Source organism: Benincasa hispida, chromosome 12 (genome assembly GCF_027475165.1).
Source record: "Benincasa hispida cultivar pf3 chromosome 12, pf3_genome.v1.1, whole genome shotgun sequence".
Lineage (NCBI taxonomy): Eukaryota > Viridiplantae > Streptophyta > Magnoliopsida > Cucurbitales > Cucurbitaceae > Benincasa > Benincasa hispida.
The window spans coordinates 22,066,750-22,138,838 of NC_143489.1; the positions used below are offsets into that span (position 1 = coordinate 22,066,750).

The following is a 72,089-nucleotide window of genomic DNA, read 5'->3' on the forward strand; positions in this document are numbered from 1 at the left end:
GAACGAGAAAAGTTCGTTCACGTTGACTGAGTTTATTAAAGAAAGTCTTCAACTGGCACGTTCTCTCGGTCTTTTGTATTTATCTTTAAAAGCATGCCAGTAGTTAGTGTTTACAATGCATATCTGTTTGTTAGAATGTTTGTGTAGAAATTCTGTCATAATAAAATTAGAAAGTTCCATTTCCACTCATAGGTACTCTTGTATAAGAGTTCCTTTATAAGTGAAAACCTAAACGGTCTGTAGTATATGGATAAGGCTAGGTACCTTATCCTTGTGACACTACGAGTATAGTCCACTTTGTAAGTGTTACAAATGTTGTAAAGTTCTACAAATGACATGATCCTGATAATTCATATACTAGACATACGAGCGGGGATATTCTATATAAAGGAGTTTGTATAAGACCGGACCAGGAAATGTTTAGTCTCATTATATAACACCATTCATAATAAAGACTTTCACTTCACCAGAATGACCATAGGTAACATGATCTTAGTCTTGAGTGAGTTGTGAACTCCTGCTTATGAGGGTGGTTCTTTGATTTGTATGGATGAGAGTGGCCAAATCGTCGACTCAACAAACCTACCATTTTGGAGATTCGTCTGAATGGAGAACTAGGAACATAGCTACACAAGAAGGAATTCACTCCTTCCCTGAAGCAGGGATTGAAGGAGTAATATAACATTCAACGGAAGAAATAAGAATCAATAAGCACTTAAACTACACTTAATTTGAGTTTTAAACATGCTACTCATGAGGTTTTCATAAGAGGGTTTCAACAAGACAATACTTTTGTAGTTCTCTTCACGATTTCAGTAGAATCTTCACAAGTTTGAGCTGCATTCTTCAGATGGACCACCAACAAGATCTTCTCCACTATGCTTAAGAAGGAATGTGTAGTGGAAATACTCTAATCAAGCTGAATTAAGGATGAACTTGAGAGAGGGTAATAAGATTTTTAGTTTTGCAGCAACTTGGATGAAAATCTCAGAATTCTTCCTAAATTCCATGCTTAAAGCTTCATTTTATAGACTGATTTATGTATTAGAACATGGCTGCATGTAGGGCAGCTCCTACTTAGGATTAATTGAAGATCTAATGGTGAATTTGGGTGATAAACCACCCAAAAGATGTTAGTGGATTTTTCCAATTTTTGGGAAAAATCCACTAACTCTTATCAATTTCAATGAAATCGATTTTTCTTTTAAATAAAATTATTTTATTTAAAAATTTAGTTTTATAAAATTAATTCAAAAATAATTAATTTAAATAAAACTAATTTAATTAATTTAATATCTTAATATTAAATTAACAAGATACCAATTCTATCAATATGATTCAAATTCATATAATCAATATTTACATCATAATTTAAATATTAATTGATTCTCCAATCTCGTTTTAATTTCAACTAAATTAAACGTTTTAATTACATCATATACAATCAATTGAAAACCCTAAACCGAATTTGAACATTTCAAATTCATAACCCTAAATTCAAAATTCATCCAATCGTTAATTTATTATTCCAATTTATGAGTTAGTAGAGAGACCTACTGGACTTACAGATTATGAGCTCCAACGATTTATAATCAATTGGTTTTTAAACTAAATTAATTGCTTTTTGTTAACTATCAATACATACCACTATAGCTCGATAGTTGCACTCTCCTCACTGTAGATGTATTTTTGTCCATTTAGCCATAAATAGTAAGTCGATCCTTCACAGGCCATTTGGATTTACAATTGGGTCAAAATTATTGTTTTACCCCTATAAATACATCTTGTTCCTTAAGCTCCCATTGACCCTCTACTGAACAACTGATTCATAATGTCACTTATGAATCATATCCCTCTCTATCATGAGAGGGCGGGGCTCTAATTGTTCAAGACCAGAAATCAGCACTTAAGAGAACAACCTATCTACTAACCCCCTCGAGCAACTACATTGGGATAGGACTTGGTTCCCCACTCTCAAAAGCCGAATTTGGAGCGGGCAAGTTCAATGGGACGACACTTCCGCACTAGGTGATCTTCGTCTTATATCGTCGGCCTCCCAGAATGGACGAAGCAGATTCTATCTCTCTCGTTTCATCGGGAGACTTTGGATAACGTTGGCATTTATGGTGCTGTCCGAGTCGCGCAAGAGTCTTCAAAATCGAACTAATTCATGGAATGTTTCCTGCTTCATTTAACACATGATTTTTTAGATTTTTTAAAGACTTTTGCTCAAGATGGGTAGGAGTGAATTCCATCTCGCAAAGCTATGTCCCCAGCTATCTATTCGGTCTTATCCCCAAAATGAAAGGCTTGTTGAGTAGTGCAGTTGGACTGTTCGCACCTATGCAGATCAAGGGACAATCCCGAATAAACAGAAGTTCATAGCTAGTGCAGGATTAAGATCGAATTATCTTAGGTTGCTTTAACATGAAATAGTCAGTTTTAACAGTAAATTATCGTTATAAAGAAAAGTGACTATTTTGAGGTTCAAACTTTATGCAAACTTATTTCATAGGATGCCCCCACTCACATGTCTCTATATGAATGATCTGTGGATCACATCATTTGTATTACCTATACAAAATGGGTCGCATCCAACAATGTTAGTATGATGAGATACCTAATTTCATCCATATACTTATAGATCATTTAGGCTATATACTATTAACTTAATCTTGTTTATGTCACCACATAGAGTTAAAGTATTCATACTATAGCCATGGATATATTTATTGGATTTTCATAATAGAATGCAATATCAACAACTTTATCGAATAAGATACTCAATAATATTTTATTTGATAAATAGAATTTTAACACGAAATTTACGAACTGCAAGTTCTAGGAAATTCCCAACAATCTTCCACTTGGACCAATACTCTAGTGAGAGTAAATATACAAATACATACAATGCTGAGAAACATAGAGTGAAAATACAATAAACTATGGCATCTATAATACCAAAGATATTCTCCCACTTGACCTAGATTATGTTGCTCGTAGTCCTAGTCCAGCCAGGTGGCCCTTGAAAACTTTAGCCTAGAGAACCTTCGTAAATGGATCGGCAAGGTTGTCTTTAGAGGCTATCTTCATGATGATCACGTCTCCTCGGTGTATTATCTCTACGATGAGATGATACTTTCTTTCAATATGTTTTCCACATTTGTGACTCCTTGGTTCTTTGAAGTTGGCAACAACACCACTATTGTCACAATATAATGTGATAGGTAGGTGCATATCTAAAATCACTTCCAAGTCAGCCAAGAATTTGCGTAGCCATATTGCTTCTTTAGCGGCTTCACATGCAGCTACATATTCTACTTCCATCTTGGAGTCAGCAATACAACTCTGTTTAATGCTTCTCCAAATTATAGCTCCTCCATTGAGAATGAAAATTTATCCTGAAGTAGATTTCCTTGAATCTATGTCAGTTTGGAAATCAGAATTAGTGTATCTAGTAAGGATCAAATCCTTAGGTCCATACACGAGCACATAGTCCCTCGTTCTCCTTAGATACTTGAGGATATTTTTTATAGTAGTCCAATGACTGTGTCCTGGATTGGATTGGAACCTCTTGACGATTTCAACAGCAAAGCATATGTCAGGACGTGTACATAACATTGCGTACATCAAACTCCCAACTGCAGATGCATATGGAATTCTTTTCATTTCCTCAACATCTCGAGGGTTCTTAGGACAAAATAAACCATAGTTCTTTTTCTATGTTATGGTATTTAATATAAATCATATTTATATTAATTCCTCCAATTAATGTATCTAATACATCAAATCAATTATATCACATATAATTGAATTAATTTAATTATATCACATATAATTAAATTTCCTATTGTTAATTTGAACACTTTAAACTGACCCAAAATCTGATTCTCAACTTGAACCCGTTGAGCTACAAAGGGGACCTTATGGACCTGTAGCTTGAAGCTTCAACGGTACTTGAATAACTGACTAAACTCTTTAATCACGATATCCACCATCCGTTAACTGTTGGTCATTCCACTAAATACTGACAGACAGACTAACCCATAAATGGATCGTTTAAGCTTACAGACTTTCTGTTCCTGTCCTTGTTCAATGAACCTTTCTGGTTGCTGAATAATCCTCCTACTAGATCGAGGCATACTAAACTCTTGAGAAGGACGTGAAAGGCAACAACAGTTGTTGATGGACCAGGTTAATCAACAATTCTTGTTGATTTTTCTGTAGTATCTTTGGTCATTTCTTGTAATATTAGTTTACTGCGAGGTTGATGATTTTTAACATGATCTTCTTCCAAGAATGTAGCGTTTGTCAATACAAACACTTTATCTTCTTGGGGATCATAGAATAGTCCTCCTTTGTTTCTTTTGGGTATCCCACAAAGAGGCATAACTTCGAACGTGTTTCCAATTTCTTTGGATTTTGTACCAATACGTGTGCTAACCCCAGATACGGAAATAATATAAACTACTTTTGCATCCTTTCCATAACTCATGCAGTGTTTCTGAAACACTTTTTAAAGGAACGACGTTCAGAATATACCAGTCTGTACTGCATACCCCCAAAAGGATTAAGGTAATTGAGCGCAATTCATCATTGATTGGACCATGTCTAACAAGGTTCAATTTCTCCTTTCTGCAACATTATTTTGTTGTGGTGTTCCAAGAGCTATGAGTTGGGATTGAATTCCATGATCTACTAGATAGTTCTGGAATTGTAAATCCATATACTCACCACCTCGATTAGATTGAAGTGTTTTAATTCTTTTACTTAAAAAGTTTTCTGTCTCGATCTTAAATTCTTTGAACTTTTCAAGAGTTTTAGACTTGTGACTTATTAAGTAAATGTAGCCATATCTAGAGTAATCATCAATAAAAATGACAAAATACTGATATCCACTCGTGCTTTTACATTCATCAGACCACATAGGTCTGAATGTATAACTTCGAGAGGTTCTTTGGCACGAAGACCTTTTTCAAAAAAAGATCTTTTTGTCATTTTTCCTTTAAGACATGATTCACATGGAGGTAAAGAACTATCTTCTAACGGATTTAGATGGCCATTTTTAACCAATTTCTCAATTCTGTTGAGATTAATGTGACCAAGTCTGAGGTGCCAAAGATGGGCGTTAGGAGAAATTTTTCGTCTTTTATTTTGAGTCTCAGCCATTTTAAATATCTCTATATTTAGAATGGCCTTTGCTTCCATTGGTTTTAATATGTACAAGTTATTTTCGAGTCTTGCAGAACAAATATGAATACCTCTTGAAAAAACAAACACTTCATTAGATCCAAAAGATATTCTGTACATATTTTGTAGCAGACAGGAAATGGAGATTAAGTTTCTTTTCATCTAAGGTACATAATATACATTTTTAAGTAAGATGAACAATTCTTTGAAAAATAGCCTGACATCTCCCACTGCATGAGCTAAAATGACTTCTTCTGTTCCCACCTTGAAAGTCATTTCTTGTTCAGAAAGTTGTTTCTAAGAACTAGTTTCCTGTAGAAAAAAATGCAAACATGATTAGCGACGCCCGAATCTAATATCCAGGTTAGATGAGTACTCTCCATTAGACATGTTTCAACTACTAGTAAATTTGATTTACCTTGGTTCGCCTTTTCTGCTTTCTTTTCTGCTAAATACTTTGGGCAGTTAAGCTTCTAGTGCCCATCCTCTCCACAATGGAAACATTTCCCTTTAGGAGCTTTGTTTTTATTTTTCTTTGCAGTGGTTTTCTTATTCCCTTTACCCTTCTTCTTCATTTGTACACTTTTGTCTTTTGAAGAAGAGGGAACTGACTTCTTTTTATCAGCGGGTTCTGTTCCAGATGAAGAACCTTTGAGAAACTTTTTAGCTCATGAAATAACATTTACTTCACTTTCTTTAAGTTTCATCATAGATTAATACATCTGCAGTTCGTTCAACAGTGTAGTCAAATTGTAAGAAATTTTGTTTATAACAGCATTAGTTCGGAACTTTTGAAGAGATTCTAATATCATACTGACTTCATTGGTTTCATCTATCGTCGCCCCATGAGCTTCAACAATATTAAAATGAACCATCATATCAAGAACATGTTTTCTAACGTTAGTACCATCTTTCATGTGAGTACTATAAACATATTTAATGGCTTCAAACAGAGGATGGCGATTGCCCGATCACCTCTTGGAGCAACGCCATTATCTCACCTCACGGGTTGTTGAAATGCCTTGAATCTGTTTGTTGGTGCTTCGAACAACCTAGTACGGGGTCTAGGGCCGGTGCGCCCTGGTGGGGGTTTGGGGGCAACACTATTATCTCACCTCACGGATTTTTGTATTCAGCATATTTATTTATTTACAGTTATTTACGATTTTGTCTCTATGGTTTAGAGCAGTGCGATATATAAACTCTCTAACCTAGAGGTGCCAGTTTTTTTATGTAATTCTGAAAACATTCTCTCGAAATAATATTGTTCTCCCTCTGCCCGTGGATGTAGCTAACACACTGTTAGTGAACCACGTATATCTGTGTGTCGATCTTCCCTACTCTACGTTCCTTTTTTGTATTCTTTAATTGTCAATTTCGCAAAAAAATGGTATCAGAGCCTTGTTAGGGTTTTTTTCGAAATTTCGCATCTGTTCAAAAATTGAAGATGTCTGGTGTGAATGTAAAGATCGACAAATTTATCGAGAGGAACAGATTTGATTTATGACAGATCAAGATGCGATCCCTACTAAAGCAGCAGGGGTTGTGGGCGCCGCTGATGGATAAGTCAAAGAAGGTTGTCGTGGATGAGGAAGAGTGGCAGACTCTTGAGGAGAACATTCATTCGACGATCATGCTATGTTTGGCTGATGATGTCATCATCGAGGTCGCAGATGAAGAAACTGCCGCTGGTCTTTGGTTGAAGTTGGAGAGTCTTTACATGACGAAATCTTTAACCAAGAAGTTGTTTATGAAGAAACATTTGTATCATCTACGTATGCAGAAAGGTACGTCTCTACAAGACCATCTTGATCAATTAAATAAAATTTTATTAGATCTGCGTAATGTAGAGGTTAAGGTTGATGATGAGGATGCTGCCCTAATTCTGTTGACATCTTTGCCACCGTCTTATGAGACTTTCGTTGACTCGTATATTTGAGGGAAAGAAACTCTCACCTTAGAAGATACAAAGTCCACGTTGCTTATGAGAGAGGACCGTAAGAATGCAGGAAGTTCGGTTATAGAAAGTCAAACATCTGGGTTAGTTGCTACAGGAAGCAAGGGACATAGGAATTCTGGTAAGCAGAAGTCGAACCAGAATAAAAGGTCTTCGAAGTCAAAAGGTTCTAGATCAGATGATATTTGTAACTACTGTAAAGAAAATGGGCATGAAAAACCGAATGTCCTAAGATAAAAAGGAATCAGGAAAAGAAGAAAAAGATGACAAAAGGGAAGCATCCGCCTTTGTTGCACAAGTTGAGATTGATTCTGACGAAGTCGAGATCGATTCTGAAGGAGATCTAGCTTTAGTTGTGAATGAATAGTTATATTCTGATGATGTGTGGATTCTTAATTCTGGGGCATCTTATCATATGTGCCCAAATAGAGAGTGGTTCTCAACCTATCAGCAAATAGATGGAGGGAATGTTAGCATGGCTAACGGTACTGTATGTAAGATAGTTGGAATCTACTTAGTCAAGATACGAACACATAATGGTGTCTTCTACACTTTAAAAGAGGTTAGGCATGTTCCACTAATGAAGAATAGTTTGATATCCTTTAGTGTACTCGATAGCAAGGGTTACAGTTTTGAAGGTAAAAGTGGAGCAATGTATGTCTATAAGGGTTCTGAGGTAGTTCTGAAAGGCATAAAGCGTGGAACACTGTATTTTCTATTAGGTTCCACAAGAACAAGTTATGTTGCTGTTGCATCGTTGGTCGTTCACAAGGATGATATGACTAAGTTATGGCATATGAGACTTGGTCATATGAGTGAAAAAGGGATGCAAATTCTGTAAAAAAGAGATATTCTTTGTGGGCCTAAGGTGCAGGATTTTGAATTTTGTGAACATTGTGTATTTGCGAAGCTTCATCGCAGCAAGTTTCCTAGAGGTGTTCATCGTACAAAAGGGACACTTGATTATATTCATTCAGACTGTTGGGGACCTTTCAAAGTTGAATCTATTGAAGGCAGTAGGTATTTTTTTGTCTATAATTGATGATTACTCAAGAATGACTTGGGTTTTTATGATGAAACATAAAAGTGAAGCCTTAAAAAATTTCAAGCAGTGGAAGATATTGATTGAAAATCAAACTGGGAAGAAGATCAAAAGGCTGATTCAACATGGATACTACATCTTGGAATCAAGCTAATTTTGGAGCAGCCTTGTGATACCAACTGGCAAAAAGCATTAAGGGTGAAAAGACTAATGCACCAATTGTGGTACAATAGAGTTGTAATTCACTAGTTATTCCAGATGCTCGCCAACTGATAATGGTCTGAAATTCTGTGGATCTGAATTTAATGAGTTCTTTAAAGCTAAGGGGATTGTTCGCCATCACACAGTTAGGAATACTCCACAGCAAAATGGTGTTGTAGAACATATGAATCAGACATTGTTGGAGAGAGCAAGATGCATGCTCTCTAATGCAGGGTTAGCTAAAAAGTTTTGGGCAGAAGTAGCGAATACATTATGCTATCTTATCAATCGTGGACCTCACACAACTATTGATTATAAAACACCTTACGATGTGTGGTCTAGTAAGCCTGCAGATTATTCTTTATTAAAAGTTTTTGGTTGTAGTGTCTACTATCATGTTAATGAGGGTAAATTAGAACCAAGAGCTAAAAAGGATATATTATTGGGTTTTGGGGATGAAGTTAGGGATATAGAGTCTGGTCAACTTCTGAGAATAGAGTCATACTTAGTAGGACTGTGATATTTGATGAAAATTCCATGCTTAACTCAACTGTAAAGCCTTTTGTGACGTCTACTGATGTGGGATAAAGTAGTAGAGTTAATAAACAGGTGAAGATGCAATTCACTTCAGATGTGAATGAATTACAACATCAAGGTGGAGAAGATCAACACGTTACTACAGAAACTGATGTGCAACTAGAAATTAATGTGCCTAGAATGTCAAATGTTGATTTGCCTGAGAATTTTAGATCACGAGTAGATCAACCGAGTATAGCTCGTGATAGAACTAGAAGAGTTGGTGTTGGACCTCCTTTGAGGTATGGTTTTGAAGATATGGTTACTTTTGCATTGCAGGTTGCTGAAGAGGTGGATCCTCATGAGCCATCCACCTATAGAAAAGTTGTGTCATGTGATGAGTCTGCTAAATGGCTTGCTGATATGGGGGATGAGATGGAATCTCTTGATAAAAATAAGACTTGGGAATTAATTAAACGACCAAAAGAGAGAAAAATTGTCACTTGTAAATGGGTCTTCAAGGAAAATGAGGGAATATCACCTTCAGAGGGCATTAAATATAAAGCTCGAGTTGTTGCTAAAGGGTTCACACAAAGGGAAGGAGTTGATTATAATGAGATCTTCTCACCAGTAGTCAGACATACTTCTATCAGGGTGTTACTAGCTATAGTAGCATATCAGAATTTGGAACGTGAACAACTAGATGTAAGGACAACTTTCTTACATGGAGAGTTGGAGGAAGAGATTTATATGACCCAACCAGATGGGTTCCAGTGTCCAGGTAAAAAAGATTATGTTTGCAAGTTGAAGAAATCTTTGTATGGGTTAATGCAGTCTCCAAGGCAGTGGTACAAACGATTTAACAGCTATATGATTGGACTTGGCTATAACAGGAGTCCATATGATTGTTGTGTATATCACAACAAAGCTGATGATGGTTCGATGATTTATTTACTTTTATATGTAGATGATATGCTCATAGCTTCAAAGTCCAAGTCTGATATTCTGAAATTGAAGAATCTTCTTAGTGCTGAGTTTGATATGAAGGATTTGGGTGCTACTCAGAAAATTCTGGGTATGGAGATTTATAAGGACAGAGGGAAGAATAAGCTCTTCTTGTCACAGAAAGGATATATTCAAAAAATATTGTCCAGGTTTGGTATGTCATCAGCTAAGCCTATAGATACTCCTAGTGTTGTAAATGCTCGTTTGCCATCTGAGTTTTCACCACAGTCTGAAGTTAAGAAGGAGTACATGTCTTGAGTTCCTTATGCTAGTGCAGTGGGAAGTTTGATGTATGCTATGGCCTGTACTAGGCCTGATCTTGCCCATGTTGTTCGTGTTGTCAGCATGTTCATGAGACAACCTGGGAAGGGGCATTGACAAGCCGTTAAGAGGATTTTTCGTTACCTTAAAGGTACATTTGATGTTGGTCTTGTTTATGGGAATTGCACAGAGTGTTTGGTGACTGGTTATTCTGATTCTGACTATGATGGAAATGTTGACAGTAGGAGGTCTATGACTGGCTATGTGTTCACTCTGGGTGGTTCTGTTGTTAGTTGGAAGGCAACCTTACAGCCTACAGTTACTTTGTCTACTACTGAAGCAGAGTACATGGCCTTGACAGAAGCTGTTAAAGAGGGAATATGGCTGAGGGGGTTAGCTGGTGATCTTGGTTTGCATCATGACCATGCTATTGTATATTGTGATAGTTTGAGTACAATATGCCTAGCCAAGGATCAAGTTCATCATGAGAGAACTAAGCATATAGATGTAAGGTATCACTTCTTAAGAGGTGAGTAGAGAGTTAAAGTGATGAAAATTGGTACTGCTGATAACCTTGCTGATATGTTCACCAAACCGGTTCCACAAGGCAAGTTCCAACATTGTTTGGACTTGCTGAATGTTTTAAATTGTTAGTGGTCCCCTTTGTGGGACATTTTGAGGCATGAGGGAGAAGTCTGGGTACGTATGGCGATATTGATTTATGTTGCATTTAGTACATCTGTTATCTGATTTCAAGTCAAGGTGGAGATTTGCGATATATAAACTCTCTAACCTAGAGGCACTGTTTTTTGATGTAATTCTGAAAACATTCTCTCGAAATAATATTGTTCTCCCTCTGCCTGTGGACGTAGCTAACACACTGTTAGTGAACCACGTATATCTGTGTGTCAATCTTCCCTACTCTACGTTCCTTTTTTGTGTTCTTTAATTGTCGATTTCGCAACATGGGTTGTGGGCATTACCTCATGTTTCTTATTAAGTACATCAGATATACTTGTTAAGATATAAGCTCTGACTTTTTCGTAAGCCCTAACCCACCGATCATAGATGTCTCAAACATTTCGGTTCGCTGTTGTACTGGGAATCGGAAGACATTTCTCCCTTAACACAAACCTCAGGTCATCCACAACTAATATCGTATTTATGTTTGATTTCTAGTTTGAATATCCTTCTCTATTAAACTTATCGGAAGCGACCAATTGTATAATTGAATTTGACATTTGCTGAAAAAAATTTAAAAAATTCTATTAAACTTATGCATCTAAATCCAATTTTTAGCAAAGAAATAAAGTACCCATTTTTCTTTTTTATTTTTATTTTGAAACGATACTTCAGTGATTCAAAATAGTTTTCCAATAAGAGTAGGTAGATAAATTGCTCCTTTAAGGGCTGATTTCGAGTCTTGAACAATGTGGCGCCATACCATCTCCTGGCCCAGAGGGGTTTAGTCACAGTAGGATTATGATTTATTGTTCATTAGAAGGATCAGTGGTACTTCAGGAGTTAGATGTAACTATAGGGGCAAAATGGTAATTTGGCTCAGTTGATTTACGAGTAATTTGTGAAGGGTCAATATACTGTTGATTGGTTATATCCAATAGACATAGAAATATATCTGTAGTGCGAAGAGTGCAACTGTCGGTCTTTAGTGAGTATCCGACAGTTAATAGATGGTGGATAATGTAATTAAGGAGTTTAATTAATTATTTACGTACCGTTGGAGCTTCAAGCTACAGGTCCATAAGGTCCCCTTGGTAGCTCAAAAAGATTTAGTTGAAAATTAGTTTTTGGGTTAATTTGATTCAATTGTATGTGATATGATTATTAATAATGTATTTGATACATTATTTAATTGGAGGAAATAAATATTTGAATGAGATTCAAATATTTATTAAAATTTAATATAAATATGATTTATATTAAATTCCATAAAATAGAAAAAAAACTCCTGTAATTTATATTGTATATGATACAATATTAAAACTATAGATTTTATGTTATATTTGATATAACATATAGTTTAATATAAATAAGATATGATAAGTTAGTTATCATATTTATTTATATTAATTCTATTGTTTTGGATATTAATTCCTTATTTCTCTCCAACCATCTTAGTGAGTGATTAAGTGGTTTTATGGCAAATGGAATAAAAGAATTTATTTTTCTTTTCTTCCTTATAGACTTACTTTGAGCACTACACGATTGAAGCTTTTATTATACGATAGAAAAATCACAGAATCGTTCTGTATGTCTTCTTCAATCTCCTTCCTCCTACAAACTCAAACTCATTCCCTTAACCAAAATAGTCAGCGCCCACAACTCCTAGACTCTGACCCTGAGTACACCGAAGGCTCTCAGTGGTTATGCCTATTGTTGGTTCGAGAATTCTTGAAGAGGGTCTTCAAAGTTTGCTGAGTTCGAGGTTCGTGGCAGATCCAGGGATTTACAAGAAGAAGGGTTCTTCAAAGGTAGTATCTGTTGAACTCTATTTCTTTATAAAAGCATGTTGTGATTTATTTAAGAATGCATATCTTGTATGTTTACTGTAAATTTGTTTTTCAATCAAAATGGAATTTGGACGATTCCCTTCCGCTCAAGGATCTCTTTAAAACGAGTTTGTTCAATTGGTATTAGAGCTAGGTTGTAGTTCTGATTCCAAATTTCATTTCTGCATTGAAATCGTTTACAGTAATGGTGGGTTTTAGTTTCTACATTGCGTTTAAATTCTATTGTGATAATAGTGATGTTGTGGCTAATTCTCGAGAGCCTATGAGTCACAAGCGTGACTAGCATATAGAGCGAAAGTATCATCTCATCCAAGAATTGTGTATCGAAGGGATGTGATTGTCACACAGATAGCTTCAGATGTTGTTGATCCATTTACGAAGGCCCTTATGGCTATGGTGTTTGAGGGTCACCTGCAGAGTATAGGTCTATGGGATAGGCCACGTTCGGACTACGGCAAGTGGGTGATTTGTACTGGACGTGTGTTATGCTCTAGTTTATTATTTGTGTACTTTGTATTTTGATTATATTGTACACCCTACTAACTTTAGGTCAAGTGGAAGATTGTTGGGGTTGACACCCTAAATTTCGTAGGTTCCTATAGTTTAAATATTGTTGAAAAAACTCATTATGTATTTAATAAAATATATGATATTTTATTCATTGTCTATAAAATATATGATATTTTAATTGCATTAACTGCAAACTAATAAACTAATATCCAATATTATCTTTGTAACTTAAACATGTATGTAGAGACATACGGGTGGATCATGTTTAAGTGATAACCTAAATGGTCTGTGGTAGATGGATAAGATTGGATACCTTATCCTAGTGACACTACAAGTATGGCCCGCTTTGTAGGTGTTACAATTATTGTAAAGTGATATAAATGATCTGATCTTGATCATTCATGCATAGACATGTGAGTGGGGATATTCTATACAAAGGAGTTTGTATAAAACCGGACCATGAAATGTTTAGTCTCATTATATAACACCGTTCATAATAGAGACTTACATTTCACCAGGATGACCATAGGTAATATGACCTGAATCTTGAGTGACTTGTGAACTCTTGCATATGAGTGCATTCCTTTGATTTGTATAGGTGAGAGTGGCTAGATCGTCGACTCAACAAGCCTATCATTTAGAGGATTCGTTTGATTGGGGAGTAGGGAACATAGCTACGGAAGATGGAATTCACTCCTTCTTTGAGGTAGGGTAAGTAGATAAATTGCTCTCTTAAGGGCTGATTTCGGGTCTTGAACAGTGTGGCGCCACACCCTCTCCTGGCCAGAGAGGGATTTAGTCATAGTTGGACTATGATCTATGGTTTATTAGAGGGATCATTGGTACTTAAGGAGTTAGATGTAACTACAGGGACAAAACGGTAATTTAGCCTAGCTATACTTACGAGAAATTTGTGAAGGGTCATCGTACTGTTGATTGGTTATATCTAATGGACACAGAAATATATTTGTAATGTGAAGAGTGCAGTTGTCGGTCTTTAGTGGCGTGCTCGACAGTTGAGAGATGGTGAATAATGTAATTAAAGAGTTTAATTAATTATTCACGTACCGTTGGAGCTTCAAGCTACATGTCTATGAGGTCCCCTTGGTAGCTCAATAGGATTAATTGATAATCAGTTTTAGATTAATTTGAATTGTTCAAATTAATAGATATAATTGTCATAATGTTTTTAATACATTATAGCTTAATGAGAGTAAATAAATATTTGAATGAGATTCAAATATAATTTCAATGAATTGGATCCATAGTTGTTAAATTTAATATAAATAAGATTTATATTAAATGTCATATAAAAGAGAAAAGAAAATATAGCATATATAAACTAAGATGTGTTAATCTTTTTAGAAAAACAGAGAAAAACAACAAAAGAATTATGTGTTTTTGAGTTTTTGAGAGAGTTCTCAATCTTTCCTCCTCTACATTAAGTTTTCTTTCAATTCCAAAATAGCTAGAGCCCACCACTCATCGGGTTCTCACCCTAAGAATATCGAGGAAACATTCGTGGTAGTGTTCGTTCTTGATCGAGGTTATTCTTGAAGAATGTCTTCAAGGAGTTCGTGAATTATACGAGGGAAATCATGAAGAAAAGGTCTTCAGAGGTGAGGTTTCCCAAACCCTTTAATTAGCATGTTGTAATTTATAATTAAATGTATATCTTGTTTTTTGTTTACTGTGAAATTTCTATTCAATGAGAAAATGGAATTTGGTCGATCCGCTTTCGCTCAAGGATCCCTTCCATTAGAATTCCTTTAGTTTGATCATAGTTGGACTATGATTTATTGTTCATTAGAGGGATCGGTGGTACTTAAGGAGTTAGATGTAACTATAGGGGCAAAACAATAATTTTGGTCTAGCTGTACTTACGAGCAATTTGTGAAAGGTCATCGTACTGTTGATTGGTTATATCCAATGGACACAGAAATATATCTGTAGTGCAAAGAGTACAACTGATGGTCTTTAGTGGAGTGCCCGTCAGTTAACTAATGGTGAATAATTTAAATTAAAGAGTTTAATTAATTATTCACGTACCATTTGAACTTCAAGCTACAAGTCCATGAGGTCCCCTCGATAGCTCAACAGGTTTTAATGAGAATCGATTTTATTGTTCAAATTAATTAAAGGAATTAATTATATATAATATAATTACTATAATGTATTTAATACATTATAATATTAAGTATTTATGAGAGGAAGTAAATATTTGAATATGATTCAAATATTAATTATATGAATTGGATTCATATGGTTAAAATTAATATAAATGTGACTTATATTAAAAGTCATTGGTGAGAGAAATGTATGTTATATATTATATGATAAAGTAGTTATCGTATGAATATATATTAAATAATTTATTAAATAAATAAATATAGTTTATTATTATTTTTTAATTAATATTATTTGGGAGGGAGTTGTAACTCCATCCCCCTCTTTCTCTCCAGATAGTGTATGTGGGTTAGTTACACTTTCTTCTTTAATGTGTAGTGAAGAAAGGAAACATAGAAAAAACACACAAGGGGTTCTAAGATCTCAGGCTCTTCATCTCTTCTCCTCTATCAATCCCTTCCCTCATCAAAATAGTCAGAGCCCATTCCTACTGGATTCTCATCCAGAGCATACCAAGCTTGCTTTTGTGGTAGTGCCCTTTTGGTGTTTGTGATTTTCACAGTGAAGAGGAAACGTGAAGATTTTGTTCTTCAAGGGTAAGTCTTCTATTCCCTTTTTCTCTTCCTAGTTTCTCAAGCACATTGTATGTTTTGTTTAATTAAATGCATGATCTGTTCTATTTCTTTGTAAAATTATGTTATGTAAATCTTTTAGAATTGGGACGATCTGCTTCTGCTACGCACCTTTCACAAGGATCCTTCACCATGAAGATCTATGTCTGGCAGATAATGCAACTACACACACAATACTTATAAGTTAAAAAAATACTTTTTCGAATTGAAAGTGCTGTAAGAAAAAGTAAATACAATATTGGGTTCTGAAAACTTGACTGAAGGTTTTGGAAAAGAAAATATTATTTTACCTAAAGGAACAAAATTTATAATTGATAATGCATTGTTCTCTTGTCAATAAAAAAGAAATCTACTAAGTTTTAAAGATATGTGTTGCATTGGTTATCATATTGAGACTGATAGTAAAAATAATATGGAATATTTATATATTAACTCTATTGTTTCAAATGAAAAACGTATATTGAAAAAGTTGTCTGCTTTATCTTCAGGATTGTATTATACTCATATATGAGTAATTGAAATATATGCAATAATGAACCTGAAGTTCATAAATCTAGATATATGAATTTCTATTTGGCATGATAGATTGGGTCATCCAAGGTCTAGAATGATTAGAAGAATTATTGAGAATTCAAATGGACATCCATTGAAGAGCCAGAAGATTCTTCAATTTGATGAATTGTCATGTGATGTTTGCTCTATGGGAAAATTAATAATTAAACCATCACCAACTAAAGTGGGAACTTAATCACCTGCATTTTTAGATAGAATTTATGATGATATATGTGAACCTATTATTCCACCAAGTGGATCATTTAGATATTTTATGGTATTAATAAATACATTCAGTAGATGGTCACACGTATACTTATTATCAAGTCGAAATATTTCATTTGCAAGATTACTTGCCCAAAAAATTAAGTTAAGATCACGATTTCCTGATTATACAATTAAGACCATTCGTTTTGATAATGTTGATAAATTTATATCCCAAGCTTTTGATAATTATTGTATGTCAATTGGAATAAACGTTAAACATCCTGTAGCTCATGTTCATGCACAAAATGGTTTAGCAAAATAACTTATAAAACGTTGTAATTAATTGCAAGACCATTACTTATGAGAGCTAAGCTTCCTATATCTATATGGGGACATGCTATTTTGCATGCAACGTCATTTTTACACATTAGGCCAGTACTTATGATAAGTACTCGCCATTACAATTAGCTTATAGCCATGGGCCAAATATTTCTCATCTGAGAATTTTTAGATGTGCAGTATATGTTCCAATTGCTCCACAACAACGTACTAAGATGGGTCCTCAAAGGAGGTTAGGAATATATGTTGGATATGATTTTCCATCAATTATCAAATATCTTGAACCCCTGACAAATGATGTATTTATTGCACGATTTGCTAATTGTCATTTTAATGAGACAAGTTTTCTAACATTAGGGGAGGAAGTCAGAAGTTAGAAAAAGAAATTACATGGAATGCATCTTTATTGTATCATTTAGATCTCCATACAAATCAATGTGAACTTGAAGTTAAAAAATAATTCATTTGCAAAATATAGCAAATCAGTTACCAAATACACTTATAGATGCAACTTGAACCCCTGACGAGTGATTTATTTACTGTACGATTTGCTAATTGTCATTTTAATGAGACAAATTTTTCAACATTAGGGAAGGAAGTTAGAAGTTGGAAAAAAAATTACATGGAATGTATTGTTATTGTCTCATTTAGATCCCCATACAAGTCAATGTGAACTTGAAGTTCAAAAATAATTTATTTGCAAAATATAACAAATCAGTTACTAAATACACTTATAGATGCAAAAAAAGTAACTAAGTCACATATACCAGCTATAAATATCCTATCGAAAATTGATATCCTAATATAGCAAGTTATCACTGATGAATCTGGAACACGACAGAAGCATGGTAAACAAGTGGATTCCAAAGATAAAAATCCTCGAAAACAAAAAATAATTAATAGTAAAAAAGACTTGGTTGAGGATATAAATACCCATGAAGAAATCCTTGACATGACTAGTGAGGAAGGTGAAATACCTAAAGATGATAATGAGATTTCAATGAACTATGTCATGACGGGAAAAAGATAGAACTGAACTAATGTAGTTATTGACAAAATTTTGTGTATAATGTTGCCTTGATATTATATCTGAAAATGAGGATCTCAAACCAAAATCTTTTGAAGAATATCGACATAGAAAATATTGGTTTCAATGGAAAGAAGGAATGAAGGCAAAATTAAACTTACTTTCAAAACATTAAGTTTTTGGACCAGTAGTTCAAACACCAAATGGTATCAAACCTGTGGGATACAAATGGGTATTTGTGAGAAAAAGAAATAAAAATAATGTGGTCACAAGATATAAAGCAAGACTAGTTGCACAAGATTTCTCACAAAGACCTAGTATCGATCATTAGGAGACATATTTTTCAGTAGTGGATGCAATTACACTAAGATATTTAATTAACCTAACTGTATATAAAAGTCTGGAAATGCATCTTATGCATGTAGTCACAGCATATTTATATGGATCGTTTAATAATGATATTTATATGAGAATCCCATAAAGATTTAAGGTGCCTGCAACATATATCTCCCGGAAATTATATTCAATAAAGTTACAAAGATCGCTATATGGATTAAAACAAGCAGGACAGATGTGGTATAATTGCCTGAGTGAATAGTTGTTGAAAGAAGGATATCAAAACAATCTAATATGTATAGGATTGAAAGCCCTAATGCAGCGGAAGAAAAAAAAACCATTACTCGTTATTAATTTAGGTATTCTGAAATACCAGTACACTGGGAAATTTCAGAAAATTACAAAAACCAACAAAGAAATTCAACCTACTATATTATTTCTATTCTAGGTTAAGTATGCATTGGAAAATCAAATTCTTCAGAGGAAAGGGAAACGTTACTTACTTTTGTAGAAATATTGATCGGAAATCACCAAAACTCCTTGGAATTGTAATCAACACCACTAAAAGATTTCCCTCCTATTCTCTGAGAATTGAGATATGAAGTTTATGAGAACTAAAAATTAATTGTGGAAAGGATGGAAAAGTTTTTGTTTCTAGAGAAAAATTTCATAGAACCTTTATGTGATTCAAAAACACAATTACCTGCAAAACTTATGTTTTGCGGGTCTCTTAACCAACAAGAGAGAGAGCTTAGGAACGTGAAAGAACCCACGATTTAGACAACTCCCCTACGTGGGAGTTATCTGATTTGATTAATTAATTAAATAAATAAATAATTAAATTAAATTAAATTAATAATTAATTATATCTAATTGAATTAAATATTTCATTTAAATCATATTTAAATGAAACATCTCTCACATAACCTATGATTTAATTCAATTAAGTAAATTAAATTAAATTAAATAATTATTTAATTCTTCAATTAAATAATTACCAAATTAAATATCAAAAATTTTATTTAACTTACAAATGAATCATATTCATATGTATTTCTCTCCTAACCTATAGTGTTAATGTGCATCAGATACACATTAATTTTAATCTATAGTTTTAATATAAATTTTAATTCATACTAAATTAATATTTGAACTCTTTCAAATATTTAATTCTCCTATAAATTAATTTTGAATCATATCCAAAATTAAAATTATATTAAAAAGATTAATTAAAACATAAACTTTATATTATAATGTATGATTATACATTATATTATTTCCCTAAGTGAACTTGAACATTTCACACTCTATTCAAGACATAGTTATCTCAATTCCTTTTACGTGCTAGGAAGGGGACCTCATGGATCTACAGATCAAAATCTCCAACGATATAAGATTAATTGGCTAAACTCATTAATAAAAAAAATATTCGTTAATTGTGGTACACTCCACTAAAGATCCACAGCTACACTCTTCTCACTGCAGATATATTTCTATGTCCACGGATATAGACCAATAACAGCAAGTTAGTCCTTCACGAGTGTTCAAAACACCAGCTGAGTCAAATTACCATTGTACCACTAGGTTACCTCTGTATCCTTAAGTACCAATGCTCCTCTAATGAACAACTTATTTATAATCCAACCACTAAACAGAAACCCTCTCAGGCTAGTGAAAGGGTAAGGCTCTTTGTTCAAGTCCTGGAGACACTACTTAAGTGAAGACTCATCCATTTATCCTAAAGTCGAGAAGAAGTGAAATCCATCTTGCATTATTACGTTTCAAGCTCTCCACTCGATCTTGTCCCTAAAATGGAAGGCTTAATGAGTCAGTTGGCTACTCTCATCCATACAAATCAAAAGACATGAACAAGATTCCATAATAGACTTAGAGTTAAGTCTACATTGCCTAGATCATCCTATTGAAATAGAAACCTAACTAGTTAACTGTATTACATCCAGTGGTTACAATTTCATGGTCCAGTCTTATGTAAACTCATTGCATAGGATACCCCCACTCACATGTCACCTACATGAGCAAGTTTGTAGAAAATACAAACTAGGTCGTATCTATAGTGTCACTAGGATAAGGTACCCAACCTTATCCCTATACTGTAGACCCTTTAGGTTGTATCTTGAACATTGATCACTGTATGTCTCCACAGCTTATGATGTTAGTTTATTAGATTTAGGGTTATTAAGAAAAAACACATACAACACAATTAGTAACACTTATTGAAATAACATTAATAACTCTTTATTGATGATAGTCAACTATTTACATTTACTATCTATGAATTTTAGGGCATAAAACCCAACAATATATCCACGTGTTTCTATAAGAAATCACAGTCAAGATTTACTATTATAATTATATATGTTGATGAATTAAATATAATTAGAACTCCTGAAGAGCTTTCAAAGGCAATAGAATATTTTAAGAAAGAACTTGAGATGAAAGATCTCGGAAAAACAAAAAATTACCTTGGTTTGCAAATTGAGCATTTTTCAAATAGAAAATTTGTTCATCAGTCAACTTATACAGGAAAGTTTTGAAAATATTTTATATGGACAAAGCACATCCATTGAACATCAATGAAAGTTTGTTTAATAGACATGAACAAAGATATATTTCGATCTTAAGATGATAATGAAAAACTTCTTGGTCTTAAAGTACCATATCTTAGTGCAATTGGTGCACTTATGTATCTTGCTAATAATATAAGACTAGATATTGCATTATCAGTAAATTTATTAGCATGATATAGTTCTTCTCCAACAAAAAGACATTGGAACAAAATTAAGCATAAACTTTGTTATTTCTGAGGAATGATCGACATGAGTTTGTTTTATTCAAATAAATCAAATTTTGATCTAGTTGGTTATGCTGATTCTGATATTTATCTAATCCACACAAAGCTAGATCCCAAACATGTTATTTATTCACATATGGAGGAACTGATGTATCATGGCGGTCAGTGAAACAGACCATAATGACTACTTCCTCAAATCATGATGAAATTCTTGCAATTCACGAAGCTAGTCGAGAATGTGTATTACTAAGATTAGTGACTTAGCACATTCGTGGAGCATGTGATTTGTCTTATAGTAAAAGTATTCTAATGATATTATACAAAGACAACACAACATGCATATCTCAAATCAAAGAGGGATATATTAAAGGAGATAGAACAAATCATATTTCACCAAAGCTTTTCTATACTCATGATCTTGGAGAAAAATGTGACATCACTGTACAACAAATTTGTTCAAAGGATAACCTGACAGAGTTATTTACAAACTCATTACCAACCGCAACCTTGAGAGACTGGTGCATAATATTGGAATGTATTGATTTAGAAATCTCAATTGATATTTCCATGAGGGGAAAAATATATTGTATTCTTTGTAAGAGTATTATATTATATGAAATATGTACTCTTTTTCCTTTACTAGGATTTGTTTCCCAATGGATTTTTTTTCTTGTAAGATATTAGCGAAACATTTTCATAAATATATGATGGGTATCTAAGGGGAAGTATTATAAATATCACAAAATATGTGTAAAATAGATACCCATTTTTAGTGTCAAAAGTCAAATGTCACTCCCTTTAAATCCCATGTATGTTGCCACGTGTCTTGTAAATACTCACTCTTGGTGTCCAAATAAACCACATCCTACTTGCCATTTTGCCTATAAATAGAGGTATTTGGTGGAGCTTAAAAAACACACATACATTAGTGAAATCTCAAAGAAAGTTGGAGAAAGTGAAAGATTTTGAAGAATTTTCTAATTTCATATTTTTCTTGTATTTTATTTATTTACATATTATATTATATTTATTTTAATATCACATTTTATTGGTATATGTGTTCCTCTTATGCTCCTCAAATTCACAACAATTAGGTTTTTTTTTTCATGAGACGTTTCTCGTCTTTATAAGACACTATGTTCGTAAAAGTTTGGTAGGAGGACGTGATAACTTGTAGAAATACAAGTTATTTATGTCACCTTGTCTAGATATTGCGGCCAAAAGTTAGTGCATATGCACTGATTGTATAAAAATTAGCTTAGAATTACAATAATTATAAATGATCGCAATTACACCCACTAACACCATAAAGATGGAAGACAAGCCGACTTTTACTCTGTTTTGCAGGAAACCAAGTCACCGCTTGCGCTCAAGGCTCACGAGAAGTTGATCAACGCATCTCTGTCACATTGCGCTCGTCAGTCAACAATGAAGAGACGTTATCGCAATGATAGCACAATGCGATATTCGATCCAGAGCTGACTTTCAACCGCATGCGGTAATAAAAACAACACCGCATGCGAACTCACGATCGAAAGATGCAGCTGAGCAATGAAAAAGCAGAGGATTGAGACACGTGTACACATAACAGAAGGAATAATATCCCTCCATCTTCGGAATTGCCATAACAATCAGTGGGGACCACAAAGCCGTAGTCAAAGACCTGCACTTATACCCCATAGATTTCAAAGAAAAATTATGCTACTTGATATAGGGCAAATTGCTGCTAAAGTGTTGAGAGAAAAGGCTAAGCTGAATGCTTAAATGAAGAAATCCGGGAAGAAGACGAGATAAGGCCGAGAGGTGAGTTTCAGATCTACTGCTAAATACCCGATTTAAAGCTATGTGTGAAGACCCCTGCTATTGGTTGAGCAAGCCTGAGAGGGAAGCTCTTCCTATCATCAGATCCATCCAATCTAGCAAGCAGATCTCCATCGAATTGGTGCCAAGACGTTGGCGCCTGTTTGTATCTGTTCGATTTTTTTCATCGTTGTATTTCACTTTCTCTTTATTTCTGCATTCACACACCATGTATCAAACGCTTAATAGATATATTAAATGTTTCGATAGCTTTTATATTTCATTCTTTGTCTATTTACGTTCACCCATTAATCACTTTCTCCATGATGTTTTCTTAATTCCCTGATAGTTAATATGAATTAAACAAGCACTTAATCTATATTAAAGATATGAAATGCGTTTAGCTAAGGCATGCTAGACGACATCCTCACCTGTGAGAGTATAAGTGAAGATGCTATTCTGATCTATCGAGAGAATATTAGAAGTATGCGTTAACTAAAGTGAGTAGTACTTCCAGACATGGAAGCAACCTTGCATTCATTACGTTAGTCCCTGTCTCACCACAGACATGTAGGAGCGCGGCTAATCACTGAAAGGTGTACACCAAAGGAAGAACGGAACCGTATTTATAGCTTTAGTGCAATTGAGGACTTGTGTTATTTATATTATTTATCCTTCTTTTTCTGTTATGTTAATAAGACTTGCCACCGCATCCCATGTTCTTTGCATAACCTTCACAGCCAGCCTTGACCCCAACATCGTGTATCAAGAAGCCTGTATCTTGTATCATCTAGCTTAGGTTTACTGTATTTTATTTTCATTATCGCATCTTTACTGCTTTCATTTACTTTACCGTAATTTTATATACTTGTACACAAACATCATTTTTAAATATTGAAAAACCTGGTCGTATATATCACAAGCATACCACAATAACCTAAAACAGTCCCTGTGTTCGACCTCGGATCACACTGAGAAACTTGTGGAGGAATTACACTTGGTTCCATCGTAAGGAAACTTGTGACAACTCATGGCATACTACAAAAGCATCCATAATTCACACATATCAAACAGTAGTATGGCATCATTTCATGCATAGCATAGAACATCATCAATCATAACTATCAGCGTTTTCAATCAACAAGGTTATGGCGCCGTTGACGGGGATTTGGTTAACAATTTATTGTTTGAGTATGTTTTTGGTATTTTGCAGGATAGATGTCTTTGTACTGGCTGTTTAATGTGGAGAGCAGTCTGATGGCTTGCGAGTGTTGGAATGATCTAGTGATTCTAAACGGACCCAGAGATCAAATGTACTATTCGCGCAAGAGTTCATCAGGGCCAAAGTAATTGGTGAAGAAGTATGGCTAATGAAGATATGGCACCCACAGGAAACCAAATGGGAAATTTACCAGCGCAAGATCCAGTTTTTCTTGCCATTGACCATAATATCCCCATGAGGGAATATATGGCGGAATATGTGGCGCCTGATTTTTATAATTTCTCACCAGGAATTTCAAGACCCATGGTTGAGGGGAATGCAAGCTTTGAAATAAAACCTATTCTACTGCAAATGATTCAAAATGTGGGACAATTTGGAGGATTACAGGGAGAATACCCACACGCTCATTTGATGAATTTTGTAGACATGTGCAGCGCATTCGCCATGTCTGGTGTAACTCAAGAAGGATTTAAACTATATCTATTCCCGTACACATTGCGGGATGAAGCAAAGAGGTGCGCTCAAGCATTAGAGCTAGAAGAAATTAATGGATAGGAGCAGTTGGTTGATAGGCTCATGAATAGATTCTTTCCTCTGTTTGTCAATGCAAAGAGGCGGAGGGATGTTTTGAATTTCAAACAAAAGGGTTACAAAACCTTGAGCATCGCCTGGGTGCGATTCTGGTAGTTAATGAAGAGTTGTCCATATATCGGGATTCTTGATAGTATTTTGATGGAAACCTTTTACAATGGCTTAGACCAATCTACATAAGCAGTTGCTGATGCCTCCGTAGAATGAGGATTAATGAATAAGTCATAGACAGAAGCAAAGAACATATTGGATCGCATCTCGCGACATTCTGACGAGTGGGTTGATAACAGGCTTGAGGTAAGAGTTCAGAAACAAGAAATAGTAGAAAGGGTCGATGTGTCAATGGACACAATGAGTGCACTGGTCAAGCAAATGACCACAATGACCTCACTCCTCTAGACGGTGGCTAATCAGCAGAGGACTCTCTCTCAAGGAATAGCACAAGTTAATGCGGTGACTCATGTAACGGCTATGGATTGCACTCAATGGGGAGAGGTACATCCAGTAGACGTCTGCCTATGGAATCAACAACCCGTATATGCTATTTACAATGAATCATTGGTTAACATCCACAACCCTGGTTGGTGGGGTCACCCTATTTTTGGTTTAGATGAGAATTTCAATCAGGAGAGCCATAGTTTCTATCAATTCAATTATCAAGGGGATCGATGCAGCCCTCTGGTCTTCACCAATCCAGACTATAGGCCAAGTAATTCTCAAGGTGTGCCACCCTGTGACCAACTAATCGCATATGATACCTTTTGCAGTACCTCATCTCTTGAGACGTCGTTGAAACATTATATTGAAAAGAGCGAGCCAATGAGACAATCGCAAGTTGACTCGCTTAAAGAATTAGAAGACCAGATAAATCAGCTTGCGAGGGAATTAAAGAAGAAAACGCTTGTACGCGGCACAGAAACTCAGAAGTATCGGAGCCAAGAGGTAAAGAACAATGTCATGCAGTGACACTGAGGAGTGGTAGAACGACAGCTCCTATTATGCCAAAAGTACCAGATGCGGCATCAACCCTGGCAAATTTAACTGTTGATGATGACCAGTTACCTAATAACGGAAGAAATACCAGTTCAGAAACAAGTTCATCCATAAAATATGAAGCTCCTCAAGACATGAATTCTCAATCAACGCAACAAGAAATACGGCAGGATCCTCCACCTTTCCCGTCCAGGCTGAAAAAGAAAGACAATAGCAAGTAATTTCAGAGGTTTCTGGACGTTTTTCGACAGCTACACATTAATATTCCCTTGATAGAAGCATTAGAGCAGATGTCGAGTTATGTAATATTTCTCAAGGATATTCTCGCCAACAAGAGAAAGATTGGGGAAAATGAAACCGTTGCGCTAACATATGAGTGCAGCGCTTTGTTTCAAAACAATTTTCCCACTAAAATGAAGGACCCTGGGACTTTTACATTGCCCTGCACTATAGAAGGGAAGATGGTCGAGAATGCGCTGTACGAGTTGGGGGCAAGCATAAATTTGATGCCCTTGTCAATTTTTAAGAAGCTAGACATCGGCGAAGCAAGGCCAACCACGATCACATTATAGCTAGCCGATAAATCGATAAAGCTCCCTGAGGGCAAGATCGAAGATGTTCTCGTGCATGTGGACAAGTTTATCTTCCCGACAGACTTTTTCATATTGGATTATGAGGCCGATAAGAGAAATTCCTATCATCTTGGGTTGCCCATTTCTCACCATAGGGTGAACGTTGATCGATTTGTAGAAAGGGGAATTAATCATCAGGGTTGACGATTAGGAAGTAAAATTCAACGTACTCAATGCGTTAAAGTACCCAGGTGATATAGAAAATTGCCAATATATCGAGGAACTGCGAGAAGGACATTGGCACGAACTTCTGAAGGAGATGGAGGAAGAAAATTATGAAATCGGCACGATAGTGGAGGAGGACTGCGCCGCAATTTATGTGGAAGCTAATTTTGAACCACTCAAGTTGTTTGAACGAACTTTACAATGCATTAAGCCATCTCTGGAAGAACCACCTGTGCTAGAGTTAAAGTCATTGCTTGTGCACCTTAAGTATGCTTACTTAGGAAGTAACGACACGTTACCGGTTATCATTTCTGCATCGCTAAGTAAGGAGAAAGAAGATGCTCGCATGCAGATCCTAAGAAATAATGCAAAGGCCTTAGGATGGATGTTGGCAGACATTCGAGGAATTAGTCCCTCGTATTGTATGCACAAGATTCGTCTAGAAGAAGGAAAGACTGGATCAGTAGAAAGGCAACGCCGCTTGAACCCTGCCATGAGGGAGGTCGTGAAGAAGGAAATAGTAAAGTGGCTAGACGCAGGTGTCATCTACCCGATATCTGATAGTAGTTGGGTGAGTCCAGTGCAGTGTGTTCCGAAGAAAGGGGGGATGACAGTCGTCACTAATGACAAGAATGAATTGATTCCCACAAGGATGACTATGGGGTGGAGAATTTGTATGGATTATCGCAAACTGAATTTGGCCACTAAAAAAGACCACTTTCCACTCCCGTTCATTGATCAGATGTTAAACAGACTTGCGGGGAATGAATTTTTCTGCTTTCTTGATGGCTATTCAGGGTATAACCAAATAGAAATTGCGCCGAAGGACTAAAACAAGACAACCTTCACGTGTTCATTTGGTACATTCGCTTTCCGACGCATGCCATTTGGACTCTGTAATGCACCAAACACTTTTCAACGATGCATGATGGCAATATTCTCAGATTACTTGGAGAAGTCAATCGAGGTATTCATGGATGATTTCTCAGTCTTCGACAGTAATTATGACTCTTGTTTGTCCAACCTTAAAAAAGTCTTGAAGAGATGCGTGGCAACAAATCTTGTTTTGAACTGGGAAAAATGCCACTTTATGGTGGAAGAAGGAATAGTTCTAGGTCACAAAATCTCCAAGGCAGGATTGGAAGTTGATCAAGCAACGATCAACGCAATCTCCAAATTGCCCCCACTGGTGAACGTAAAAACACTTAGGAGCTTTCTGGGACACGCTGGGTTTTATAAAAGATTTATTCACAACTTCTCCCATCTCGAAGCTGACCACGAGTATAATTGTGATGACGCCTACACCAAAGCGTTTAGCACCTTGAAAGATGCGCTCATCTCTGCATTTATTTTAACTGCGCCATATTGGACGCAACCATTTGTGTTGATGTGCGATGCTAGCGGATATGCTGTGGGCGCAGTTTTGAGTCAGCGCAAGGATAAGTTATTGCATCCTATTTATTATACAAGCAAAACACTGAACAATGCGCAGGAGAACTATACGACCAAAGAAAAAGAAATGCTCGTAGTGGTATTCGCACTGGAGAAGTTCTGACAGTACTTAATCGGAACAAACGTGGTAGTGTATACAGATCATTCTGCGATTAAGTATTTAATGACGAAAAAGGATGCAAAACCGAGGCTTATTCGGTGGGTGTTGCTCCTGCAAGAGTTTGACCTAGAGATTAAAGACTGGAAGGGCACCAAGAACCAAGTAGCAGGTCATTTATCAAGATTGAAAAATTGCGAGGTTCAAGGGACAGAAAAAGATATTGAGGAGAGATTCCCCGATGAGCTGCTGATGGTAGTAGACATTAATGTTCCATGGTATGCGAACATAGTAAACTTCATAGTTTGTGGTCAAATACCGGATGACTGTACATACTAGCAGAAGAATAAGCTAAGACATGATGCTAAATTTTATTTCTGGGACGATCCATTCCTATATCGACAAGAACCTGATCATATATTACGTCGATGTGTTCCTGAGCATGAAGCCAAGAACATTTTAGAGCTCTGTCATGAGTCCCCATATGGAGGACATTTTGGGGGGAAAAGAACCGTAGCAAAGGTCCTACAGTTCAGCTACTTCTGGCCAACACTGTTTAAGGAAGCCCATGCCCATGTTGTGCAAAGCGATAGGTGTCAGAGGACAGGGAATATGTCTAAAAGAAATGAAATGCCATTAACATCTATCTTAGAAGTCGAATTATTTGATGTTTGAGGAATTGACTTCATGGGCCCATTTCTACCATCTGAGTGTCATCAATATATTCTAATTGCGATTGATTACGTATCGAAATGGGTTAAGGCCATCGCATGTGCCAAGAATGATGCGGCCACAGTGGCGAAGTTTCTGAAGAATAATATTTTTGCTCGATATGAGGCGCCACGAGCCTTAATCAGCAATGAGGGCTCTCACTTTTTCAACCGCATAATTGCCAACTTGTTGACTAAATTCAACGTCAGCCATTGAGTTGCAACTGCTTATCACCCACAGACTAATGGCAGGCAGAGATTTCTAACAGAGAGATTAAAACTATCTTAGAGAAGGTAGTCAATACTTCCAGGAAGGATTGGTTACCCAAGCTTGATGAAACACTGTAGGCATATAGGACTACTTATAAAACACCAATTGGCATGTCCTCGTATGCCCTGGTATTTGAAAAAGCTTGTCATCTTCCGCTTGAGTTGGATCATAAGGCGATGTGGGCATGCAAGAAGATGAAGTTTGATTTAGCCAGAACGGGAAAAGTCCGGAAACTGCAATTAAATCAGTTGGTCGAATGTCGAAGGGATACTTATGAAAATGCCAAGATATATAAGAAGAAAACAAAGAAATGGCATGATGACCGCATAAATGACCGGACATTCAACGAATGTCAACAGGTATTACTATTCAATGCACGTTTGCGATTGTTCCTAGGAAAGTTGAAGTCTCGCTGGTCTGGGCCATTCTGAATCAAGACAACCTTTCCTCACGGCGTAGTGGAACTAACAACTTTAGACGGGAACAGCGCATTCAAAGTCAATGGTCAGCGGATTAAGCCCTACTATGGAGGCAACTTCGATCGACGCATGGACACTATTGACTTGGGCAAGCAGGATTAAACCACTTGTAGGGGAGTGATTGCGGTAATTCTAAGAACTTCTTTCAATCAGCTTCCATATTTATGTTTACTTGCTTTCTTACAACTTTCTTTTACCGTTTTCTAAATTCCGTTATTAGTGTCTAGTAGGATTAGTCTTTAATGCTCTTTTATTTCCTTCCAATTTAATTTTGCATGTATTTCTATCATGTATTTCCATACTTTAAATTTAGTAGCGCCGGTCGTATAATTTGTGTGAATGATTGGATGAATCACCGCAAAGTCTTTTTTACTTGAGTTTTTGATGAAGTAAGAAGAAAGAAAAGTAAACTGGTATGTAATGAGAAGATGGGTGTAGCAAGTGGTACCAAGAAACATTGTGCGTCCAATACACCCAAATGAATTGCGGTGAGGGGTGTGTTGTGCACGTATATATCCTTTTCTCGTCCTTAGTTAAATGCACTATGTCGAGGTACCCTCTAGAAATGTGTTTAGTTAAGGGGTGTGTTGCAGGAATGTATGCGTGTTACCCGTCCTTGGCAAAAATGTATCTGCGTTTATTGGAAGCAGGGTGCAAATCTTAATCGTGCATCCTTCTGAATCAAATTTGTAAGTTAATCAAATTCTTTGACTCTTGTACAGGCAACAGAAAATTTTGTATTACATTCAATTATACTTATTTGTACACTTTGTGAATATTCAATACAATTAGAGTACATGATTCACCCTACTTTTCGCCTGTACCTTTTTTTTTTTTTTTTTTATCTTCCTTTGTTAATTTTTGTGATGTTCTTAATCTTTTATTTTTACGATCTTCATTGCATTGCTATGATGTATTATATGTTTATACTTAAACATTTCCCATACTTAGTAAATTTTGACTACCACTTAGTTAATTCTTAGTTTAGCAGCACTTTACCTTTTATCTTTCAAAGTTCTGCTCAAACCTTCTTTTTGAAATTTTCTTCTAAGTGTTTGTCTAATCTATCCAAACAACGCAATGAGGACCTTGCTCACCTTTAAATTTGGGGGTGGGGAAGTTCTGAGCAGATAAGATCAAGAGTATGCAGTATTTAAGAAAATGCATCCATTATTCATTAAAAAAAATTGCAAAACTTCAATGTCAGCGCAAGGGAAAACCTCAAAACTGTCCCAACCTGATAAGAGTTTAGTTGTGAAAGGAGCCTGCTCATAGTTGGATGTTCGTATGACACCCGTAGGAGCAAGCCAGAACGAAGGTGGGTTTCCAAGAACAACGCAGTATGGAAAGAAAAATAAAAGAATGCAAGAGACAACTCCTCTGGATGTCATGAGTTAAAGTTGAAATTGGTACACAACTGTAGTTGGATGTCCGCATGACACCTGTGGGGATAAGCCAAAATGAAGAGTGTAACCATGACCAACAGTCTCTAAATAAATAAATGATGAAAGTTTTGCTCACCGCATATAGATACATCAAGTTGTTTTGACAAAGAAGAGATAAACATTCTATTTTGAAAACTAGAAAAGCATTTTTTGAGCAAAATTTTGTCATATAGAAGAATAAAGTAGGTCTTGCTAAGAATTAGCAAGGATAGAAGGAAATTGCGATGTCAAGTAATGTGCCTAAATATAACATTCGGAGCAACCAATCGTCGCAAAAATATAGGATAGGAATTGAGCATGATTGCCTTAGTAGAAGATATGCTTGAGGACAAGCATATATCTAAATTTGGAGGTGTGATAACTTGTAGAAATACAAGTTATTTATGTTACCTTGTCTAGAAATTGCGGCCAAAAGTTAGTGTATATGCGCTGATTGTATGAAAATTAGTTTAGAATTACAATAATTATAAATGATCGCAATTACACCCACTAACACCATAAAGATGGAAGACAAGCCGAATTTTACTCTGTTTTGCAGGAAACCAAGTCACCACTTACGCTCAAGGCTCACGAGAAGCTGATCAACGCATCTCTGTCACATTGCGCCCGTCAGTCAACAATGAAGAGACGATTATCGCAATGATGGCGCAATGTGACAGTCGATCCAGAGCTAACTTTCAACCGCATGCGGTAATAAAAACAATACCGCATGCGAACTCACGATCAAAAGATGCAGTTGAGCAACACAAAAGCGGAGGATTGAGACACATGTACAATGAATGGTTATGCAGAATTGACGATTTGATTGCATAACAAAAGGAATAATATTCCTCCATCTTCAGAATTACCATAACAATCAGTGGGGATTACAAGGCCGGAGTCAAAGACCTGCACCTATAAATACCCCATAGATTTCAGCAAAAACTTATGCTACTTGATACGGGGTGAATTACTGCTAAAGTGTTAAGAGAAAAGGTTGAGTTGAATGCTTAATTGAAGAAATCTGGGAAGAAGACGAGACAAGGCTGAGAGGTAAGTCTCATATCTTCTGCCAAATACCCGATTTAAAGCTCTGTGTGAAGACCCCTACTACCGGTTGAGCAAGCCTGAGAGGGAAGCTCTTCCTATCATCAGATCCATCCAATCTGGCAAGCAGATCTCCATCGAATCGGTGCCAAGACGTTGGCGCTTGTTTGTATCTGTTAGATTTCTTTCATCGTTGTATTTCACTTTCTCTTTATCTCTTCATTCACACACCATGTATCAAACGCTTAATAGATATATTAAATGTTTCGATAGCTTTCATGTTCCATTCTCTGTCTATTTACGTTCACCTATTAATCACTTTCTCCATGATGTTTTCTTAATTCCCTGATAGTTAATATGAATTAAACAAGCACTTAATCTGTGTTAAAGATATGAAATGCGTTTAGCTAAATCATGTTAGACGGCATCCTCATCTGCGAGAGCATAAGTGAAGATGTCATTCTGATCTATCGTGAGAAGATTAGAAGAATGCGTTAACTAAAGCGAGTAGTAGTTCCAAACATGGAAGTAACCTTGCATTCATTACGTTAGTCCCTGTCTCACCACAGACATGTAGGAGCGCGGCTGATCACTAAAAGGTGTACGTCAAGGGAAGAGCGAAACCGTATTTATAGCTTCAGCGCAATTGAGGGCTTGCGTTATTTATATTATTTATCTTTCTCTTTATGTTATGTTCATAAGACTTGCCACCGCATCCCATGTTCTTTGCATAACCTTCACAGCCAGCCTTGACCCCAGCATCGTGTATCAAGAAGCCTGTATCTTATATTATCTAGCTTAGGTTTACTGTATTTTATTTTCATTATCGCATCTTTACTGCTTTCATTTACTTTACTGCAATTTTATATACTTGTACACAAAACATCATTTTTAAAGATTGAAAAACCTGGTCGCATATATCACGAACATATCACAATAACCTAAAACAGTCCCTGTGTTCGACCTCGGATCACACCGAGAAACTTGCAGTGGAATTACACTTGGTTCCATCGTAAGAAAACTTGTGACAATGCATGGCATACTACAGAAGCATCCATAATTAACGCATATCTAGCAGTAATATCGCATCATTTCGCGCATAGCATAGAACATCATCAATCATAACTATCAGCGTTTTCAATCAACAGGACGGAACACATGTATGACCACCGCATTAGTCATTAATCCAACAGTTTTAAATATTTTTCCCCAATATTTTATTGTAAAAATACAAGAAACATACTTAAACAATACTATTTCTTATAAATAGTTTGAAAAATACAATATTTTTATAGTAAATTTATAAAACTATAATAGTGAAAAAAATTTCACGTTAACCTGAGCATAACTCAACTGAAATTGTTAAAGTTTGTACTATCACCTTCAAGTTGGTTTGATCCCTACATATTTGAAAGAAAAAAAAATCACAAAAGTAAATACCAACTTTGAATTGGCCAAGTATTTATTTAGATAAATTGGCCAAGTAATTTTATTATTATTATTATTAGGAAAATTCCTATAAATAGAAAAATTTCAAAAATATTTGCATTTTATAGCAAAAAGTTTGTGGTAAAGTGTAAATATTTTTAAATATGTTTTTATATTTAAAAGACCCATTATTATTATTATTTTAAATTGTTATTAGTAATTCATTAATAAAGAAAATTCGATAGCTTTGGTCAACAACCAACCAATTAAACTTTGCCACATCTTGATAGGCAGTTAAAATTTTTGAATTCCAAAATCCCTCTGTTAACGTTGTAACTGTTCATGAAACAAACTGCCACTGTCGTCTTTTATCTGTCATCTTTCGTCAAAATCCACCCATTCATCTCATCAAACTCCTTGCCTATAATTTTCTCTTGTTTTCTTTCCCCAGAAACTTATCAGTTTAATTTCTCCCTCCATTTCCTTCTTCAATGTTCTTCTGCAAAATGGCCCCTACTTCCCTTGCTTCCCGCTGCCGACAATCCGTCACCCCAACTGCACTCCGATCCTATGTTGCCGAGTTCATCTCCACCTTCTTCTACGTCTTCTCTGTCGTCGGAACATCCATGGCCTCCCGTAAGTATCACATCCCATTTACTCCTCTCAGTTTCTCTCGCTTTTGGGATAGCATGCAAGCCCTGCTTGCATGGGGCCATATAATAATTGCGTCAATGTGCTTGAGTATGTAAACTAGTAAATGAAAATAATTAAAGAAATTAAAATTTTAATTCTCATTTCTCATTAAGAATTTTTAATTACATAGAGAAAAAGTTAGAAGGTAAAATTTTGTCCTAATCAACTAAGGATTATGTACTAAATATTACTTTTGTATGCGATAGAGAAGTATATGTCGGGCATTGCTACGACAGACCTGTCGAGTCTTCTGGTGGCTGCCATCACCAATGCCTTTGCTTTGGCCTCGGCGGTTTACATTGCCGCCAACATCTCCGGTGGACACGTCAACCCGGCAGTGACATTCGGAATGGCCATCGGCGGCCATGTCAGTGTTCCCACTGCTCTCTTTTACTGGTTTGCTCAAATGCTTGCCTCTGTCTTGGCCTGCATTGTTCTTAGAGCCACTATGGTTGGACAGGTAATTAAATAACTTGATAACTAAGGGGTTAATTTAATTTTACGGATTATCTTTTGAGTTCATTGGTAATTTAACATAGTTATACGAAACTTTTCTCTAGCGCATTCCAAGCTATGCCATCGCCGAAGAGATGACTGGCTTTGGAGCATCGGTAGTAGAAGGTATATTGACATTTGCCCTAGTATACACCGTTTTTGCCGCCAGCGATCCGAGAAGAGGTCCGTGCAATGCGATTGGCGCTGTGATGATTGGGTTGATGGCCGGAGCCAATGTGCTGGCTGCCGGGCCATTTTCTGGTGGATCGGTGAACCCGGCCTGCGCGTTCGGGTCCGCAATAGTGGCGGGGAGTTTCAAAAACCAGGCAGTGTACTGGGTTGGGCCATTGATTGGGGCGGCTCTGGCTGGGATTGTTCATGATAATGTGGTTTTTCCGGCTGAAAATGTAGATTCATTCAGAGGGGTTCCTGAGGCTGTTGTGGTGTAATTTTTAAGCTTTGGTTTTGTGCAAAAATTCAATGTTTTCGGATTTGTTGTAGTTTGTTATACAATTTGTAGCTAACATGAATTTTTATTTTAATTTGTTGTTTATGTTCTTATTATTTTTTTTATTACTTTTTAAAATTTTAACCTCTCATTATATCTAAGATGCTTTTTTTAAATAATTAAGGTTCCGTTTGATAATCATTTGATTTTTTATTTTTTGTTTTTAAAAATTAAGTCTATTTTATCTACATTGTATCCTTTTTGTAATTTACATTTTTTAAGTACAATGGTTGAATTTTTAGCTAAATTCTAAAAACAAAAAACTACTTTTTTTTTTAATTCTCAAAATTTGATTCTACTTTTATTTTAGTTTTCAAATTTTGGTTTAATTTTTTAAATCATTAGTGAAAAGTTATAATAAAAGAAGAATTTTGGAGGTAGAATTAGTGTACAGTTTAATTTTCTAAAACAAAACAAAAAAAAACAAAATGGTTAATAAATAAGAACTAATTGAAAAAATATTTTTAAGTATTTAGAAAAGTCAATCCAAACATATCCTTATATATATTTTTTTAATAATCTTTTTTTGTTATAAAATTGAGGAACATAACGGAAATATTGATGTGAAAAATATAATATAATAATATTTTTATATAATAATAATAAATAAATAAAAACTAAAATTATAAAATAAAATAACTAAAAATATAAAATAACCAAAATCATGAAATTGGATAATATGAAAACTAGTGGAAGTGGAATTCTCACATTTTAAGATTCCAAATGCCACTATTTTATAGGTAATGTGACGCCCCAAAGTTTTATTTTAAAAAAAAAACAGAGAGAGAGAAAAAAAAGGGGGAGAGTTGGTGGTTAATTTAGGAAAAAGAAAAGGGAATTAGGGTTATAAAGAGGTTTTGGGGGGACCTTGGGTTGCGTACAAAAGAAAAAATTCTTTTTCTTTCTCTCTTCTTCTTCCTCCTCTTCCGGAATAGCGAAACCACCCCCCACCATGCATCTCCGCTGCTGCCCCTTTGCGCTTACTGCCCAGCGCGTCTCATCGATCGTTGTTTGCTTTTCTTCTCCGTTCGTCGGTCGCGTGCTGTCTAGCCGAAGCTGCCGTCGAGCGCGCACCAGAAGACACTCAGATCCGTTCATCGATCGCGCGCTGCCTAGTCGAAATCTTGGTTCACGTCGTTGCGAAGCTCGACCACCGATAACTCGCTGCGCCTCCCTGCTATTCATCCGCCATGTGTTAGACCTCCAGCCAGCCACGTCGCGCATCGAGTTCGTTAGTCCCCGGCCTAACCCAAGCACCGGTCACCAATTCTAACGTGGGCAATGCCGGTTGTTGCCGAACCGTGGTTGATTCCGCCTGATTCTTCTGTTCGGAGTAAGTTTCGGTTCCTTTTTGGCAGCCCACTGTCTTTTGAGATTCTTGGACCTAAGCTAACCTTCACCCATGGAATTTGTGATTAGTTTCAGGAACGTGTGGCGGTGAAGGAAGATTTCGAGCAGAGTAAGGTTTCGTTTTGGGGGCAGTTTGTTATCCTGTGGTATCGGTTTTCCTTAAGATTTTTATAAGCCTACTGAAAAATCTTTATGTCATATATGAGTAAACTGTGATGAAATCTGTTATGGGTAATTGTGCTGAAGTTAACTGTGATGAAATTTGTTATGGGTAATTGTGTTGAAGTTGACACATGAGAATACTGTGATAAAGTTGGACATAAGGGTAGATTGGGATACTGTGATAAGGTTTGATGCATGAGTAGACTGTGATAAAGATGATGCATGGGTAACGATGTTAAAGTTTGATGCTGACTCGTGGCCTTGATTGCATGCTTATGTCTGAGATTTTAATGACTGTTAGTTCTAGGATTCATGTTTGTATGCTTATGACCATATAAGTTTTTAGTGGTTGTTAATGTTACCATTGGGCTATGTACATCGCATGTGTGAGCCTTCAGGCCCACAACTTATGCTTATATATGGTGTCCTTTTTAGGATCACCACTTGTGTTTATGCCTGTGACCCTTGTGTCACTACTTATGAAAGCGTATCTTCGGTTTGACCCTTATGCCTATGCCTATGCCTATGATGTCCTTGTGCATTTTGGTCTAATGGAAAGACTAACAGATCATTGAGGGGGCCCAGTAGTGAGCTGCTTACTGAGTATATTTTTATACTCACCCTTTTCTTTCCCTATTTTTTAGGTAAGGGTAATGACAGACTGGCGCATGACAGGAAAGATCCGTGACCTGGCCATTAGGATGATTTACTGCTTCCGCACTTAGTATCATGTTTTGAAGTTTGGTTTAGGAGTTACGCGTTTTACACTCTCATGAAAAATTTATTAATTTTATTATTTGACTATTTAATTGTCTTCATTTTAAAGTTGGGTTTACGGGTACCCCGAACGATAAATTTTTATTTTACTTTATTTTATTTTTTTTGTTTTCTTATCTTTGCTCATTTGAGTATTATTAAATAAAATTTGGCCTTTTTTTATGGTTTAAAAGAAAATATACGGTTAAGCCTATGCATGTATGAAGTAGCGTCCTAGAATTTAGTAGGAAACTAGAGTCATTACAGTTGGTATCAGAGCCTAAGTTTTAGGTTCTATAGACTGACATACATCGTGAGTCTAATCTGTTCCTTAGGGCCACAAATGGATCTTTCGTCATCGCCAGGTATGTTGTTAAAAAAAAATAACCTTTAGGGAAATATATATATATATATATATATATATAAAATCCTACTTGTTATACAGTCGTTTGATGGTTTACCCTGCTAGCGTGTATTAAAGTGTTGCGTGTGGTCACCAAGTATGGCATCACGAACTAGAGGAAGGGGCAGTCGAGGTAGGAAAGTAGTTAGGGAGCGGGACCCCGACCTGCAAGAACCCGAGGTACAGAGGCAAGAGGAGTGGGACCTGCCACCTTGTGACCCCTCTAGGTCAACTTGGCAGAGGGTTAGACCAAGAAGCGGGCCTCAACTTCGACTGTGCCCCCGCCAGGACCATCGTCCTCAGAAATTCCAGTAGAATATATAGCTATGGCTGCAACTATTGGGAATGTCGTCACGCAGGTCATGGTGGGACAACTAAGGGGAATGGTGGCCGAGCAGATAGCCCAGCACGTACGATCACAGCAGGCGCCATCCTCATCAGTCCCGTTACCACCAGTTCAGAATCAAGTTAGGGCCACGAGTCGGACCATGGCAGGCCCTTCTTTAGAAGCTGGATACCTGCGAGATTTCAAGAAGTATGATTCCCCGACATTTAATGGGTCCTTGAAAGACCCCACAAATGCAAAGTTATGGTTGTCCATTGTTGAAGGGATCTTTCAGTACATGAGGTGTCCAGAGGAGCAGAAGCTGCAGTGTGCCGCTTTTGTTCTCAACGACAATGTCAAGCGCTAGTGGCACTCGGTTGAGAGAATGATAGAAGCCGATGGAGGCCAAACCACGTGGGATCAGTTCAAGGAACGGTTTTACGAGAAGTACTTCTCTGTTCATGTGAGGTACAACAAGCAGGCTGAGTTCATGAACTTGAAGTAGGGGACCATGACAATAGAAAAGTATGAAGAGGAGTTTGACAAATTGTCTTGCTTCACCCCTGATCTAGTGTCTACCGAAGCAAAGAGGGTTGAAAGGTCATGCAAGGACTCCGAGACGGGGTGCGAGGCATTGTGCAAGCCCTGGAGCCTCCCACCTATGTCGTAGCTTTCTGAGCGGCAGCACACGTGGGTTGTCTTTCAGGGATAGAGTTTCTGAAGTCCCTGACGGAGGAACTAGACCCCGACCAGAAGAGGAAAGTTCAGTAGAAAGCTCTGAGACCTCCGCAGAAGGTCAAGGTACAAGTAGGTCAGTAGGGCATGCCCAACGACAGGCTACTACTTCAGGAGGAGTTGGATAGAAAGGCCAGTGTGCAAGTCATGTGGGAAGCATCATTAGGGACGTTGTCTGATTGACACTGAGACTTGCTTCAGATGTAAGCAGATAGGGCATACGGCAGACCAATGCCCTAGTAGTGGTTCCGAAAGTGCGGGGGGTCAGCCCCCAAGTTCGCATCAAGGTAGTTCAAACCAACAGCAGCAGCAGGGTCGGGTCTATGCCACCAGTCATCAGGAAGCTAAGTACTCGGGAATAGTGGACAGGTACACTCCCAATGTTGGGGCACTATGCCTTAACGTTGTTTGACTCTGGCTCATCCCACTCTTTCATTTCTTCGTTGTTCGTAAAGCATGTCATGTTAGTTTTGGAACCTTTGGGTTATGTTTTGTTAGTGTCTACACCGTCAGGAGAAATTGTGATAACAAGTGAAAAGATAAAAGCAACGTCAGTTAGAAATAGCAAACCGCACCCTTGATGTGAATCTGGTAGTATTAGACATGCGTGATTTCGATGTAATTCTAAGCATGGATTGATTGGCTGCCAACCATGCTAATATAGACTATTCTCGTAAGGAGGTGAATTTTAACCCCCTAGAGAAGCCAGTTTTAAGTTCAAAGGGGCCAAGACAGTAGTTTTGCCCAATGTGATTTCAGCGGTTAAGGCCAAGAGATTGATTAACCAAGGTGTCTGGAGTATCTTGGCTAGCGTAGTTAACACAAAAGAAACCGAGGTTGCACTAACCTTTGAACCAGTTGTGAGAGATTATCCCGATGTATTTTCGAAGAACTTCCAGGATTGCCTCCACTAAGGGAGATTGATTTTATGATTGAACTGGAGCGAGACACTATTTCTATATCCAAAGCTCTGTACAGAATGGCTCAGGCCGAATTGAAGGAACTGAAGGTTCAATTACAGGAACTGCTTGATAAAGGGTTCATACAACCCAGTGTTTCTCCGTGGGGTGCACCAGTGTTGTTTGTGAAGAAAAAGGATGGGTTGTTACGTTTATGCATAGAATACAGGGAGTTGAATAAGGTGACCATCAAGAATAAATACCCGCTTCCTGTAATCGATGACCTATTTGACCAGCTACAGGGTGCTACCGTATTTTCCAAGATTGACCTACGGTCAAGTTACCATCAGCTGAGGATCAGGGACAGCGATATCCCAAAGATTGCATTTCGATCCAGATACGGGCATTACGAGTTCATTGTAATGTCTTTTGGTCTGACCAATGCTCCAGGGATATTCATGGATTTGATGAACTGGGTGTTCAGGGACTTCCTAAACACCTTTGTAATCGTTTTCATTGATGACATTTTGGTATACTCCAAGATAGAGGCGGAACATGAGGAACATCTTAGGAAGGTTCTAGGAACACTGAGGGAAAACAAATTGTATGCAAAGTTTTCTAAGTGCGAGTTCTGGCTACAGAAGGTGTCTTTCCTTAGGCACGTGGTGTCGAAGGATGGGGTTTCAATGGATCCAGCTAAGATTGAGGCTGTTACCAATTAGTCCCACCTTACAATGGTCAATAAGGTGCGTAGCTTCCTGGGATTTGTTGGATACTATATAGGTTTGTAGAGAATTTCTCCAGCATGGCCACGTCGTTGACCCAGTTAACCAGGAAGGGAGCTTCGTTTGTTTGGAGCAAAGCTTGTGAGGACAGTTTTCAGAACCTCAAGCAAAGGTTGGTTTCAGCCTCGGTTCTCACCGTACCAGATGGCTCCGGGAACTTCGTGATCTACAATGATGCTTCTAAGAAGGGTTTGGGTTGCGTGCTTATGCAACATGGTAAGATGGTCGCTTATGCCTCCCGCCAGTTGAAAAACCATGAGCGCAACTATCCTACCCACGACTTGGAATTGGCAGCGGTAGTGTTTGCCCTGAAGATCTGGAGGCCTACTTGTATAGGGAAAAGATCCAAGTTTTCACCGACCATAAGAGTCTGAAATACTTCTTCACCCAGAAAGAGTTAAACATGAGGCAGCGCAAGTGGCTCGAGTTAGTAAAAGATTACGACTACAAGATCCTCTACCACCCAAGTAAGGCGAATGTGGTAGTCGATGCCCTCAGTCGAAAAGTAGCTCATTCGGCCACTTTGATCACTAAGCAGGTTCAGTTGTGTATAGATCTAGAATGAGCAGAGATTACGGTGGCAGTGGGGGAAGTCACTTCGTAGCTAGCCCAGTTGACAATGCAACTAACCATGAGGCAGAAAATTATTGTTTCACAGCAGGGTGATCCCGACCTGGTTCAGAAGTGTTGTCAGGTAGGGTTGGGTCAGGCAAGTGAATTTTCTGTGTCAGTGGACAAGGGTCTTTTGTATCAGGGACGATTGTGCGTCCCAACAGATGATGGCCTGAAATGGGAAATGTTGGCAGAAGCTCGTAACTCTCCATTCTCGATGCACCCAAGTAGTACCAAAATGTACCAAGATGTGAAGCGGTATTACTGGTGGCCCAATATGAAAAGGGAAATAGTTGACTATGTCAGTAGATGTTTAGTCTGTCAGCAGGTGAAGGCCCCGAGGCAGAAGATAACAGGCTTGCTACAACCATTAGATGTGCCAGAATGGAAGTGGGAGAGCGTGGCTATGGATTTTATTACGAGTTTGCCCAGGACAGCGAAGGGTTTCTCGGTGATTTGGGTTATGATAGACAGACTCACCAAGGTGGCACATTTTATTCCAGGAAATCCCACGTACGCGGTGATAGTAAGTGGACTCAGTTATATATGAAGAAGATAGTAAGGTTACATGGTGTGCCAGTGTCAATTGTGTCCGACAAGGACCTTCGTTTCACCTCCAGTTTTTGGAAGAGCCTCCAGGCAGCTTTAGGGTCGCGGTTGAACTTCAGTACAGCTTTTTACCCCCAAACTGATGGGCAAACAGAACGTCTAAATCAGACGTTGGAAGACATGTCGTGCGCTTGTGCGTTGGATTTCTCAGGGGGTTGGGACTCCCACTTACATTTGACAGAGTTTGCTTATAATAATAGCTATCAAGCTATCATTGGCATGTTGCCGTTTGAAGCTCTTTATGGCAGAGGTTGCAGGTCTCCTGTTTGCTGGGGTGAGATTGGGGAGAGCAAACTTGTGGGAACTGAGTTAGTGGAGTTGACGAATGAAGCCATGCAGAAGGTCAGAGCTAGAATGCTAGCAGCACAAAGTAGATAGAAAAGTTATGCGGATGTTAGGAGTAAAGATCTGGAGTTCGAAGTAGGTGACAATGTATTCCTGAAAGTGGCGCCGATGAATGGTGTCCTAAGATTCGGGAAGAAGGGTAAGCTAAGTCCGCGTTTTGTAGGGCCATTCGAGATTTTGGAGCGGGTCGGCTCTGTGGCTTACCGTTTGGCCTTGCCACTATCTCTCTTCGTGGTCCATAATGTATTTCATGTCTCCATGCTAAGGAAGTATTTAATGGACCCGTCTCATGTAGTGGACTTTGAGCCCTTGCAGTTGAGTGAAAACTTGAGTTACGAGGACAAGCCTGCGCAAATTGTGGCCAGGGAGGTGAAAGTTTTGCGCAGCAAGAAGGTGCCACTAGTGAAGGTTCTGTGGCAGAACCATCAATTTGAGAAAGCAACTTGGGAGCGAGAGGACGAGATGAGAGCATTGCATCTAGAGATCTTCCAGGATTAGAACTTTCGAGGACGAAAGTTTATTAAGGGGGGAAGAGTATGACGCCACAAAGTTTTATTTTTAAAAAAAAAAGAGAGAAAGGAAAAAATTTGGGGGGGGGGGGAGTTGGTGGTTAATTTAGGAAAAAGAAAAGAGAATTAGGGTTATAAAGGGGTTTCGGGGGGACCTTGGGTTGCGTGCAAAAGAAAAAAAAGAAAAAATTATTTTTCTTTCTCGCTTCTTCTTCTTCCTCTTCCGGAATTACGAAACCACCCGCCCCACTGTGCATCTTTGCCGCCGCCGCTTCGCGCGTGTTGCCCAGCGCGTCTCACCGATCGTTGTTTGTTTTTCTTCTTCGTTCGTCAACCGCGTGCCGCCTAGCCGAAGCCGCCGTCGAGCGCGCACCAGAAGACACTCAGATCCATTCGTCGATCGCGTACTGCCTAGTCGAAACCTTAGTTTTGCCACTGCGAAGCTCGACCTTCGACGACCTACAGCTACGCCTCCCTGCTGTTTGTCCGCCTCGCGTCAGACCTCCAGCCAGTCGCGTCGCACGTCGAGTTCGCCAACCACCGGCTTAACCCAAGCGACGGTCACCAGTTCTAATACGGGCAGTGCCGGTTATTGCCGAACCGTGGTTGATTCTGCCTGATTCTTCTGTTCAGGGTAAGTTTTGGTTCCCTTTTGCAGCCCACTGTTTTTTTAGATTCTTGGGCCTAAGCTAACCTTCACCCATGGAATTTGTGTTTGGTTTCAGGAACGTGTGGCGGTGAAAGAAGTTTTCGAGCAGAGTAAGGTTTCGTTTTGGGGGCAGTTTGTTATCCTGAGGTAAGTGGTTTACTATCGGTTTTTCCTAAGATTTTGATAAGCTTGCTGAAAAATATTTATGTCATATATGAGTAAACTGTGATGAAATCTGTTATGGGTAATTGTGCTGAAGTAAACTGTGATGAAATCTGTTATGGGTAATTGTGCTGAAGTTAACTGTGATGAAATCTGTTATGGGTAATTGTGCTGAAGTTAACTGTGATGAAATTTGTTATGGGTAATTGTGCTGAAGTTGACGTATGAGAATACTGTGATAAAGTTGGACGTAAGGGTAGACTGGGATACTGTGATAAGGTTTGATGCAGATGTTAAAGTTTGATGTTGACTCATGGCCTTGATTGCATGCTTATGTCTGATATTTTAATGACTATTAGTTCCAGGATTCATGTTTTTATGCTTATGACCATATGAGTTTTTAGTGGTTGTTAGTGTTACCATTAGGCTATGCACATCGTATGTGTGAGCCTTCGGGCCCACATCTTATGCTTATGTACGGTGTCCTTTTTAGGTTCACCACTTGTGTTTATGCCTGTGACCCTTGTGTCACTACTTATGAAAGTGTGCCTTGATCTGGGACCTGACCATTAGGACGATTTACTGCTTCCACACTTAGTATCATGTTTTGAAGTTTGGTTTAGGAGTTAGGCGTTTTACACTCTCATGCAAAATTTATTGATTTTATTATTTGCCTATTTACTTGTCTTTGTTTTAAAGTTGTGTTTAGGGGTACCCCGAACGATAAATTTTTATTTTACTTTCTTTTATTTTTTTGTTTTAGCTTATTTATTTTTATTTAATTATGTTTTCTTATTTTTGCTCATTTGAGCATTATTAAATAAAATTTGGCCCTTTTTTTATGGTTTAAAAGAAAATGTACGGTTAAACCTATGCATGCATGAAGTGGCATCCTAGAATTTAGTAGGAAACTAGGGTTGTTACAGGTAAAGTGACAAGTAGGATGTGGACTTACATGGACACCAAGCATGAATAACTACAAAACAGACGCATGGACAACATGAATGGTGACATATGGCCTATGAGACAATAAGCAATGAGTATCTATATTCTATTATAATATTCATAATACTCCCCTTAGATACCCATATATATATATATAATATGTCTCGTTAAAACGTTACTGAGAAAAACCCAATGGGAGAAACCCTAGTGAAGGAAAAAGACTACGTATTTCATATAATACATACTCCTAAAAAAATACAATATATTTACTCTCTCTCATGGAAACATCACTTAAGATCTTTGAGTCGTCGTATTCCAAGGTTGTGCACCAGATTTTCAAAAGTTGCGACTGGTAATGCCTTTGTAAATAAGTTTGCTAGGTTATCTTCGAACAAATTTGTTGTAAAGTGATGTCGCCATTTTTTTCAAGATCATAAGTGTAGAAAAGCTTTGATTAAATATATCCTCATTTGATTTGGGCTATGTAAGCTGTGTTGTCTTCGTATAATATTGTTCGAATGTTTTTATTAGAAGACAAGCCACATATTTCACGAATGTGTTGAGTCATTGACCTTAGCCATACACATTCTCGACTAGCCTCATGAATTGCAAGAATTTCAACATGATTTGAGGAAGTGGTCGTTATAGTCTGTTTCATCAATCGCCATGATATAGCAGTTCCTTCACATGTGAATAGATAACTTGTTTGAGATATAGCTTTGTGTGGATCAGATAAATATCTAGAATCTACATAACCAACTAGATCAAAATTTGATTTATTTGAATAAAACAAACCCATATAGATTGTTCCTCGGAGATAACGGAGTATATGTTTAATTCCATTATAATGTCTTTTTGTAGGAGAAGAACTGTATCTAGCTAATAAATTTACTGAAATTGCAATATCTGGTCTTGTATTATTAGCAAGATACGTAAGTGCACTAATTGCACTAAGATATGGTACTTCAGGACCAAGAAGTTCTTCATTATCTTCTTGAGGTTGAAATATATCTTTCTTTATATCTAATAAACAGACTTCCATTAGAATATTTAATGGATGTGCTTTGTCCATATAAAATCTTTTCAAAATTTTTCCTGTATATGTTGGCTGATGAATAAATATTTCATCTACTAAATGCTCAATTTGCAAACCAAGGTAAAAGTTTGTTATTATGATATTTTTCATCTCAAAATCTTTCTTAAGATATTCTATTGCATTTGAAAACTTTTCAGGAGTTCCAATTATATTCAAGTCATCAAAATATACAGTTATAATAGCAAATCATGATTATGATTTCTTTATAAAAACACACAGACATATTGAATTTTTTTTATATCATTCTTTCAATAAATATCCACTCAGGCGATTGTACCACATCCATCCTGATTGTTTCAATCCATATAGTGATCTCTGTAACTTCATTGAATACCATTCCTGGGAATTTGATGTATAAGTTTCAAGAACGTTAAATCTTTTTGGGATTCTCATATAAATATCGTTATCAAGAGATCCATATAAATATGTTGTGACTACATCCATAAGATACATATTCAGTCTTTTATATATAGTCAAGCAAATTAAATATCTTAATGTAATTGCATCCACCAAGGGATACTACGTCTCCTCAAAATCAATACCAGATCTTTGTGAAAAATCTTGTGCAACTAGTCTTGCTTTATATTTTATGACCTCATTATTTTTATTTTTTTTCCTCACAAATACCCATTTGTATCCTACAGGTTTAACACCTTCTAGTGTTCAGCCTACAGGTCTAAAAACCTGATGTTGTGAAAGTGAGTTTAGTTCTACCTCGATTGCTTCTTTCCACTTAAACCAATCTTTTCTATGTCGATATTCTTCAACAGATTTTGGTTCAAGATCCTTATTTTCAGATATAATATCAAGAGCAACATTATATGCAAAAATGTTGTCAATAATTACATTAGTTCGATTTCATCTTTTTCTTGTCATGACATAGTTTATTGAAGCTTCATTATTATCTTTAGGTATTTCGCCTTTCTCACTAATCATGTCGAGGATTTCTTTATGGGTATTTACATTTTCAACCAAGTTCTTTTCATTATTAATCATTTTTTGTTTTCGAGGATTTTTATTTTTGGAACTCATTGGTCTACCACACTTATGACGTGTTCCAGACTCATTAGTGACAACTTGTTGTGTTGGGATATCAATTTTTTATGGAACATTTGTAGTTGGTATATGTGACTTAGTTACTTTCTTTGCATTTATAAATGTATCTAGTAATTGATTTGCCATATTTTGTAAATGAATTATTTTCTAAATTTCAAGTTCACATTGATCTATACAGGGATCTAAATGAGACAATAACGATGTATTCCATGTAATTTTTTTTCCAACTTCTTAATTCCTCCCCTTAATGTTGAAAAATTTGTCTAATTAAAATGATAATCAACAAATCGTGTAGTAAATACATCATCCGTCAGGGGATCAAGATATTTAATAATTGATGGGAAATCATATCTAACATATATTCCTAACCTTATCTGAGGATTCATCTTAGTGTATTGTGGTGGAGCAATTGGAACATATATTGGACATCCAAAAATTCTTAGATGGAAAATATTTGGCCCATGACCATAAGCTAATTGTAATGTCGAGTACTTATGATAAGCTACAAACCAGAAGATAAAGTAGGCAATTAATTCTTAGATGAAGGAAACTTAGCTCTCGAATGGTCTTGCAATTAATTGCAAATGTTTTATAAGTGATTCTGTTAAATCATTTTGTGTATGAACATGAGCTACAGGATGTTCAACACTTACAATTGACATACAATAATTACCAAAAGCTTGGGATGTAAAATCATCAGCATTATCAAGATGAATGGTCTTAATTGTATAATTAGAAAATTGTGCTCTTAACTTAATTATCTGACAAGTAATCTTGCAAATGCAAGATTTCGACTTGATAATAAGCACATGTTTGACAATCTGCTGGATGCATCTATTAATACCATAAAATATCTAAATGGTCCACTTGGTGGGTTAATGGGTCCACATATATCACCATGAATTCGTTCTAAAAACGTAGGTGATACAGTCCCCACTGTAGCTGGTGATGGTCTAATTATCAATTTTCCTTGAGAGCAAGCATCATATGATAATTCATTAGATTGAAGAATATTTTGATTCTTCAATGGGTGTCCATTTGAATTCTCAATAATTATTCTCATCATTATAGATCCTGGATGACCCAATTGGTCATGCCAAATTGTAAATATGTCAGGATTCATGAACTTCTTGTTCATTATTGCATATGTTTCAATTACTCGTATATGAGTACACTACAATCCAGAAGATAAAATAGGCAAATATACGTTTTTCATTTGAGACAGTGGATATGATATATAGATATTCCACATTATTCTTACTATTAATCTCAATATGATAACTATTGCAACGTGTATCTTTAAAACTTAGAAGATTTCTCTTTGATTGACTAGAGAACAATGCATTGTCAATTGTAAATTTTGTTCCTCTAAACAAAATAAAATTTGTTTTTCCAAATCCTTCAATTAGGTTTGCAGAACTTGATATTATATTGACTTTTGCTTCCAACATTGTCAGTTTGGAAAAATATTTTTTAACTTGTAAGTACTACATGTATAGTTGCACTGTCTGCCAGACATAGATCTTCTTTACTCATTTTTGAAACACCCAACATATGAAAATGATCCATGTTTTTTCATTAAAAGAAAATAATTATAATAAGACAAACAACATTTGGAATATGCAAAGGTTAACATCTATTGAGAGAAGAAAGAAAACATGGAGATGAAAAAGAAAAAAACAATATTAAGTCTAGATATTTTGAAAGTCAAAGGAAACACTTGATGTTCCATCAATTCTGCCGATTTTCTCTTTAGGTGATTCAAAGAAGTCCGCCACATTCAAATTTTTCATATGGGATGGGTCAAATATGTCATTATCCTAATATGTAAAATTTGCTTCCACATTTTTCTCATTTTTCCTTCAGAGAGGCTTGATAGAGGTCAAATAAATGTTTTGACATTACATGACCAATGCCATTCTGCATCAGAAGCATTTATTTTCAACATTTTTTGAACTTTTATCTTGTGAGCTTTTCCTTTGTGATCATCATTTGTGTAGTTCTTTTGAAATTTGAATGATTAGAACAACTAGTACTAAAATAATAATTATTTCTTCTTCTGTCATAGTCGTGACCTCAACCATGACCACGATTATTAAAATTCATAGTATTCAGGAATGTTGTTGTTCCTACTGGTCAAGATTCATGACTTTTCATCCACGATTTAAAATTTACAACATTCTTCAGGGAATGTTGTTGCTCTAGTTGGCTGAATTTCATTTAGCCACGATAAGACATCAGATGAGTACAAAATACTTTTAAAATATTTCTCTCAATATTGCTACTGCAGGAGCATATCCGAAATGTAGAAAAATGTTTTCTCTAACATATTAATTTTAAATTTTGGAGCCTCAAGCCCATCCATTTACGACGAGCTTTTGAAAAAAAATTTGTTTGCTGATGATCATATTTTTATGGCTTCAAGCACTAATGACAAATAATTATTACCATTGATATCAAATGCTACAAATTCCAATTTTGTAAGGTTTGTCATGGCAATACTATCACAAAATATTATATTTATATTAGAAATTTAATATGTACTAAATATGCAAAATAACATCTAATTTATGTTATGAAATTGTGGAGTACAACGGGAATACAGATGTAAAAAATATAATATAATAATATTTTTATATAATAATAATAAATAAATAAATAAAAACTAAAATTATAAAATAGAATAACTAAAAACATAAAATAACCAAAATCATGAAATTGGATAATATGAAAATTAATGGAAGTGAAATTCTCACCAATGTATGTGTGATTTTAAGATCCACCAAATGTCACTATTTATAGGTAAAGTGACAAGTAGGTTGTAGATTTACATGGACACCAAACATGAATAATTTTCAAATGAAAATTATGAATTGTAACTGTCACACTGTGGTTATCCCTACCTATATACGCATGTATATATTTATGTATTGTAGATGATTAAGACCATGAGAATTAAGATGACTTGATAGCATGTATAACCAAATTTAGTACGTTAGGTTTGAACTTATTTTTCTTGGACTATGAAAAGAAATGTCATTGATTTTTTGCTTTGTTTTTGTAATGTAATTAATTGCAACAACAACATGATAAAAGAAGATATTAACATGGTAAAAACACGAAGGAGAGGAGAAAGATATTCATTCACTTTCAATTGATTTGAAAGTTGAATAGACGATCACGATCATATTGTATATGCATTCTTTAAATGTCAATTATCGTCTCAAAATCTCTTGATTTTGTGCATTTATGTCTTTCACAAATGCTTTGATTAAGATAAGAAATTACATGGACAATATAAGGATTTAAAATCATTCCCATCTTTTAAAGTCCTTGATTTTGAAATCACTTCGGTTGAATCCTAATACAAATAGAGCATAAATTTTTAAAGTCCTGTAGTTGTTTAACTTGCAACTCTACTAAAAATGTTAAGTTCCCTCGTTTTAACCATAACCATAAATTGTTCTGGAGTATGCATGAACTAAGTTTAAAGGTCACAATATAACCAATCTTAAATTTCAAAATATTTTAAACAATTTGGTTGGGAAAAAGTTAAATTACAAGCATAGTATTTGAACTTTTAAATTTGTGTATAATAGGATTTTGAATTTGAAAAAAAAAAAAAAAAAAAAAAAAAAAAACCTCTTATATTTCGCCAAATTTTTAAAATGTCTATTAAACCTTTGAACCTTCAATTTTGTCTCAAGATCTCGTAATTATGGTTTTTTCAAAGAGAATTCATGAATAGGAGAACTCTAATCTATTTGAAATTTTTTAAAATTAACTAGTTTATTAGACACATAATGATTATTATTTTTTGATATTCAAAAAAATTTTAAATTTTAAATTCTATGTCTAATAATTATATTCATGAATTCGTATAAAATGTCAAATAGGTCAAAAATCTATTTGACAAAATCGAAAATCTAATAATCAACTAGACAAAAGATTGAAAGTGTGAGGACTCATGTGATAATTTATTAGCCTCGAAATTGAAAACTCACGATGTTATTAGACAAATTTTTTTATAGGAAGAAATGCATAAAAAAATAAAAATTGTGTAATAGTGCCTCATCCCATCGACAAGAGTTATCACCCACAAATGTTAAATTCTCGACCATACACGAGAACTGGTCTCATTCTGACCCAATGAGCAAAACCATCAACTACTTTATTTTGAGATCGGTTGATGTGGTAAAAGTATTGAATCTCCATTAAAAATCAATAGAAGAATCTCATTCAAAATCGTCTTAGTTGGGATAAATTTTCTCAATTCTATCGAAGTAGTTTAATAATTCAAAAACTATCTTATTCAATGATCATAAGAAAAGAAAAAGTCAAGCCAATCGATCTCAACTCCCAAAGTAGGGATCACAAACTCTGATACTCCTATACATTCAACCACAATAATATCTCCCGTGAACTCTTATAATCAAATTTATTATTCTATAAACTTTTTCCCCAAAGGAAACAAAATTAATTTATACAAATTAAAAAACAAAAAAAACCCTCAAAGACTAAACTTATAAAATAATTTCTCCTAAAAAAGAACTTATAATATAATTTATCCAGGATCAAAAGAAAAAACAATACTCTCCCATTTATTTAGCACTCTCTATCCCACGTGTCCAAGCCAAACCCACAGCCTCTATCTCCGGCGAGGCCAATCTGAGAGTTTACACCAAAGTTCATCAATGGCGGTCGCGCCCTTCTCCACCACTTTCTTCCCTTCACTTCCTTCTATCTTTACCACTTCCTTCTCCACTTCTAAATCCCTCAAAACTCCCTCAACTTCATCCCGCACAGTCTCCCAATTCTCACTCGAAACCTCCTACAAAAAACCTCCCACCGTCGACCCACCCGAAATCGACGGCATTGGCGCCGCCGCGCCCACCCGAGGCGACCGATTCCTGGAACGCCATCACTCTGTCGAAGCTGCCAAGTTTGTGCACAAAGAAAACAAAAAGAATCGGAAAAGAAAGAAGGATAAGGCTTTGAAGGTTTCTTTGGCGGTTGCTGCTTGTTATGGCTGTGGTGCTCCGTTGCAGACTTTGGAATTGGATGCTCCGGGCTATGTGGAACCGGAAACCTACGAATTAGTACGTACTTGTACTTGGATAGTGATTTTTTTTAAAAAAAAAAAAACTTGAAATTATTTGTGTAATTCTGTGTATTCATGATCGGGAAAAACTGATGTGTTATGTTTTTTCAGTTTTTGGACCTGGTAGTGAGGGTTTAGATTTCATTCTGTGGCTTTCTGGAGGTTACTGTATAACTATTGGATAAGATATAATTAGGAACTGTGTCATTTCTCTTACTGGATTTTTGGTATTGGTTTGAATTTGAGGGGATAGGCTTGTATGATATGACTTGTCTAGACTGCATTTTTTAAAATTGATAATACCGTTACATTTCATGGTCTTATAGTGTTGGCATGCTCTTGAATTACATTTGTTTGATGTCTGTTTATGGGTGGAAATGTATGATATGACTTGTCTAGACCGCATTTTTTAAAATTGAAAATACTGTTACATTACATAGTCTTGTAGTGTTGGTATGCTCTTGAATTACATTTGTTTGATGTCTGTTTATGGGCAGAAAAAAAAGCATCACCAACTTAGAAGAGTTATCTGTGGGAGGTGCCGACTTTTGTCTCATGGTCACATGATAACTGCTGTAGGTGGAAATGGAGGTTATTCTGGGGGAAAGCAATTCATCTCAGCTGAGGAGCTTCGAGAAAAGCTCTCTCACTTACGTTATGAGAAGGCTTTGATTGTGAAATTGGTAAGCCTAGGCTGTCTGTCTTTTTTGCTTTACCCTGAAGTGAAGTTGAGATATTTGCAGTTGCTGAGCGTAATACGAGGTTCCTCCCTCTTTTTCTGGCAATGAGTTATAGGTTGACATAGTTGACTTCAATGGCAGTTTTTTGGCACGCGTGCGTGATCTTGCTGGTGCAAATCCGATAATACTGGTGGTCACTAAGGTGATCTTTTGAACTTTTTTGTTGGTCTTATGATATTGATAAATATTGAATAACTTTCTTCTTGTGCTTTGGACTAATAAAGATTTGTGTAGGTTGATCTCCTTCCCAAGGGGACTGATCTGAACTGTATTGGGGATTGGGTTGTGGAGGCTACTACCAAAAAGAAGCTTAGGTAAGTTGGATTCCTTTTGGCCTTGTGGAATGTCTTTCCATCTACATCATTTTGAAAGTATGGAGCATTCTTTTGTGGAATAATCCTGAGGCAAGAATCCATCTTATATTAATTAAAGCGTTCACAAATTTTAATTGATGTGATTTATTGTTCAGTGAGAGCAAGAGCATGATCTTTGTAATCTAAAGTTCCTGGTTGGACTTCTAAATTGTGAAGCATTGTCTAAATTTTGTAGTGTTCTGAGTGTCCATCTGACGAGCTCAAAGTCTTTGGTTGGTGTAGCTGGAGTTGTAGCAGATATTCAAAAGGAGAAAAAGGTTTTTTCACTTTCACTTTGATAAATCTTACAAATCCACCTGCCAACTATTTTGATATGGTGTAATTATTGGCCTCATGCAATATTTACAAAGATCATGGAAGTTTTAGCCTTTATGAAGTCTAATGGTGTTCGTTATATCAGCACTAAAATCTTAATGATCCAGTCACAAGTTCTATATCCACATGGTTATTAAGTTTCAAAGCAAATCTCTTATTATTTCCTATGAACTTTTTCCCTTCTTTACTAATTGCATATTTGAGTTATGTCCTCAACTTCTGCTCATCTTCATTTTGTGTAAAATGCTGTCTCTGTATCAGTTTTGTTTTGTTTCTTCTTTTTTTGTTTTTTTGTTTTTGTTTTTGTTTTTGTTACTTTTTTTTTTTAATAATTTTGATGAGAAGATATTGTTTCTATTTTATTACTATACTGAACCTTAGATTTAATTTTTCTGGTGCAGGGGCGGGATGTGTACATTCTGGTTAGTATACTATTAAATTTAAACAAAATAGTTGTTACAATACATATGCCATTTATCTTCCATTTATTTTTAATAGATAGTGATAATATGCACTCATAAATTGATAAATAATTAATATATAAACAAAGATAATTGAATATTTAACTGAATATTTATTCATACTAAATAGGAGAAAAAAATGTCACCTAAAAGTATGAAATTTGAGATTTGTTCTTAATAATAATGACACTGATTGAATCATATGCCACTAATTACATGTAAAACCAAAAACATGGCATACTATGCATAAAAGCCAGATCAGGCCCCATTGTTCTCAAGTCCTGCAAGTTTCCTTTTTCTTCTCGATTCTTCTTACATCTAATATTTTTGCACTATCTTTCCAAATTTTCTTCTTAATTAAATTTTATCACCAATTGTGGCTGCCTGGACGACCTCTTCTCTTAGGATTTGAAGATGACATAGCAAATAGCTTTTCTATATTTTTCTCCCCATTTCTTAAATTTTTTTTTTAGTACATGTTATCGTCTGTCTTTTAGATAATATGTTAATATGATTAATGAGACTTGATTTTCATTTGATATGCATGTAGGGCTCAGCTAATGTTGGGAAGTCTGCTTTCATCAATGCTTTACTGAGTGAGTACAAGTTCCTTTTGTCATCTATATAGCATTCTGACCATCATTGAAGGATGCTGAGCATATGTCAAACTTTGAATAGGACAACTGTTGAGTGAGAAATTTGGACCAATCACAAATTGCTATTTCATTTCTCAAATTATTCACAAAATTACAAATGATCTAATTTGAGATTAATTAAAAATTGACAAGCCTTTAACCTAGAGAACAACCAAAGATATAAAAGAAAACCTCACATAAAAGGAGAGGAACAACAGGACTTTCAACAATAAATTCTACCATTTGGTAGAACCTTAGAAAATAATTTTGTAAAGGCTCTTGGTTGATGTTAATGTTTCTTCACTTCTCTTACCGATTATAGATTAAATGACATTTTGAAACACTGGAGGTGTTTTTTTAACCTGTGCTCTTCTTGTTCAGGGCTGTATTTCATCATATCAATCAAATATCTGTTTCTCATTAAAAAAAAAATGAAAGGAAAAAAAGAAAAGGGAAAGGGAAACAAAGCTCCCATAATTGCTTGCAATAGTAGTCCTATAAGCAACTATGTCATTTTATACCACAACAATCCAGTACTAATCCAGGGGGTATGTGGGAAGGTGATAATATAATAGAGTTGTCCATTAAATTTGATGAATAGAAATCAATCCACCCCATGATGAAAGATTAAGGGAAGCATTAAGCAATAGGAAGTGGTGGTTCTAAATTCCAATGATAGTGGTGCTCCACGTAATTTCATTCTTGCGATATTCAAGAAATTGGCATTGCCGAGGAATAAGAGCTTTAGGAAGGTGAAGAATGTTTTTAGGTAGTATGTGGAGGCCCAAATGACTCTTGAAATTCCTCTGTCCTACGTGTTCCCCTTGGATCATCTTAAAACGTAATGAAATTCAAACTTATACTCTTGCCAGGAGTTGAGCATAATAAAAGAGCTCAACGATGCTTTTCTGGGAATCTGCATGATGTCTGTCAGTTGATCCTCTATCAAATGATACCATATTATCATTGATTGCATAATCCTTAGCATCATCATCATTTTTGTCATGGTTGTCATTATCATCATTATTGTCATTGTGTCATTATATTGTTGTCAACCTTTTCATGTTTGGAGAAAAAGCTGTTATAAGTTATTTTTATCATGGTTTCTCTTACTCCCATTCATGACGATATTGGTCAAATGTTATAGACAACGTTGACACTGACAGAGTGGGGGATCATTACATGAAGTAGTCAATTGATCATATGGGAAAATATTTGTCACCTCTAAGTTTTCAATAAAAAGTAAAGTATAAAGAATGCATGTTTCCACTTTTTAGACCGCTCTTTTCTGGTAGTTTGATCGCTGCAGTTCTCTAATCGATTAGATACTATGGATGGCCACAATCAACTTCCTAAACTAACTGTTGATGGCAGAGAAGATGGCTGAAAGGGATCCAGTTGCTGCAGCAGCTCAAAAGTACAGACCCATACAATCTGCTGTTCCTGGAACTACTTTAGGTCCAATACAAATTGATGCTTTCTTAGGAGGAGGGGTATGTGTTTTTGTATGTGAAGTTCCTTATGAACCCATATGTGTGTGTATATATATATTATCCAACATATTTTCTGTTCTGTTTGCCTAACCAGTGATTCCAATTTCTATGAAAGGAGAAACTTATTCATTCTAGGGAAGTGATTAGCATATTTTCATATACAGAAATTATATGACACGCCTGGAGTCCATCTCCACCACAGGCTAGCTGCGGTTGTTCATTCAGAAGATCTTCCTGCCCTGGCTCCTCAAAGTCGGCTCAGGGGTCAAAATTTCCAAGTATGCAGACTTAAGTTCTATAACGTTTACATTGCTTGGCTCTTGCTTTCAACCTTGACCTTTTTCTATGTCAGGTTCATCAACTTCTAACTGACAATGAGATGGGAAGCAAGGACTTATCCAGTGGGTTGAATGGGTTTTCTATATTTTGGGGAGGTCTCGTGAGAGTAGATTTATTGAAGGTCTTTATTTCAGTTATTAGAACTTGTTAGAAATGGTACTTTGTTTTGGATTTAGCATGTCATTGTTGTTAACAGGTTCAACCAGAAATGTGTTTGACATTTTATGGTCCAAAAGGATTGCAGATCCGCGTGGTTCCTACTGAAAAAGCAGATGAATTTTATGAGGTAATGAAAATGCTTTTTGTAATTATAGACTCGTTTTTCTGAATTTTCTTAATGTTGGGTGGTAATCAACAGAAGATTATGCATCAGATGAATACTTTAAGGTTAAGTTACCAGTTTCGTTTTGAATTTTCAAGTTTGTGTCTAATAGGTCCCACAATGTAAAAGTTTTTAATAGATTACTGTCAATTTATATCTAATAGGTCTCTAAATTTTATAGTGTAATAGGCTCCTAAGCTTTCAATTTGTGCCTAATAGGTCTTGTAACCTATTTGACATTTTTTAAAACAAAAACCTAGATACAAAATTCAAAGTTTATGTTTAATAGATGCATCAATTTACAAAAAATGTTTAATATGTCATTGACCCATGAAATATAAAATTGAAAGTTTAGAGACATATTAACACTTTTTGAAGTTCAGGAAGGACTAAAATTGTAATGTACCTTTCTAGTTTCTATTTACGTGTAGTTATTTTTTTATTTTTTATTTTTTTGAAATGGAAACAAGCCTCTTCATTAATATTAATGAAATGAGATTAATGCTCAAAGTACAAGAGAATTATACAAAGAGCTAAAAGACCTATAGATCAGGCGCACCAAAGCATCTCAACTAGGTTGACACCCCTTAGTACCCACATCATTTTCATATAATTTGTCCTCAAGTGCAATAAAATCAAGACTAAGATTCAACCCGTACAAACGAGTTACAAGATTACACGGTTTTAACATAAGTCAAAATTAGACAAAGCAAAACAAACAATACAATAGAGGCTCAAAATTAAATTAAACTGAGGAGATCTGATCCGAGAAGTAGTCTGCTAGCAATCTGGGAAAATGAAGGCCTGCTGACTTGAACATGGTCTTGAAAGGAGAAGTTTTCGAAAAACTTACTTGGTGTTATTTATGTGCGGTTAGTCGGATCACTTCTATTTTCTCATTTCACCCTTGTCCAATCCAAACAAACAGATTATTTTTACCTCCTCCACCTACTGTTTTGTACTTAAAAGCACAATTGATGGTGATTGGTCTATAAAAACATGCATTTGACCTTTATAGCCATCTTATATTCAGAAAATAATCTTGGCGAACAACTCATAGATTTGATGATTGAAGATCGAATGCTACATTGCTATGTATTCAGGGGACTGTTTCCCACTTTTTATTTTAACCTATTGGTAATTGGAGGTTTTCTTTTACAATTTGACAGAAAGAACTTGGGATTTCACTAACACCTCCATCTGGAAAACAAATAAGGGATGATTGGAGAGGACTCGAAACAGTGCGTCAATTGAAGATAAATTTTCAAGACGAGCAAAGGTGTGATAAAACTCTTGCAGGTTATGTTCTTTTGTAAAATAACCTTAGTTCTCTCCCCATTGTTATTCTGGATGTGATTTGGTTGATGTAATCTGGCTGGCTAGTAGGTGCATCTCAGGAAATAAGAACTTATTTCTCCTTGCATTTTCTACAGGCCTGCTTGTGATGTGGCTATATCAGGCTTGGGATGGATCACTGTTGAACGAAAGAAATCACTTCCATATAATCCGCCTGATTTAGAATCATCGGTCAATAAGCTCGAGTTGGCTGTCCATGTCCCTAAACCAGTAGAGATTTTCGTTAGGCCTCCCATGCCTGTTGGTAAAGCTGGATCAGAATGGTATCAGTACCGTGATTTGACAGAAGAGGAAGAGGAAGTAAGGCCAAGATGGTATTTTTAGGTACTATCTCTACCTCTTTTCATCTATATATTTCATGATTAATTGTATAACTAGTCCGCTGGTTCTGCCGCCTGGCGAATGAACTGTAGTTGCAAAGAAAAAGGACGATATATAGGTTAATTTACAAGCGTATGAATCTTATTGAACTTTGAGGAATCTGAATTTGGCATCTGAATTCTCTGGAATCTCTAGTAATGGAGATGCAGATGCCAAAATTCAAGGATAAAATGTAGAGAACACATAAATTTGCACAAAGAGTTGTGGGAAGATATGATAGACACTAGACAGAAGGATAGGAGATGTACTATTATCGATATGGCTACCAAGTTTTCAAGCTATGGCTGTTAAAAAATTAGAACGAACTTGTAAACAGTAAATCTTGAAAATTTGGCCAACTTGAGCATGGTTTCAATTATATACTTCCATCGTTTCAAAAGTTTCATTTTAACTCTTAACCATTTAAGGAGTTTGTAGACGACACTTTCAATTCCGTTCATTTATTGATATTGGTTTTTTGTATAACTGTGTTCTCTCTCTCTGATTATACAAAGGGATGGGTTGGTGCTATTCCTTGAGATTTACCAAATACTTAAACCTAATATTTTGCCGATTGATCATGAGAAAGAAGGACAAGAAGGGAAGTAAAGAACAGTTCGTTGTTTTTGGTAATTTTTTGGGGGTTAAAACAAAAGAACAATTAATAGTAGTTTATATATATATATTTTTTTTCCCTTAATCACCAAAATTTATAAGTCAACTGACAAGTCGGATTCTCATTTTAAAAACGAGGAACAACTAACAAATGTGTAACTAACTATTCTTAGACGATTTAAAGAAGTGTGTTTAAAGGTTAAAACAAAAATTTTAAAACAATAGGAGAATAAATGAAACTAACGAGGCTAATCTTGTAAGTTGAAGGGTTGTTTCTTGTTTCCATAATTTATCATTTTTTTTTTTAATTACATTAAACTCGTTTTTTTACTGAAAATAAGATTACCAAAAAAAAATGTTGCATTTTTAGGGAGATTTTAAAAAATAGAAAAATAAAGAGAAATTATTAGTAAAATTTTAATTTTCTTTGATAGATATTGATAGAAGTTTATTAATAATAAAAAGTGATAGAAGTTTATTAGTGATAGAAAGTGATAGAAGTCTTCCTATCAATATATTTTTTTTCTATTTCTGTAAATAGTTTGACATTTTTTCTATTTGTGAAAACTTCTTCTCTTTTTAATTACTATTATGCATTATATTAAATAAAAAATGAAGGTTTGAAAAAAAAAAGTTTTTAGAATAAATTTTTTTAACGGTGTTTTCATTTGGTAAACAATGAGAAGGCTAGATATCTTAACAGTGAAGTAGTGCTAAAATGGCCTATTGGTATCTAATTACCATAAAGTTGGAACTTTTAAAAATTATTAATAGGAAAGTTTTTACAGGAATAAAAAAAGTCAAACTATTTATAAAAATAGTAAAAAAAAAAAACATTGAGAGATATTGATAGGTTTCTATTAGTTTCTATCTTCTATTAGTTTTTATTGTAGATAGATATGGATAGACTTCTAATATCTATTCGTCTCTATCAAAGTCTCTATCAAAGAAAATAAATTTTATGTAAATAATTTCTAATAAATGAATTTAAAAGATGTGTATACTTTTTTAAAAAAACAAATGGTTCATATATCAAGCATATCTTGTAATAATTGATTTTATTATTATTATTATTTATCTTTAGTAGAGATGTGTTTTAGATCGCATTATACATATATCAAATGATTGGCTAAGTTGAGAATAACTAAAAATGAATGAATTTGTCAAATGAACACAACTCAATGGGATCAAAGAAGATTCATTTGTTGAAAATTATAAAGGAATCAAAACTTAAAGTGGGAACACCCATAAAATTATTGGAGGATAAATGAAAAATGAAGCATGCCTAGATAAAAATTTTTAGTTTTTTTAATTAAAAACAAATACAAACAACATAATATTTACTTTGAGAAAAGTTAATCTACAGTAAAAATTTGTTTGGTAAACATTCTTGAATTTAAACTTGTTATCGTTGGGGCCTAAAAATTGAATCTTGTCTTTTTATGATTGAGAAGAGAGTCGAAGTCTGAAGAAGTTATAAATACACGTGATTGTAACAATTACGAAAGTTATGAAATGGTGAGAGTTAATCATTTAAATTGGAGCCTAATAATTAATCACTAAATATGAAGGGAATGGGAGGGTATAACAGTCATTTGTTTAAATGGAGGGCAAATAGGAAAAGTAAAAATCAGTTTTAAGATATTAAAAGTGTATAAACCTTAAATAGATTTTGAATGTGAGCGGCGCCAAATCTTTCTATGGATTGCTTCTTTCGCCTCTTTCGCCGTCAAATTGCCTATGGTACCAGTTCATATTTGGTTACTCGAAGCTCATGTAGAGGCACCTACGGCAGGATCCGTCATCTTGGCAGGAATTCTTTTAAAATTGGGAACCCACGGGTTTTTAAGATTTTCAATACCCATGTTTCCCGAAGCGACACTTTGTGCCACTCCTTTCATTTATACTCTCATTTGATAATCATTTGATTTTTGAATATTAAGTTTAAAATACTATTTTTATCAATTGATTTATCTGTTATATGCTCTTATTTTGAGGAGTTTTTTAAACATCCATTCTAAGTTTTGATTGTAACTATTTTGTTTTTGGATTTTGGTTTTCAAAAATCAAACTTATTTTCTCTCAATTTTATCAATGACATCTTTCTTCCTACAATATTATAAACCAAATTCTAAAAACAAAACAAGTTTTTAAAAATTATTTTTTTAAATTTTCAAATTTTGACTTAGTTTTTGAAAATATTGATCAAAAATAAATAACAAAGTAAAAGATTTAAATGTGAGAGGGGTATTTATAGACTTAGTTTAAAATAAAAAAAAAATAAAAAAAAAAAAAAAAAAAACTAATTGGGACATAAAAAATAGTTCTTAAAAATATATTATTGTTTTTCGAAATTTGAATAGTAATTCATCTAACGTATTATTGGAACTATAAATATATAGAGAGAGAGAAAAAAAGCCTAAGGTATTATTGGAACTATATATTTTAACGATTTAATCGTTTCGAAAATAATTCATTTTCTTGCTCTTTGTACTTATTCTCGACTTTGTCATTTTAGATAGAATGATTTCAAATTTTGAGATTTAAAAAAATGATTTCAAATTCATATTTTTGTTTGGAACTCAAATGATTTGAAATCACTTATTCTCGACTTTGTCATCTTAGATAGAACTGAAATGTTTCTGTAACTATACTCTAGAGTTATTTTAAAAAACAATATCCTTTATATTCTTTTTCCATTTATATTAAAAGAAAAAGAAATAATAAAGAGAAATAAATCTAGAAAATTTCACAAAATGACGCAAAAAAAAAAAAAAAAAAAAAAAAAAACTACCAATGAAATTTTGTCCATGCAAAATTTCAAAATTACCCCAAATTTTTTTAAAAACTTCAGATCGTTTGATATCCGCGCGCCTCTACGAATAGGTCATTTCCTTCATTTCCTTCTCAAAGATTTCTCTTCGAAGAATTTTCTCTCGAATTTGCTCCCGTTTTCTCTCTAAACTTTAGTCGAGCACTCCTCGTAGGCTGATAGAGAATACTAAGTGAGTGTTTAGAGAATATTAATCGAGCGTTTAGATATTACTAGGCGATCAGATAGAGATTACTAAACGATCAGATAGAGATTACTAAGCGATCGAATAGAGAATACTAAGCCATCGTTTAGATATTTATTGTGTGATTGTTTAGGTTTATATCGTGCGATCGTTTAGTTATCTGTACGCGATCGTTTATATATTTATTGTGTGATCGTTTGGGTTTATATCGTGTGATTGTTTAGCTATCTGTTATGCGATCGTCTAGTTAACTATTACTCGATCGTTTAGATATTTGTTGTGTGATCGTTTAGGTTTATATCGTGCAATTGTTTAGCTATCTGTTATGCGATCGTTTAGCTATCTATTACGTGATCCTATAGATATTTATTGTGTGATAGTTTAAGTTTATATTGTGCGATAGTTTAGCTATCTGTTCTGCGATCGTTTAGCTAACTGTTATGTGATTGTTTAGATATTTATTGTGTGATCGTTTAGGTTTATATTGCGATCATTTAGCTATCTATTATGCGATCGTTTAGCTAACTGTTACGCGATTGTTGAGATATTTGTATACGATCGTTGAGATATCTGTTATGCGGTCATTTAATTTTTGTTATGCAATTGTTTACAAATTGTTGTAGTGTGCACGCTTGTCAGATTAGTAAGATGGACGTCCTTACTGAAAAATATTTTCCTGCTACAGTATTTTGCCAAGTCCACAAAACTAACTATACGATTAAGAATAAGTTGACAGAAGAATAGATGGGATTGTATAGGAAAACTGCCTTTGGTCCACTGTTGGATATAGATCTTGTTTTTAATGGACAACTTCTGCACCACTTTCTGTTAGGGAGGTAGCGGATGTGAACCTAAACGTTATATCATTCAACATTCTAGGGAAGAAGGTAACATTCTCCCAAGACAATTTTAACCTGATAACCAGGTTGTGGCCGACCAGGGAAACAATAGAAAGAGGAATAAGCGGTGAAAGCCTGCGAGAACTCATTCTTGGACCGAAGGACCCAAATAAAAAGAAGAGTTCTTGCAAGGATGTAAAGACCGCATTCAAGAAGTTCAATTTTAATAATGACGAAGATGCTGTCAAGGTTGTATTGGCACTATTCATCGAAACGGTAATGATTGGAAAAGACAAGAAAACCCAATTCAATGTGAATGTATTTGGGATTGTCAATGACCTTGAAGTCTTTGTACATTACAAATGGCCTTCTCTTTTTTATAAACGTACATTGAATAGCATGAAGACTATCATGCATGGGAAGAAGGAGGTATATGATTCAAAGAAAGCAGAATGATCATCGTGCCTCATATTACTGTATAAAGGGATTCACACTTACATTCCAGGTATGTACATTTTTTTCTGATTCATTTTAATATACATCGAATCTGTGTATTATGTACGTATAACAAAGTACCCATATCGTAGGTTTGGGCTTACGAAATTTTATCCACATCAAGTAAGTTCATGGCCACCAAAGTTAGCAAGGATGCAATTCTTAAAATTTTTAGATGGACTAGTTCTCGTGCTCCAACTTATCAATCATTAAGAAATAATGTTTTCCTACAAAAAAAAAAAAAAGTAAGTAACTGATCGCTTCTGACTTGCTCATTTGTTTATAGTTTCATGCAGTTCGACTTGCTCAATTGTTTATGTACAAACTATTATTGTGTCAAGACTTGTACCTAGCACAAAGGAGCTAAGGTACAAGGAGGACCGACTGGAAGGACTTAATGTGGTTCATATCGTTAGAGAAAGAAGGATCGAAGGGGTTGAACACTCCATCGATACTCACGATTCCTTTAGGGGGGCACGAAAAGCATGAACCCTATGTAGATCAACCAATAAATGTGCAACGTATAGAGCCTAGAACCACATATGTCGGTTCAGACTAACCCCCTGAAGGGCAAGAGGCAGTAGAAGTCCTCAAGACATCGTCATTCCAAATCCTACAAGGTCCTTAGGGAGAAAATTAAAGAAGTTCGCAAAGATTTGCCAAACTTGACTACCATGGTCCGTCAAATAGGAGTTACATTTATTGTCTAACTTCATCTGATGGGCCAACAACTGAACAAAATTAAGATGATAGTCCATCGTCTGAATGAGGTATGTATTTCTGTACAATCATTTAAATATTCTCAAATGGTAATAATTGTTTACGTAATTTTATAAGATTGTTTAGATAAACAATCACTTATATTTTCTAAATGATTGTTTAGATAGTCTTAAACGATCGTTTAGGAAATATAGACGATGGTTTGGGATTATTAAATGATCATTTAAATAATCTAAACAATCGCTTACATTTTCTAAGCGATCGTTTACATATTTTTAAATCATCGTTTAGAAAATATAGATGATCGTTTAGGATTATTAAATAATCATTTAGATAATTTAAACGATCGCATAGATTTTCTAAACGATCATTTACATATTCTTAAATGATCGTTTAGAAAATATAGACGATTGTTTAGGATTATTAAACAATCGTTTATGTAAATGATCATTTAGAAAATATAGACGGTTGTTTAGGATTATTAAACGATCATTTAGATAATCTAAATGATTGCTTACATTTTCTAAACGATCGTTTACATATTCTTAGATGATCGTTTAGAAAATATAGACGATCATTTAGGACTATTAAACGATCATTTAGATAATCTAAACGATCGCTTATATTTTCCAGGCGATCGTTTACATATTCTTAAATGATCGTTTAGAAAATATAGACGACCATTTAAATAGTCTTAAATGATCGTTTGGATTTTCTAATGATAGTTTTAAAGATTATTAAATGATCATTTGGATTTTCGTTTGATTTGTACAGGATAGTAATAATATAAGGACTCATCATGAAGATAGGGATAATAATGAGGAAATTTCTCATGATGATAGTAATGATGATGGTAACAATACCCACAAAGAACATGGAGAAGATCCCCCTCAGACCCAATGCATATAACATGTCAATGAACAATCGGTGGAAGGTCTAATTTTCAATGAATAGCTAGTGGAGGGTCCAATTGTCAATGAACATCCAGTTCATCAGACTGCTGAAGAAATACATGAACTCCCCACTCAAGCGTTCAATCTTAGAGGCCATTTCGATTCGGATTCAGCCCAGGTTGTGGGGACTTCAATTCAAAAAGATGCCACTAAAGTCAAGATAAGGCTATTGCATGAATTAGTTATCTTAACATTGTACTGTCACTGAATTATAATTTAAATATAGGATAAAAATGATCACGGGCGTCGAAAAAGGAAAAAACCAACCAAGTTCACACCCGAAGATGTGAAAAAGGGGGAAAAGGGGAGATTCTCTTTCTAGTGATCCTCAACCTCCTCATTCAATTGATCCTCAACCACCTCATTCACCTTCAAAATCTTCTCAACCCCAATCTCAAGAAGCTCAACCACCTGTAATGGGATTGAAACCGACCACTGGTGTTATCAATCCCAACCCCTTGGTCCCTGTACCTGACTTCCCCATAAGGACCATTAGTTCCTATGACCCATGCTTCCCAGTCTCAGATGTTATGTGGAATGCATACAAAAAATGGAAAAGTCATCCTAAAACCAAAAGTAAGGAATGGATGATAGTATATACCTTTAGAACCAAGGATTTCTTTAAAACACTTAAGCAAAACACATGGATACTTGGAGACGTGAGTATTTCTATACACGATCTCTAAGATAACATGATCATTTAAAATTTACAGTATTTATAATTATATTTTTCTTTGTTGGACAAGACTATGGATCTCATATTGATGCACATGTTGGGATTGGTGTCCTAATTCTCCAAGAGTCTTGTTGTTTGTAATGATACACATTGTTTGATGAATAAAATAAATGTTATTTCATTCTTGCATTTACTCATATCCAATAAACAAAGCTCCATGGTTATCTTATGTGAACTTAAGCATGTATACAATATACAAGTGGATCATGCCTTAAGTGATAACCTAAATAGGTCTGTAGTATAAGGATTAAGGTGGGATACCTGATCCTGGTGACACTACAGATACGACCCGCTTTGTAGAGGTTTGCAAGTGTTGTAAACTACTGTAGATGGTAGATCCTGACCAATCATGTGGTGACGTGCGAGCGAGGGTGTCCTATACAAAGAATTTGTATAAGACCGGACCACGAAATCACTAGATTCTATATATAACGTTGTTGATACTAAAGACTTACATCTCACCTAAATGGTCAGATTGGCCAGATTGGCAACTCAATATACCTACCTTTTTGGGGACTTGTCTGATCTGGGAGCTGGGAATTCAATCCACAAGATGGAATTCACTCCTTTCCCGAAGCAGGGATAAGTAGAGAGATTGCTCTCTTAAAGGCTGATTCCGGGACTTGAACATAGTGGCCACAACTTCTCTTTGGAAGAGAGGACTCAGTCATAGTTGACTTATGTTCATTAGAGGGCTCAGTGGTACTTAATGAGTTAGATGTAACTACAGGGGCATAATGGTTATTGGCCCAACTATACTTACGAGTGATCTGTGAAGGGTTGTTGTACTGCTGATTGGTTAAGATGGACACATAATATATCTGTGGTAAGAAGAGTTCAACTGTTGGTCTTTAGTGAAGTGCCTGATAGTTAACGGATGGTGGATCCCGTGACTAAAGAGTCAGTTATTTACGCACTGTTGAAGCTTCGAGCTACAGGTCCATAAGGCCTCTTGGTAGCTCAATGGATTTAGTTGAGGATCAGTTCTTGGTGTTGATTTGAAATGTTCAAATTGACAAGAGGTAATTCAATTATATATGATATGATGTATGAGATACATCTAGTGGAGGATTAATGTAAATGAGATTTACATTAAGTACCATGGAATAGAAAAAGAGCTATGGTTTATATGTTTCATGAGATGAAATATTAAAAATATAGGTTATAAATATAGTATGATAAGTTGGTCATCATTTATAATAATATTAATTATTGGATAATTAATTATTTTTCTCTAATAACCAATTGCGTGAGAGGTTATTCATGGTAACCGTGAGATAAAAGGAAAATTATTTTCCTAATTTTAGTAAGTTTTTACAATGTTGGAAAAATTATTTTGAGATTTTTCTCTCTCGGAAAATAATCTCACGGAAGTTGTCAAGTAAATGGGATTTACTAAGCGACAACTTGACTAAGGTAAACGATCGTGTAGTGTTTATAGGCAACAGACACGCAGCTAAGCGATGAGCTAAACGATCGCTTAGATTTTGCTAGACAATCGCTTAGCTTTTGCTAAACGATTAGGCATTGACCTATATGATAGGTTCAATCTTCTCCCACTTGCTCAATCGTTTACACGATTGTTGTTTCCTCCGTCTTCTGCCTTAAACCAAGTCCACATAGAGCCCACCCTCTGGATTCTCACACCAAGAATACCAAGGTAGCCTTCTTGGTGGTGTCAAACTCAACTCAACACCGTCGAGGTTTTTTGGAGGTTGTTCATGATGTTGGGGTGTTCGGACCGAGGCGATCGTTGAGTTCGAATGCATGGTGTTCGTGCAGTGTAGCGGTCGTATTGGACGAGCATTCGAGGTTGCTGTGTTCGAGCGTTCGTGATCAAGGACCTTTGGCGATGAGTTTACAAATGTGTGTAGATTTCTCATTGATTATTTGTTGTATCATGCTGTAATTTCTGTAATGAATGCATAACCGTATGTTTCTATTTATGACTGTAGTTTGTAAAGTTCATACATGATTGTAATTTGGAATGATCTTTCTGCTACTCTTGGAAATCCTCGTGATCGATTTCCTTCAGCACATGCATCAGAAGTTGCACTCAAAACTTGACCTATGCAAGTACCGATTCACGGTGCTTGATTCGAGCTTCACAGTAAGGAAATTTTACATATTTGTTGAAACTACTCTTCACTCAACAGTGTATTTACATCTTGCCTTTCCCAGAGTGCTTTGATGAAGCCAGGGGGAATTGCTTCTAAGATCCGATCAGAAGGTTTTGAAATGGAGGATGGTAATGTGGCAGGTTGGTTGGATCATAAAGCACACATGAGGTTTTGAGCGGACTCTCACTTCTTCATTGACTATGTGCTTGGACAATATGAAGAATACAAGCCAACATGGACAGATGTTGACTTCGTATTTAGGCCAATCAACATCAAACAACACTGGCTTATGCTTGCCATCGATCTGGAGAGGTGCACAATCTTTGTATTTGACTCTATGCCGAACTACATTGGTAGCGACATAGTTGATAGTTATCTTCAACTTGTGGTCAGAGCAATACCTTCGATGTTGATTCCTATCCAATTTGACATTCAACATAAAAGGTTAAAGTACGGACAATGGGAAGTGAAGAGATCGAAGGTAACCCTCCAAGAGGGCATGTCTCTAGACTGTGGCGTTTTTTGTGCTAAATTTATGGAATATTGTGTAACTAGTATTGATAAGGCTAGCTTAACACAGACTAATATGGCATTGTATAGGAAACAATACGTTGCCCAGTTGTAGGCAAATAAATTTTTATGGTAATAGATTTCAAATTGCACTGTACATTTAGCTAAGCAAATAAATAACTAAGCAATCGCCCAAAACTAACTAAACGATTACATATATCTGAGTAAACGATCACACATAATAATTATAATAACACATACAAATAATAAAGCAATCACATACAAATAATAAAGCCATCACATAGAAATAACTATGCTATTGCATAGATCGAAGTAAAAGATCGCACATAATAACTAAGCGATCGCCCACAAATAACTAAGCAATCACCCACAAATAACTACGTGACTGTATACAAATAACTAATCGATTGCCCATGAATAACTAAACGATCACCCATTTATAACTATGTGTTTGGCATACAAATTACATATCGTTGAGCCTAGATGGGCCAGTGTCATGTGTTATTAATGCTTGTTTGCACGTTTTTTTGTTATGTCCTCTCTGACCACATCGTGTACACCTATGTATTTGACATGGCTCCTTTCTAGTAGAAGGTATCCTAACGGTTTGACGTCAATGGACACTTGCTACCTTTCGTGGTGATAGAATTTCAAAGTCTTCAAAATCTGGTCTTCAACTTCATTTTTGTCTATGTCCAACTGGGAAGATTGGTTCGGCGTAAGCAGCAAGCACACACTCAATTGCAAAATCATTTTGCACATAATGTTTGAACATTAATGTTTCTCAGGGTCACTACAGATATTGCATGAGAACACAAGAAATCAATGCAATTAAACTTCATACAAGTACATGTCTATGAATGAAGATCAACCAACAGCTCCCCCTCCTCCCCTCCCCCCCAAATATCCATCGTCCACATTAACTATATGCATGTTGACCGGGGAAAAACAATATGTTATAGACATCAATTCCAATTCCTTAAGAATACTCATTGCGTAATCAGTTACAATGTTTGTGCATGGCATTGCATGTGTACATCGGACATAGAACCAACCTTGTAGCCACTCACGGATATGCTCCAATAGCTTCGTGATTGGTAGTTCTCATGCATCTTTCAACATTCCATTGAAACATTTTACTATATTTGTCGTCATCTTGTCATACCTGCAATGGACTTGGTAAACCCTTACCCACCGTTGTAATCCAATCTCCTCAAGATAGGTCGTCACACCAGGATATTTATAGAGCTTAACCCAATACATCTGAAACTTAGACATTCTATAAATTTTTTTCGTTAGGTAAAAGTGTGGGATTATGTCCTTACTCTTAAATTTGTCAATCAAATTGTTCTGAATATGGTATATACATAGGGCATGAAATGCATCAGGGAATATACTTGAGACAGTTTTTGCAATTGAGATGTGACGATCATATATAATCACTAAATTCGGAATGTCTCCTATTGAAGCCTTCAAATGAGTCATAAACCAAGTCCATGATGCATCGTTCTCACTGTCTACAACACTGAAGGCGATAGGATATATGTTATTATTGCCATCAATACACGTTGCTATTAACAACACACCTTTGTATTTTTCGTGCAAATGGGTCCCATCAACAACGATTACTGGGCGAATGCAATTAAAAAAAACCCTGATCCACGGACTAAGTCCCATGAAGACGTACTTAAAGTATTGCCCGTCCTCTACTTCAACCTCAAAGATCGTACCTGGATTTGCAAGCTTAAATGTCTTGCCATTGTTGGGAATGTTCTATAACTCACAATTCTTGTTAAACATTATCCAATAAACGCATCCTTGGCTATAGTCTGAATGTTGTAACTTTATGTAGTGACATAAACAGGATCAAGTTGACAGTATATAGCCTAAATGGTCTAATAAGTATATGGATGAAATTGGGTATCTCATCCTGGTAACGCTATTGGATGCGGCCCACTCTGTAGTTGTTACAAGAAGTTGTAAGGTGCTACAAATGATGTGATCAACAAATCGTTCATGTTGGGACATGAGAGTAGGGGCATCCGATACAATGAGTTTGCATATAGACTGGACCACAAAAATAGTCACTTTGCTTTATAACGATCGTTTACTGTTAAAACTGACTATTTCATTTATTATATAACTTAGGTTAACTCGATCTTAATCATGAGCTAGCTATGAACTCCTGTTTGTTTAGGATTATTCTTTGATCTGCAAATGGTGAGAGTAGTCTGACAACACTGCTCAATAAGCTTACCATTTTGAGGATAAGACCGGATGAATAGCTGGGGACATAACCTTGTAAGATGGAATTTACTCCTTCCCTATATAGGGTTAGCAAATAGGTTGTTCTATTAAGTACTGACTCCAGGTCTTGAACAATCGGGGCCCCACCTTCTCATGATAGAGAAAGGATTTGATTCATAGAGATTATGAATTTGAATTGTTCATTAGAGGATCAGTATGAACTTAAGGAACAAGATGTATTCACAGGGGTAAAACGATATTTTTGACCTGGCTGTGTTTACGAACAACCTGTGAAGGATCAACTTACTGATTATGGTTATCAAGTGGACATAATATATCTACAGTTAGGGGAGTTCAACTATGGGCTATAGTGGAGTGCCCATTAGTTAATGAATGGGGGTTAGATCAGACTAATGAGTTTAGCCGATTAATCTCAAATTGTTGGAGCCTATGATCGTTAGGTCCGCGAGGTCCCCCTACTAGCTCGTAAATGGATAAGCTTTAGGGTAGCTTGAGAAATTAATTTGAAACGTTCAAATTAAACGGAACAAGAGAATATATATTTAAATATGATTCAAATATATGAAGATGATTATTGTGCAAAAAATAATTTGATATTTGATATTAAATTAATTTATGAAATTAATTTAAGAAAATAAATTTTCAATTAAAATGGTTTTAAAAGAAAAAAAATGGAAAATCGTTTTGCATGGTTGTACAAAATGGAGATTGAATTTTCTCCATTACCTTCATCTTCATGCTCACACAAAGGCCATTATCCTCTCTACATTGACTCTCCAAGCATGAGCTGCAAGCCATGCACTTCACTTCTTTGCATGTTCATCTACAATATATAAAGAAGATTTGAGTCATTTGAGAGGAATAAATGCAGAATTTTTTAGAGGAAAGTTACTGTGAGAAGAAATTCTTCTTCTTATCGGCTGTTGCGAGTTCTTCTTGGTTCTTCATCTTTTTAAGCTGTTCTTGAGTCCCACAACTCTGCCTAAAGTTCCAAGAGGATAGTAGGGAAGACTTTGAGGTGGTTCACGGTGATATCAAGTGAAGATTGTTGTTGTACACTCGTTTTCTTGGAGAGTTCTTCAAAGGGATGATCTTAAAACCCATTTTTTTAGAAAAGCATGCTTTAGTTTCTGCCAAAATTAGTGAATTTGAATGCTTATGGATCCTTGATACTTCCACTGCATGTTATTTAACTCTATCAACCATATGCCCTAACAATAGCATATGATCTTTCTAGCGACCCTCGTGCGAACACCAATCCATATTCTCTAGCGCGATAAGCCCACCTGTAACTTATGTTCACTCCATAATCTCGTCGGACGTCTTCAACTATATCCCTCGGGCGATATGTTCGACCAACTTGTTCATATTTGAACTTGATTAAGTATCCAATAATCCAACTTTTTGCTTGTCGATGATTACCCATTCTCATTTCAAAAGAACATGTATGTTAGCTTGGATATTTCGTCACTTTGAAGAAATTACTTTCTTTTATTTTTTTTGCATGGACCCTCCACTTGCATTCCTTAATCAAACATCGGATAGTTAGCAAGCTCTTTGTTGACTTTTTTGCATGGTAGTCAAAGTTCTTTCTTATTGCAAGCATCAATAATTTAATTGACAAATCATATTTTGAAAAAAATTTTTGA

At 35.6% G+C, this 72,089-nt stretch overlaps 4 protein-coding genes across 5 annotated transcripts; all 4 read left to right on the forward strand.

Annotated features, from left to right (window-relative positions):
- The first annotated feature begins 34,062 nt into the window (after nt 1-34,062).
- TIP5;1 (tonoplast intrinsic protein 5;1) lies at nt 34,063-35,193 on the forward strand. Its single transcript, XM_090308743.1, has 3 exons — nt 34,063-34,222; nt 34,486-34,709; nt 34,810-35,193. The coding sequence occupies exons 1-3, from the start codon at nt 34,063-34,065 to the stop codon at nt 35,191-35,193; spliced, it is 768 nt and encodes a 255-aa protein (XP_090164869.1).
- Nucleotides 35,194-41,298: 6,105 nt separating this feature from the next.
- Nucleotides 41,299-42,266, forward strand: LOC150031865 (uncharacterized). The gene is made up of 2 exons (XM_090308311.1): nt 41,299-41,506; nt 41,608-42,266. The coding sequence occupies exons 1-2, from the start codon at nt 41,299-41,301 to the stop codon at nt 42,264-42,266; spliced, it is 867 nt and encodes a 288-aa protein (XP_090164437.1).
- Nucleotides 42,267-42,341: 75 nt separating this feature from the next.
- On the forward strand, nt 42,342-42,731 carry LOC150031866 (uncharacterized). The gene has a single exon (XM_090308312.1). The coding sequence runs from the start codon at nt 42,342-42,344 to the stop codon at nt 42,729-42,731; it is 390 nt and encodes a 129-aa protein (XP_090164438.1).
- Nucleotides 42,732-51,210: 8,479 nt separating this feature from the next.
- Nucleotides 51,211-58,546, forward strand: NOA1 (P-loop containing nucleoside triphosphate hydrolases superfamily protein). 2 transcript variants are annotated; one of them, XM_039019936.2, is made up of 13 exons: nt 51,211-51,749; nt 52,249-52,434; nt 52,547-52,633; nt 52,726-52,805; nt 53,041-53,122; nt 53,582-53,602; nt 54,192-54,237; nt 55,651-55,769; nt 55,934-56,047; nt 56,122-56,229; nt 56,305-56,394; nt 57,600-57,729; nt 57,864-58,546. In XM_039019936.2, the coding sequence occupies exons 1-13, from the start codon at nt 51,345-51,347 to the stop codon at nt 57,947-57,949; spliced, it is 1,554 nt and encodes a 517-aa protein (XP_038875864.1). In that variant the 5' UTR covers nt 51,211-51,344; the 3' UTR covers nt 57,950-58,546. The 2 variants fall into 2 exon arrangements, with proteins under 2 accessions (XP_038875864.1, XP_038875863.1); XM_039019935.2 differs by having other exon boundaries at nt 57,600-57,709.
- Nucleotides 58,547-72,089: the final 13,543 nt, after the last annotated feature.

Excerpts from the sequence above, each read along its gene's own strand:
- NOA1 (XM_039019935.2), top strand. The coding sequence starts at position 51,345 with ATGGCGGTCGCGCCCTTCTCCACCACTTTCTTCCCTTCACTTCCTTCT. Across the intron at positions 52,634-52,725 it reads TAATACTGGTGGTCACTAAG|GTTGATCTCCTTCCCAAGGG; the intron begins GTGATCTTTTGA and ends AGATTTGTGTAG. Across the intron at positions 52,806-53,040 it reads ACTACCAAAAAGAAGCTTAG|TGTTCTGAGTGTCCATCTGA; the intron begins GTAAGTTGGATT and ends TAAATTTTGTAG.
- LOC150031866 (XM_090308312.1), top strand. The coding sequence starts at position 42,342 with ATGAATGGTGTCCTAAGATTCGGGAAGAAGGGTAAGCTAAGTCCGCGT.
- LOC150031865 (XM_090308311.1), top strand. The coding sequence starts at position 41,299 with ATGAGGCAGAAAATTATTGTTTCACAGCAGGGTGATCCCGACCTGGTT. Across the intron at positions 41,507-41,607 it reads TCCATTCTCGATGCACCCAA|GTGAAGGCCCCGAGGCAGAA; the intron begins GTAGTACCAAAA and ends GTCTGTCAGCAG.